At 31.4% G+C, this 71,930-nt stretch overlaps 6 protein-coding genes and 1 pseudogene across 8 annotated transcripts; 3 read left to right on the plus strand and 4 right to left on the minus strand.

Moving 5' to 3' along the window:
* Positions 1–3,794: 3,794 nt before the first annotated feature.
* Positions 3,795–5,311, minus strand: LOC118062881 (uncharacterized). Its single transcript, XM_035076748.2, has 2 exons — positions 5,161–5,311; positions 3,795–4,809 (listed from the first exon to the last, which is right to left on the minus strand). Exon 2 carries the CDS (start codon positions 4,707–4,709, stop codon positions 4,059–4,061), a length of 651 nt encoding a protein of 216 aa, XP_034932639.1. The 5' UTR covers positions 4,710–4,809; positions 5,161–5,311; the 3' UTR covers positions 3,795–4,058.
* A 5,469-nt stretch (positions 5,312–10,780) lies between these two features.
* On the plus strand, positions 10,781–14,480 carry LOC118062877 (organelle RRM domain-containing protein 1, chloroplastic). Its single transcript, XM_035076743.2, has 4 exons — positions 10,781–11,108; positions 13,846–13,914; positions 14,057–14,163; positions 14,245–14,480. The coding sequence occupies exons 1-4, from the start codon at positions 10,934–10,936 to the stop codon at positions 14,383–14,385; spliced, it is 492 nt and encodes a 163-aa protein (XP_034932634.1). The 5' UTR covers positions 10,781–10,933; the 3' UTR covers positions 14,386–14,480.
* Positions 14,481–16,427: 1,947 nt separating this feature from the next.
* Positions 16,428–22,280, plus strand: LOC118062834 (choline-phosphate cytidylyltransferase 1). Of its 3 annotated transcripts, XR_012169426.1 has the most exons (9): positions 16,434–16,993; positions 17,111–17,224; positions 17,731–17,826; positions 18,404–18,446; positions 19,220–19,375; positions 19,473–19,553; positions 20,927–21,037; positions 21,142–21,422; positions 21,792–22,280. XR_012169426.1 is itself a non-coding variant. In XM_035076690.2 (8 exons), exons 1-8 carry the CDS (start codon positions 16,845–16,847, stop codon positions 21,813–21,815), a joined length of 774 nt encoding a protein of 257 aa, XP_034932581.1. In that variant the 5' UTR covers positions 16,428–16,844; the 3' UTR covers positions 21,816–22,280. The 3 variants fall into 3 exon arrangements, 2 of the variants coding, with proteins under 2 accessions (XP_034932581.1, XP_034932580.1); XM_035076690.2 differs by lacking the exon at positions 21,142–21,422 and having other exon boundaries at positions 16,428–16,993; XM_035076689.2 differs by lacking the exon at positions 21,792–22,280 and having other exon boundaries at positions 21,142–21,465.
* Positions 22,281–28,383: 6,103 nt separating this feature from the next.
* Positions 28,384–30,237, minus strand: LOC118062847 (polygalacturonase QRT3). The gene is made up of 3 exons (XM_035076710.1): positions 30,142–30,237; positions 29,775–30,002; positions 28,384–29,412 (listed from the first exon to the last, which is right to left on the minus strand). Exons 1-3 carry the CDS (start codon positions 30,235–30,237, stop codon positions 28,384–28,386), a joined length of 1,353 nt encoding a protein of 450 aa, XP_034932601.1.
* A 1,325-nt stretch (positions 30,238–31,562) lies between these two features.
* On the minus strand, positions 31,563–38,516 carry LOC118062848 (polygalacturonase QRT3-like; annotated as a pseudogene).
* A 1,045-nt stretch (positions 38,517–39,561) lies between these two features.
* On the minus strand, positions 39,562–42,268 carry LOC118062970 (polygalacturonase QRT3). The gene is made up of 3 exons (XM_035076875.2): positions 42,002–42,268; positions 41,625–41,852; positions 39,562–40,739 (listed from the first exon to the last, which is right to left on the minus strand). Exons 1-3 carry the CDS (start codon positions 42,185–42,187, stop codon positions 39,654–39,656), a joined length of 1,500 nt encoding a protein of 499 aa, XP_034932766.1. The 5' UTR covers positions 42,188–42,268; the 3' UTR covers positions 39,562–39,653.
* An 11,388-nt stretch (positions 42,269–53,656) lies between these two features.
* Positions 53,657–57,256, plus strand: LOC118062953 (protein RGF1 INDUCIBLE TRANSCRIPTION FACTOR 1). The gene is made up of 4 exons (XM_035076848.2): positions 53,657–54,302; positions 55,826–55,900; positions 55,992–56,132; positions 56,608–57,256. Exons 1-4 carry the CDS (start codon positions 54,012–54,014, stop codon positions 56,908–56,910), a joined length of 810 nt encoding a protein of 269 aa, XP_034932739.1. The 5' UTR covers positions 53,657–54,011; the 3' UTR covers positions 56,911–57,256.
* Positions 57,257–71,930: the final 14,674 nt, after the last annotated feature.

Genomic DNA, 71,930 nt, shown 5'->3' on the forward strand with positions numbered 1-71,930 from the left:
TGGTTATGATGGTCTTACTGATCCAAGAGAGCATTTATAGAATATGCATGGTAGATTAGAATTGGATATCCATGACAATGACTCAATGTGCAAAATCCTTCCCACAACCTTCTAGGGGTTTGCACATGCATGGTACACTAATTTGGAGCCAAGCTCCATTGAAAGGTTCAGTGACCTCTACGCCTTGTTAGTGGCATGCTTCAGCACCCATATATACGCCAATAAAATCTTCATAAAACTATTTGGTGTTACTCAACCAAAGAACGAGTCTACATAAGCATATTTGAAGAAGTTCAATAAGGAGATACTCAAGATGAAAGAATTGCTTAATCTAATAGCCTTTGAGGCTTAGATAAGAGGGGTAGGAGAGCATGTCACTCGATGAAAACTTTATGTCTTACTAAATAAAAATTTGCTCAAAGTGAAGCAAGTCATGAAAAATCACATAGGCCTCCTTGTTATTACAATGACAACTAGTATGAAAGACCTTCCAAGCCAAATCATTCTCCTAGTCTAAATGAAATATCGAGTAAGAATTATGAGGGATCCACTCATGGGCATTTGATGTATCCTAAGAATTTATAACTCCCTTGAATCAAAATAAGATCATCTTTTCAAAGTTATCAAGGCAATGAAAACAAATACTTTGGTATCACCTTCAAGACATGTTCCTTCTAAGAAACTCTCACATATGCATCTCTTAAATCACCTTAGGTTTCACAATCCTCAATAGAAATATAAGTTTATTTTTTAAATAAAAATAATATATCTCCAACATACATTACATATCTATAAATCTCCAATAGAGGCTTTCAGGTACTTTTTAAGGAAGGGATTGACTTGGTCTCTTTAAGGCAATACCCCACAATCTCCAAATTATGGGTATAAGGTCTTTCTATTGCAATGGCACATTCTCTAGGTGATGCCTAAGGACATCTCACTAATTTGCTAGGAGTTGATCTCGAATCCTTTATTCTCCAGTGTAGTTTTGGACTAGTACATTCTCCAAATGATGCCTAAAGACCTCTCACCAATTTATTAGGGGTTAATCTTAAATCCCTCATTCTCCAATGCAGTCTTGAACTAGCTCATTTTACAAGTGATGCGTAAGGTTTTCTCACTAATTCGTTAAAGGTTGATCTCAGGTCCCTTATTCTTCAGTACAGTCTCAAACTAACACATTCTTCAAGTGATGTCAAAGCGTCTTTCATCAATTTATCAAGGCTTGATCTTGGATCTCCTGCCTCTCTAATGCAAAACAAGCAGCATCTGGACCTATTTTTCACCTCTAATAGGCTCAAGCACCTTACCTAAGCCTGATATTCCATTAGGAATTTTTTTAGGCTCGTACATAGGTCTCTTAATATTTTATACTAATCTAATACATATTATTTTGAGTTGAATACAACTGAAAATATCATAAAGGTGATATTACATTTTAGCCTCTCATATCCACAAAGTAACAAGATTCATGAATTATAAATACATCATAAATCATTTAAACTATAAATTTATAATCTTTTCATTCTTAACATTTTTAACATGCATATTTTCAGAACTTGTCTCTCTAAAATATCATTGCATTTTTTCTCTCTATAAAGTTGTTGATTTAATTATATGAAAATCTCCATATCCATCAAATGAAATCTTTTACAAGTATCAACTACCAGACATCTTAACTTACTAGGAATCATCAGTTACTAGCTACCAATCACCTAGGTTTTTCATATCAATCCACCCATACATCTTAGTTAAGAAGAATTGATTGAATTGCATAAACTAAGAAATTAACTTATTATCTTAGATATAAATATTATTCCTAAACCTTTTGGATTTTAAAAACCTCATTAGTTATATATTTATTCTTCTTTCTTTTCCCTACATGCTTATAGTTCGCCCAACAAAATGAATCAAAAGTTAGGGGAAACAATAAAACTATAAAATGCATTTTCTAACATGGCAAAGTTAAGTGAGCAAAAGAAAAGATACGAAGATGACAATTTTCTTTTAGATGCAGAGAAGATTGTGCAGGCATAAATGAGGTTTAATTAAAAAGAGATTTAGTTTATTAATGAAGAATATAAAAAAAAAATTGAATAGATAGGCTATAAAATAATGATTGAAATTATAATGATTGAACTTTGTGAATTGAGGAAAGTTAATTAATAAAAAGAAAAAATTACACGGAATCTCTTGTGAATTTAGTAATTTTTTTATTGTTTTTTTTTTTTTAAGTGCATTTTACTTCTTCATCTTCAGTCAATATAATGAATTTATCTTCGTATATAAATTCTCAAATTTTCTAAATCCTAACACTAATCTTAAACTCCTGAATTTTCATATCTAGTTCCTCACAAATATTTTAATCATTTAGACATTTATCTTTTTCTTTTTTTTTTTTTTTTTTTGTAGACATTTTTTCTTAGCCTTCAAATTCATACGTGAAACAAAAATGAGCATCCATATCATTCTAGACAACATTTGCAAGGTAAAATCGTTAACCACAAGCATCACCTTTCACCAAAGTAAATTAAAAAAAATCTACTGACTGCAAAACTAATTAAAACATCGAATATTTCATTCTAAGATATTGTTTTTAAAAGTAAATATTAGAGAGAGAGGAAGATGACTTTAAAATACTTTGATCAAACTAAAATATTATTTTGACTTTAAAATGAAACATAATGTAATGCATTTTAGCTGAATTGGGAGTATGCTAGCCCTCAAGTCATTGCTTTGCTACTTGTTGATATTAAAAATGAATATCAATTTATTTTTTTTATAATTTACTTTACAAGTTATTTATTTATTTATTTTATTTTTTGCGATTTACTTTCACGAGTTTATGCTTTATTTACATGTTTTCATTACATTATTTTGGTTTATTTATTGCTTTTACTTTGATTGCAATTTAATGTTTTCTCGAAATCTTTGATATCTCAATGTTATCATACTCTCAGACACGAAAGATTACACATGCCAAGTTTTTCTTTAGGATATTCTCCGAGGGTTGGTCTCAAATCAATTTAGTAACAACGATTTTAGATCTAAAATCTTCAATTACGCGCGTAAACACACTTCAGTATTGCGGGATAAGTGATGGAAATTATTTTAGTGATAAAATAAAAGATGAATCTGTCATGTTAGTATCATCAAAGCTGTTAGAGAAATCCCAAGTTCATAAGCCGCTTCATTCAAGAATTCCATCTTGCAGTGTGATATATTCAGTAGCATCGACTCCAATCACCTGGATGGTCCGCATCATGTACAGTTATCACCATGAACATATGAGAACCCCAAATCATTGTAAGATGCAACACTCCACTCATCCTCATGTGTCGCCTAAACAAATGGCAACTACTGTGGAAAGGAAATACTTTCATGGAATTCTCTGCAATCATGTTAGCAACTTTCTTAGTAACCCAACTCCTCCAAAGTTTGAATTTCAATCATGGCTGCTTCGTCGTCTGGGATTGGTTCCACAGGCAGTAAATCCCATCTACACCTCGAAATGAGCCACTCAAACGTCATACAAGGAAATTATTATCATAATAATCTTACACTGCTTACTATCACTAGAAGTACCTTGCTCTTTCTCATCGAAGTTAAGCCACTTTGGAGGAGGGTGGAGGATTTGCAGAGACAACACCAAACGGGAATAGATACTGGATATCCATATAAAAGAAGCATAGTGAAAAGCAGTATGCAACATTCTAGCCTGATTTATTTTCATTTATCGACAAGAAATAATTCTGGCCTAAATTAGGTTTCTTTTATTCAAATTTATGTACCAATTGAGGAAGAAAATGGAATTAAAGAACATTTGAAGCCACACAGTTAAGATTATCCTCCATAAAAGAGCAAAACTATTGAGTCACACACCTATCCAGCATTGTATATAAAAATGTCAAACTTCAAGCGCTCGTGGATGGACTCTGTAAGGGAGCGAGGGCCAACAAATCCTCAATTGAAATTCGGTAAACATGAGAAATGGAAGTTTCTGAAGTAAATAGTAACTGGATTTAGAAAATTCCTGAAGGTAAACACATGGCTTCCATTCATTCCAGCACGACTTTGGCCCCAATAGCTTTCATCTTCTCAATTATTTGCTCACCTTCTTCCTTTGATACTCCTTTTTTCAACACTGCTGGTGTCTTCTCCACCAAGTCCTTCGCTTCCTTAAGGCCCAAATCAGTAAAACTCCTAACCTCCTTAATTACCTTAATCTTTGAAGCTGCTTCAAAGGACTCCAATTTCAATTCAAAAACAGTCTTCTCAGCTTTCTTCTCTTCTTTAGCAGCAGCAGCAGCTGGTGCCTTCATTGCCATTCCAGCTAATCCAGCAGCACCACCCTTCAAAACCCCAATAGTTGGTGGTTCTGTCATTTTCATCCTTTTCATTATAATGGTTCCCAGTTCAGAGATTTCCATCAACGTAAGCCCTGCAATGTCCTCAACAAGCTTGAAAACACGCTCTGTTGGAGGACTCCGATGCTCTGTAGGATCAAAAGTAGCCGGATCATAATCAGTTGGGAGCCTCCTCTGATCAATTTCCACCTCTTCTTCCTCTTCCACCTCAACTTTCCTAGCAGCTTCAGCAAAACCCCGAGATAGCACAGCATTGAAATTCAATGGCATTAAAGGAGGGATCGTGGGTTTTGTAGAAAACCCATTGGGTAAACAATGCCTTAATCTTGAAATCAAGCTCATTTGGAAAGTTTTAAACTCCTACCTTCTCTATTTTAATTGGCAAACAAAAATCTACAAAGAACCCATCTTTTTTCAGCTTCTGCTTGACAAACTATATGGCCTGAAATCCCCACCAAAAATATAATTATAAACAGTAACAGATAAATAATCCCCAAAGCACAAAGAACAATAGCTGAAATTTAAGACTGGAGATGCAATTACTAAGGCTTTAACAGTCACACAGCAAGCAATAGCTTTTATTGCAGAAGAAAAAAAATGAAATTTATCAATTTATCAATTCCCCAATAACACCACGTAATTTGTACATGCAGAGATTTATGTAAATTTTCATGAACAGCAAGTTGTATGTTAGGAGAGACCACCTAATTAGACGAAGTATGATCATTGTTCAATCAGATTTTGCTGCAATTAAGTAATAACTTGTGTAGATCCAGAGAGGAAGAGAGAGTACCTGAGAGTGAGAGGTATTAAAACCCTAGTGATTAGTGAAGTGCAGAGAGAGAGAGTGGAGAGGGGGTTTTGCAAGCATATGCTGAGCGGCTGAGGGGAGTTCTCGAGTTCGAATCCTTTAAGCAGAAGTTCAAAATTTCGGTCAAGTGTTATTTGACCCTTCCAGTTTTTCTAGTGTTCTACACCGATTCTTGAAGATTTTAAAAACACATCCCTCACCCCAAGATTTGAATCTAAAAAATTAATGATGGAAGCATACATGAATGAAGTAAAATTATTGTAATAATATAACCGTACCATCTAATTTTATTTTATTTTAATTCATTTCATGGTAGCTTTCTTGTTCATCCTCTTATATAAAACTATTCATAAGCATGGTAAAATATGCAAATTTTATTTTGGCTCGGTTTTTATTTTTTCAATCTTGTCATCTTGCTACAATTTCTTTTAATTTGGTCCTCAAGATTTCTTCATTGTTGTCTTAGGTTTTTTCATTCTCTTTTCATATTTGTGTGTGTTGAGGTGTCGGAAATTGTTTTTGGATTGAATTGCATATTTGTGTGTCCTTGAAAGTTCTTTTATTGTTGTCCTAGGTTTTTTCATTCTCTTTAAATTGCATATTTCTCATTCTCTTTAAATCTGAGATATAAAAAATTGTTTTAGGATTGAATGGCATGATAATTTCACATAGAAAAGGTTTTATTGATTATAAAACACAAAATTTAAAGAACATAGACTAAAATTGGCATTGACAACAATTAAAAGTATTTTTTCCATGTTTACAATTGACAGCTTTTTTTCCATGTTTTTTCATTCTCTTTAGATTTCATATTTATTCGTGCTCGAGGTGTTAAAAATTGTTTAAAGATTGAATGGCATTTTACATGGAAAAGATTTTAATGATTGAAAATAATAAAATTAAAAGAATAATTATCAAAATTAATAATTTTTTTCCCATGTTTATTGTCCATATGACCCATGTTTAGTCTCTTGATCTTAACTTTATTTTAAAATTGATCCTTTTTATTTAATGTTTTTATATAGTAAACTTCAGTTGTTTTCCTATTCGGTCCTTGAAAATTAAAAAAAAAATTATCAAAAGAAAATTAAAAGAAAAAAACCTTTAGGTATCTAGATTCTAATTACAAATAAAATCAATTTTGGTGTCTATACATTTATTTTTTAGAGAGAAACTCGTAGTTTTCGTCTTTATTAATGTCAAAAAAAGTAAATCAAAGTTTAAAAACCTTTTTTATTTTTAGTTTTTAGGGTGATTAGAATATATTTTATTGTGTGAAAAAGGTTATAAAGATTTCATGATAATATGATATATTTTTTTTTGTAAAAATAATTGGACTTCATGTTATTAGGATGCAAAAACTTAAATCTAGATTTTCTAATAATTGGAGCCACCTTTAATGATCAAAAAAGGTGGCATATAAACATGTATCGTTTACCAAGGCGAGCGACATGTTTTCTAACAGTTAATTTTATATAAAAAAATATGGTGGAAGGATGTTTGTTCATCCTTCGGACATTTGACCCTTCATTTTTATTTTTATTTTGTCTTTTAGCATTTTATAATTGAATACTTTTTAAATAAATTTATTCAAATGATTATATGATTATGAAATTATTTTTCAATAATATCATCTCTGTCGTAGTAATATTAACAATTATTTTTCAAATAATTATATATGAACTTAATTACACAGTTTTTCAAGGTGGGTAAAATATTTATTTTTTAAATTTTTATATAGTTTTATTTGTTTTATCATTGTTATATATATTTTTTAATACATTTGCATCAAAATTATTAATTTTTTTTTTTTTATTATTAAAATTGCTTTTATGATTATGATAGATTTTTATTTAAAAACAACACTTGTGATTATTATATGGCAAAAGAGGTTTTGATTAAAGAGATATATTTTTTATACTTATATAAAATTATTAGGATTTTTCTGGATATTGCTTTTAATTGCATATAATCTATATCCAATAAATAACATAACTACAGAAAGATTTTTTTTTTTCCGAAAAAAAAAAAAAAAAAAAATATATATATATATATATATCAAAAAAAGTAATTTATACTTTCAATTACATTTTTTCTAAAGAATTTAAATCATTACATTTATGATAACAATCTATTTTTTCATATCTAATTAAATAAAAAAAAAATTGAAGAGCCCTCTACATCACAGCATCAAATATCTTCATGATCATGTAACTCTTAACTCTTTTTTTTTAATATTTGGCTAACATTAATAACTCTTTTTACAATTTTTATTTTATTTCATTAAATAAACGTGTTAATTTTTAATTTTTAATTAAAATTTTTTATGATACAATAAAACATGTTCACAATATCAATAAATTATTTTCTTGCATTAGAAATTAACTTGAAATCTCATTGGGTAATTCAATAGTTTATTGCTATAGAATTCGACAAGGATGAAGTCTTCCCCGCCTCTTAAGTTGAGCTATCATCTTATATAAAAAAAAAAGTCAATGACCACCCTTTGATAGTTTTTCTTTATTTTCTTTTGAGATTTTTCTCATAATTTTATTTATTTTCTAAGGTAATAACATGATCTTTTAAAATTTGATTTGATGGTATGATTGTCTCTCCATATGAGAATTTCATGTCTCTAAATTTGGGAGATTCCCAAAACCTATTACTATTAAATTTATGGTAATCAAAATATATATTTTAAGAATTCAAACAATTTAAATTATAGAGAAAAAAAATATATAGTTTAAATTTCACTTTTTTATAAATGTATTTTGTGTTGTTTTGATAAATAAAAAAAAAAACATGTGTTTTCTATAAATATCATGATCTTATAAATGTAAACCTGACACAATTAAAATAAAATATTCGCAAGAATTGAAATGATTTGGACGAAAAATTATATCTTTAGCTAAAACCTCCTTACTTGTTCATGTTTTTTTTCCCTAGCAAATAATGTTTTTTTTCCTATTAAAATAATGATTTTTTTAAAATTAGAACTTAGCATCATATGTAAAGCAAAGTTTAATTAAAAAAATAATTAATGTTGTGATGATCCTACACAACGGTATAAAAGAATAAGAAAATAATTAATTTGAGAAAATATATAAAGAAAATAATATAAAAATTAAAAATATATTATCTTTTATTGAATATTCATGAGAAATTGTTTTTTAAAATCTTCATATTATATTTATATAATTTATTTTATAAATTAATTGAGAATATTACCATAAAAAAATCAAATTTTATTTTAAAAATAAGACATAATTGGATGAGTTTTTTAAAATCTTAATTAAAAAGAATTTCATTATAAAATTAAAAAACAAATAAATAAAAGTTTAAGGTAAAGCCAAGAGCCTGACCTTTATACAAAAGCTCACGTGTTCTTTTTTCTTGGGAATGAAACATCATTAGAATGGGCAAACAACGTGTCATTATTTGGTGCAAGCTCTAGCCATCACATGTATAATAATTGTATTCTAATATAATTTTGAGGGATATAGCTCAACTGATTAGGTTTTGGATTTGCTCCTTAAGGATCACCAAGTTCGAGTCCTATAAACATCAGGATCATTGAAAACTTATATGGTTATTAACTTCAAGCCTCGTGGAAGTAGTAGAGATGCACGCAAGTTATCCCGAACATCCACGTTTTAAAAAAAATATATTCTAGCATATTTGGTACTAAAGTAGTGTTTAGTTGTCGTTTATGGACAAAATAAACAGAGATAACAAAGATAGAAGGGATATGTTCTTTTTGTATATTCTATTTTGAAAGTACACAAATTTACTCTAATACTTTCCTAGAAGATATATTTATTTTATACTATGTTTACATCTCTACAACCAAACATTGTCTACATTGTCTTTTTTTGTTCCCCGACAATAACCAAACGTTATCTAAAAACTTAATTTCCCATTTAATTTCACCTAAAACTACATAAAAAGAACATTATAGAAAACTTAATAACCCTATCAACAACCCCAAAATGCCCTCTAATATGCCTAAAATCTCAAAATTAAATCAAAAAAACTTTTCAAGCCTAATTCTTTTTTTTTTTCAAAGTCATTGAAAGTGAAAATCACATCCATTGAATTCTGTTTTCCAGGACAAATCTATAAACATCAAAATCAAAGTTATTGTTAGACATAATTTGATCACCTGAAAACTCTTCTTTCATAAAGTTTTCCAACAACTTTCTCCTCTCTCTTCTTCCCAGTACTAAAATGTGACAAAAATGAAATCTAGGACTAAAACATAATAACCTAAAAGAACATGGATAATAAAAGAAAAGTTTAAAATTGAGGGATTAAATATAACTTTTGCAATCCATTTATGGAAAAGGATCATATTTCTTCATTCAAGTCATTTTTAGTCATCAATCTCTAAATTTCTTTAAAAAAAACAACCAAAATTGTATTGCATAAAATCAATTGTCAATTTAATATCATAACATTTAACAACACACCAAAAAAGCGAGGGAAGAAAGAGTAAAAAAAGTCAAGTTAATAAATAAAATATGCATAACTTTAAAAAATACAATTAAAAAGAAATAAAATGATAGATAAAGTTGTGAGCAAGGTAATATGATAACTGATTTCTTAAAGCATTTGAGCCTAAGAAAAAGTTCCATTTATTTTTAAAAGGAATCTAAAATTATATTGTATAAAATCAATTTCAATTTAACATCTAAACATCTAACAACACACTAAGTAGGCGAGAGAAGAAAGTGTAAAACAAATTCAAGTTGATAAAACAATATAAGCATAACTTTAAAGGATGTAATTGAATAGAAATAAAGTGGTATAACCAAATTGAAATAAAAACTACAAATTTTAGGGACAAAAATGCAAAAAAAAAAAAAGGCAAATATAGTTTTTAATAAGAACATGAATAGTAAATAACATATTATTTGAGTTTATTTGATAATGCATTGCAAAAATCAATTGTTCATTTAACATCAAAACATCTAACAACACACTAAAAAAAACTTAGAGAAGAAAAAGTAAAACAAACTCAAGTTTATAAAATAACATTAACATAACTTTAAAGAATATAATTAAAAAAAATATGAGCTAATTGAAAGAAATGCAAACTTTAAGCATAAAAAAGGCAATTTTTTTTTTTATAATGGCAATAAAATAACACATTGTTTCAATTTATTTGATAATAATAATGATGATAATGGATAATGGTAATTATAATAGTATGTAATGGTAATAATGAACTAAACCGAGAAACCAATAGCATATGTTTTTTCAGGGTATTCTAGAAAAAAAAGCTAAAAGAAAAGGACAAAATATTTTGACTTTCATCCTTTATTTTTATAACTCCAATAAGAGAGTTATATTGAAGAGTGAAAATATCATTTATAAGTTGAAGAGCTATTCTTAAATATGAGTCAAAAGAATTAAAAATTTGTTTAATATATTTTTATGAAAAAAGATTTTAAATGAAATTATATTAATTAATTACTATTAATAAATTAACTAGTTATATTAATATTAAATATATTAAAATACAAATAGTTTTTCTAAAAATATATTTTTTAAAAGTACAGATATAAAAAAAATTATATTTATACTATTTAAAAAATTATCTTAGCATTTGGCTCTTCTACATAGTTTCTCAGAGATGCTCTTAGGTCGTTGAGTCGGGCAACCGGAAGTTCTAAGCAGCAGCAGCAGCATAGAGCAACTAATTGGGAAACGAAATACGACTGAGGCAAGTAAGGAATTGGAAACGAGAAAAGACATGGAGGTTATGATGATGATGTCTCAAACAAGACCGCTTTCAACTGTCTCTATCCCCATACCCTCTTTGGCAAACGCAGTATCTCAAAGAAATTTCAAGAACCCAAAAACTTTGAAACTCAGGGCATCAATTTCCAACCCCAATTTTCCTCTTGCAAGCAGAATTATGGTTACAAGTAAGTCACTTCTTTGACTGTTAATTCTTTGTGGGGGTCTTTGGATTACTTTTCTTTTGTAGTTTCTTGTTTATTGGCGTGAAAAATTATGTATGTTAAAATAGATAATTGAATAAACTTTTCTTGCAGAAGCCGAATAAAGAAATCAAATTCTTTGTTTTGCTTTTGAGCACCATCAATAAATTATCATCCAGTACTTTATTTTAGTTGCAATTAGGTGATCTTGAGAATAGTTACAGGGTCTGATTGGTCCAATGAAGGCACTTTGTTTGGCTATTTTGTGCAAGAAGTTAGATTTCTCAGGTTTGCTTTCAAACAGAATAGAAGGTTTCCCGAAGGGGACAGAGGTGCTAACTGCTCAGGCGATGAGATGAGGCCAAATACTATATTTTTGCATGATTAACGGTGGGAAGACGACTTCTGAACAGTATTGAAGTTATTTGAGGCTTGGACCATTTATTCTATACAATCCAAGTATACATGCTGAACAAGAAGTTGTTGGGTAGTTTGATCCCTATGTTGCTTAGGCTTCAATTGCGTGAGCTTTAGTTGTTTTGCTAGCTTTGAAGGGGAAGGTTTTGAATGCTGACATTGATCTTTACAGGAAATAATCCTAGGAATATCCACACCTTGGTAATGTTTGGTCTGTGGAGGTGAAAAAATAAAATATTCCAAGGTACTAGCTTTACTGCTAATGCAGGAAGTTGAATCATTTTGCAGGCCAATGTGCTTGTGTAGGTTTAAAAAGATGGAATTCGTTGCACTTGCTTTACTTATGATGGAAAGAAGTACCAGAATTTTTTGAAAATTTTCCCCGAGGAAAATGATAGGTAATGGAGTTTGTGAAAGATATAAGTTTGATGGGAAAAATGAGTATCATGGAGAATAGGGCTTGCATTGTCATAGAACCTGCCCATGCTATTCATGAAATGATAGCTAATGGAGTTTGTAAAAGATATAAGTTTGAGTCTGTTATGCTTGAAAGAATGAGTATCATGGAGAATAATAGGGCTTGCATTATCATAGAACCTGCCCATGCTATTCATGAAAAAAAAAAAGGTCGAAGTATCAGTGGAAACCACCATCTTATTTTGTCAGGACCAGGTCCTTTACTGGTTGCAGAAGAGGGTTTTGAGTAATTATAAAGAACCATGAGTCTTGGCAGTGACTTTGGAATGATTTTTCAGCATTGCTTCTGAAACAGATTGGTCTGCATCATGTGCTTCCATTCCCTGCATAAGACTGAAACATGTTCATATTTGGCATGCTTAAGGGCCGACTGAACTAAGGTAGTCCTATGGGCTATTGCTTGAAAGTTATTCATGTAATCTGTGCAATTAACTGAGGTTAAAGATATTATTGGCTCAAATAAGTGAGCTTAAATCGCACTGAGTTTCTGATCACAAAATCATGGACTCAATATGTCATAGTTCTGGAAGGATGAATGCGATCCATGAAAACCAGTCCTAGTCAGCACAGAATTGGTTATTACGATGGTACAAAGAGAATATTGATGCCAATGCACATCTTTATCAAAGGTTTTCTAGAATTTGCATTTCCTTTATTCCTGAAAATGTTGGAAAACTAATTTTCAAACATTGAGTCCGAAGATGCACCATCAACAATAGCTCCGTTTCTTTTCCTCATAACCATCATTGTGGCTTCTATAGGGAGAAGAGATGTTTCTGACAACCAGGTTTTACTTCTAGAAGTGGTGTTCATCTGCATAAAAATGTTTAACTTTGTTCAAAGAAGAAAAAAAAAATTCTAATGGAAATCATACATCTTCAGTGTTCAGTTTCAAATTTGTTTCATCTATTTTTTGCAAGTCTAATCAAGCAGGGGGAATGCTCACAACATGGGGTTTGAATTTTTATTGGTCATCCTTAGTTGACTCTGGCAATTCAAATTCAAAACAAGGAGAGGAATTAGAATGACAATCTAAATGTTGGTGACTTTGCCATCTGCTGAGGTAGTCACCTTGTTGCTGGGCTCACAATTCTCTCCTCTAGCATTTGTCTTCAGGGGCAGCATGTAGAATACTTTTTCAAATTTACAATAGCTTGTTTCATAAAACTACTATTAATTTCCCTTTTTAATGCCGTAATTATATCGTAACCAAGAACCCTTTAAGAAATTCATCCAAGTTCTGCCCTTGTTTATCTTTAACTTGTTGCAAAGGTTTGCAAATGCTCAGTTAAGCTGACACATGGGAGTCTCAAGGTGTCCAGCCTCTAAACTTCTATTCTTAGGCGAGAGTTAAGTGTAATCAACTGGGATGGCTTTTCTTCATGTCTCAATTCCTTGTTCAATATATACTGCATCAATCCATGCACCTTTTGAAGTAACATGGAGAAGAGAAACTATTTCGACAGTCCAAGCTCCTTCATTCTAGTGGAACTCTTGTGTGTATTCTTTAATTTTGGTATTTGAAAGAATATCAAAGGTCCACAAAGACAATTGATACACCAATAAGAGAACATTTTATACTGTAGAGTTGTGCATAGCATCATGAGTTTCATATTAAGGATAATGGACTATTTGGACAAGGATGTCTATGAGTCTAGCCAAGAAATAAGAATATCATTCCAAACAATTTTCTTGTGTGTGAGTGTGGTTGTTTTTTTGCACCTTCATTGAACTTCAATGAGATGGTCAAACTTCTCATAATCTTATAGGGATGTTTTAATTTTTTTTAATCTCCTTTGAAGTACTGGTTATGTGTTTTGACTTGCAGATATAGGACATTCTATTAGTGAATCTACTTTGCAAGAGGAATTTTCAAATTTTGGTGAAATAGCTGAAGGTAAACACGTCTTTCCTCATTGTTCAAAAAACAGGCTTAAATTGGAAGTTTTATAATTTTAAAAGATTCCCATTGCAATTCCAACACAGGCTTCAAGGCTTGTAACCTTTTACATAACCCTTTTATTTTCAATCTATGACAGTGAAGCTTGTGAAGGATGAAACCATTAAAAGGTCCAAACCATATGCATTCATTCAATACACTTCTCAGGATGATGCCATCCTTGCCCTGGAAAATATGGACCGTAAGGTTTGGGACCATCACATTGCTCTGTCTTTTCAGGAACTTTGAAGTTGGAAAACTAATGTTGTTTTGACCTTTTATCATCAGACTCTTGATGGCAGGTTAATTTTTGTTGATCTTGCCAAACCTGGGAAAGACCGGTTTAGAGGACACATGAAAACTTGTGGACCTCCGAAGAAGCAGCAGGTGCAGGACACGCAAGATGAGGTTGCAGATTGCTGGTACTGATTAAGTTCTCTTTGATACATTGCTTAAATCCATTCAAACCAGAGATTTTGTAAACAAAGGAGTGAGTAAAAATGGAGCACTTTATTCAAGTAGAATTATCTAGTACTATCTCTGCAACCGAAAAACATATCATATCGTGCACAAGCACCATAGCGGTGAAAATGGCGTGGATTTGATCACCTAGATTGGCTTCAAACCACATTACATCACTATATCATTGTAAATTATCGACACTGGTGTGCGAAATATTCCTTTATAGAACTGTGTGCTAATATTAAATGATAAATTTTAAAAAAATCAATTTCTAAATAATTTAATATTAAATAATAAAATTAAAAAAATTAATTTTAAAAAATTATCAAAGAAAAAGAAATAATAATTAAAAGAATGAGGATTGAGTTTGATAGGAAATAATAGGGGATGAAGTTGAAAAACAAATTTAATTTATAAATTATTTAAATAAAATAAATATTAATTAAAAAAACAAGGATTAAATATGAAAGAATAGTAAATTAAAGGGCTGTTTTAAAATTTTAAAGGACATGCGTAGATATTGAAAAGAAGAGAGAAAAAAAAATTGTTCAACATCAAAGTGACAAAAAATTGTTCAACATCAAAGTGACCTGTTTTTTGGTAACACTTGCCATCTTACCAAGGAGAAAACACTTGTTGTGGAAGGTAGTGTTTGGTCATCAAATTAACCTCACATGTATTAATAATTTTTTTAATAATATTTATATTTTTAAATTATAAAATTACTACTGATAACAAAAAAAATCGGAGTGAAAATATTAAAATATCTTTGAACATAAGCTAAAGAAAATTCCACTTCTAATGACATTTAAATCATTTAACTATTCTTAAAAAATTAAAAATACAAAATGTCCCTAGGCATCAATTTTTAAAAAATATTTTAAGGAAAATGTAGTTATTTTACCGTGCATAAAAAATAAAAATAAAAAATTGAATTATCCTCCATTAACATGATAATGACTAGTGAAACCTTGTGAAAAGATAATAATACCCCCAATAGCTAGTTATGTAGATTGTTATGTAAAGGGTGAAATTGTTTTTTTTATTGTGGATTGCTCTACTATTTTTCCAATATTTTTAGATTCTCTTACTAATTATTTGACTTACACTCCTCAGATAAGATATTTGCTTTTCCAACAAAAAAAAATTGAATATCTATGCTTTTTTGACATATTTTTTTTTACATAAAAATAAAAATAAAAATAAAAAAACATTATGCATGCGTATAATTAAATAAATTAAGAATGTTCCATGTCAATTAATGAAAAAATAAAGTCATTAACGTTAACTAAAAACAAAATTGAAAAACATTAAGAGATAAATATAGATCAAGGTCATAAACTCAATCGACTTCAATTTTTTTTATTTAACTCTATGATAAGAAAAATAAATATTTGTAAAATTAAAAACAAACTAAATATCAAAGCGCCTGTTTGAGATTGTGAAAAGCATGCAAATACCAAACGAAAAAAAATTATAATACTCAATTCTCAATTAACTTAATGTCAAATAATAAAATTAAAAGTAAAAGGTATTAAATTTAAATAAGAAAAAAACCCAAAATTAAAGGAAAAATAGGAGTGACTCACGACACTAAAATAAAAGACAGGTATAATATTACTAAAGTTTGATATATATATATATATATATATATATAAAAAGCCTTCTTTTTGTTAAGTAAATTTTGTTTTTTGAAAAATAAATTTAAATACCAAATAAAGGAAGCAATAATATTTTTATTATAAGCTTAAGAGGGTTGAAAATACCATCCTTATAAAACTTGGCCGAATTAATTGACTGATCTAGTTGACCCAAAACCCAGGCTAGTTGGATTTTAAAAAATAAAAAATAATAATAAATTAACCCGGTAAAAAAACCATCGCTATAATTTGCTTGACCAGTTGCACATATGATAGGATGAAATAGAAAAAACAATAAGCATACACGAGAAGAAGAAGATTTTCGAATTGAAAATTAAAAAAAAAAAAAAAAAAAACACTATATTATCAGCAAATTACATCTGAAAAAAAAGGGCAGTACGAGAATTGATGGTAAAATTAACAGATAATTTCCATCAATCAATCAAGTGTTTGAGAATAAAATCTGCTTGCCTTTTTTTCTTTTCTGGGTTCTAGACTTCGGGTCCCGGTTTTTGTTTTTCAAGAAAAAATATAATCGGAGAAGAAATATTCTCTTTTGTGCCCTATCGTCTGAAAATTCGTTAACCAATCAAATACAAAAATAATAAAAAAGAAGAAGCATGGTTTGTGATGTCAAAGGAGACAGAGAGAGAGAGATTCTGTGTGCGCAGCGCAGTCTATGGTTTCAGCGCTGTTCCAAGCAACGCTAAATAAAGTCTTTCATTCTTTCTTTACTTGAAGAGAGAATCACTCTGTAAGACAAAACAAAAATAAATAAATAGATTAATGGAGGAAGATAAGGCGAAGAAGAGCTCGAGGCTAGTAGAGGCGGCAAAGGAGGGGGAGGAGGAGAGGCCAGTACGAGTATATGCAGACGGCATCTACGATCTCTTCCACTTTGGCCATGCCCGTTCTCTCGAGCAAGCCAAGAAACTGTATCTTAATTATTTAATTATTATCACTCTCACAATCTCTCTCCTGTTTTAATTCAATTATTGTTTTTTTTTTTTTCAAAATTCGGTTACAAATAATAGTATTAATTAATTTGATAGATTCCCAAACACGTATTTGGTGGTTGGATGCTGCAATGATGAAGTAACTCACAAATACAAGGGTAAAACTGTGATGACTGATCAAGAACGCTACGAGTCTCTTCGCCATTGCAGGTAGGTTTTGCTTTCAATTTTTGAATCTCCATTTCTCTGGTTTGAAAAAAAATAAAAAATTAAAAAGGAAACAAAATGTTCCCAAATGATTAACTGCTATGCATGTTCTTTTCATGGCGTCCTAGATATCACTTTTCATGGATATAGATTGCCGTCGTACTTCAGATGTGCTTAATCTCTCATTACTGGCATCAATGATTTTTCGACAAACTGAATTGTATAGACTGCACACAAGATAGTATTCCTTGCGAAAAAAAATTCCCATTGTCTCTGTTTGGTATTCCTGATTCATAGTGATCTAATGAAAAACAGGGCTAATTGATCAGGTTAATTTTTCACAAGTTTTATTTTCACAGTTTTAATTACATGACTTGTTTCGTACCAGGAACTTGTCTGCTGGCAAAACCTAGTTGTCTACTTTTATCTTAGATATCAAATTTGGACAAGTGAAATTTCTATGTTGGGAATAGAGTGCATGTGGCGTTGACTGACTGTAAATTTTGCAGGTGGGTTGATGAAGTTATCCCTGATGCACCATGGGTTATCACACAAGAGTTTCTCGACAAACATAGGATCGACTACGTGGCTCATGACTCTCTTCCGTAAGGTTAATCAGTCCAAATGGACTTGTCTGCTTGTCTTCCAACAATTAAAAAAAAAAAAATCATGGAAACTGCATGCTTTCATTGTTTTGGTCTTTCAATTTGAAGAAGAAAATCATTGCTGAATTAGATGACATGTTAACTTTTAGTTGAACCATTTGTTAAACTGCATGGAAACTAAATTTATCCCCATGTGTATACGTTTTTTGTATGTGCAGGTGCTGTGTTTAATGCTTCTATTTCTTGTTATGCAACACATGTTCAAGACCTACTTCAAATTAATTTACTGACCCTATTTGTAGTGGTTGCTTCTTTGATTCCTTCCATTTTATCTAAGTTACAACAAGTGCATTGTTGATTCTGTTACATAAAATTGTTCATTTAACTTCGCTATGTTCTTTGCTATTTTAATTTTTCTTGTTTGCCCTCATTTGACATGTTATTTTGGTAGTGCTTTCATTTTGCATTTTGTACCATAATATATGCATTCATGTGCTCTTGAGTGTTTTTTGTTCTTGTTTAAGTTCCTTTTGCTTTTTAATATGTTAATTGTTTTTTGTTTGCCCTAAAATTGTAGTTATACTGATGCAAGTGGGGCTGGAAAGGATGTCTATGAATTTGTAAGTTTAGTGATAGCAGAGCTTTGCTAATCACAAGAATTGTCTCACCATGGTTTGAGCATCATTCCTATCTGGCTCGCTTCATTACTTCATAGCTTTCATCTCCTCTTCCATCACCATGGCTGATCTTTTATGTGCTAGAACTAATACGTAGAAGCTTTTGCTATCATATCGTCAGTGCTACCTGTATTTTCTCACAGCTACGGGGACCATCTTCGTGGTTGTTTCCTCATGCATAAGAGGGAAATATGTTGCTGAGCTGTATATGACTATCTGTTTTACAAATGTTGGCATTACTTGCCTTGGTAAAGACTGGTTCATTGTTTTTATTTTTTAGTTTCTCTTGATTTAACCATCTCGCACATTTGAAACCGTTCCTCTAATGGAAATGGGAAAAATATATTTTTCCATTCTTCTCCTTCAAAATCTATCCGTACTCATAAAAACGCTGCTGTTGGGATACCTTTTACTCACTCAAACTGTTGCTTCTTGACCTTTATCTTGTCTATCAATTTCCTTAGTTGCCATTATAAGGCTTTTCTTAAATGTTCATGACCAAATAATTTTTCCAATTTTCTGTTCATTTCTACTATAGTTTCCCGTGGTTTTGATGACTTTTCATGTGCAGTGAAATCCATATAAACAACAGGATACTCTAATGTTTGACATAATTTCTTGACCTGGCAAATCATGATTACTTAATAGCCTCATCACCATTACAACAAAGTATGACTAGTTTCAACAGAATGCATTTCTACAAAATGTTCGTACAGGTCAAGTCTGTTGGGAGATTTAAGGAAACAAAGCGGACTGATGGGATCTCCACATCAGATGTTATAATGAGGATAGTTAAAGATTATAATGAGTATGTGATGCGTAATTTGGCACGTGGATATACAAGAAAAGATTTGGGTGTCAGCTATGTGAAGGTTTGCTTTACTTTATTTGCTTTCTTTTTTCTAAGTTCTGACCATTGTGTTCTTGCTGGAGAATTGATCTTTTTCATTCCCAATCCTCTTTTACTAGGAAAAGCGGCTGAGAGTTAACATGGGGTTTAAAAAGTTGCGTGAGAAAGTGAAGAAACAGCAAGAGATAGTCGGGGAAAAGGTATGCAAATTGTCTTGCAAAATTGCTAATACTTAATAGTGACCTTGCATGGCATGTGTTTTGACAATTTGTTGCGTGTGAGACTTTGTGCTTCTTTGTTTGAGGGATAGGTACAAAATTGATAAATAATATTATTCTTCTTGTCATGAATTCACCATGCCATTTTGTTTTCCCTTTCCTTGTTTTAGATTAGATGTAATTGTGCGAAGAATAAGGATTAAACCCTAAATATTGTTTCACACATGTGCTGAAGAGTGGAGGCAGTATAGGACAAACTAATTTTAGAAAGACACCAAAATATGGTCTGGCATGCAAACACTATTATGAAATCTAGCAATCATCACTCTAGCGTAGAACTTGACACCAGCCAAGAAATTCATCATTTTTTTTACACTGTATCATCTCTTAATTTAGATTTGCAATAATTATCTGTTGTAAGGATTGTCTTAAGTGCTTTTGTGCAGACAAAATGATTTTGTGAAGCTGGAACTTCAGAAATTTCCTTATGTGCATCCTATATTGAAACACATAAATTTCTCCATTCATCTGGACAAGTTGCATGATTGAATGCTGTTGCAAATATAGGATAGCATGTTGCGAATTAGGATGTGTAGCCTTGAAGCCTTAGGGTTTGTTGCTTGATCATTCATTTTCTTCCCACATTCTTGCTTCTGCAGCCAAGTAATACCATATGAATTTTAGTCAAATAGATTAAGGAGAGGGGGGCTAGAAATTAACTGATTGCTCTCAACAAAACAAGATTTCTTGCTTCACCCGTGTGCAATGGTTGCTCATGTTATGTTGTAGTATAGCATCATTTAGAACTAATGTTTTAGGTTTGAAGTGTCTGACTTTAATCTTTGCCCACTTTCCATCCTGGTGCGATCTGATGTTCAAATTAATTGTTGAAGCAGTTTGGTTATTTGGGTTAAGATTAGACCATATAGCAGCCACCTACTTTATTAAGCACGTGCATATTGCTGTTAGGATCAGTATTGAAAGTGTTTTGTAAGCATAATCTGTTATACTGAACCATCCATTTATTATGCTGGGATCCCTTTTGGATACACATGATGCAAGTTATTAGTGTAATGGTGCTCTAATTGGTCCTTTGGCCTTAGGAGCCTCACTCACCCCATATCTGCCCCCTATCCCTCTTTAAGTTTGCTTCTCATTGCAAACAAACCCTAGTGGTGGTTTTACTTAAAGATGAGTAGGCCTAGCTAATCAATATTCTTGTGAGATGCTACCATTAATGTTGCGCACCACTTCCCATTCAATAGAAGAGAACCAGAAATCAATTATATGCATCACTACCACGTGGCAGATGGCTTTTTATAATTGGATTGATAAATTCTGCCCTCATGCCGCAGATACAAGTAGTCGCTAAAACAGCCTGTGTGCATCGGAATGAGTGGGTGGAGAATGCTGATAGATTGGTCGCTGGATTTCTTGAAATGTTTGAAGAACGCTGTCATAAAATGGTCAGTCGTTGTTTCCTGGCCCGAATTAAGTAGGTGGTAGTGTATGCGCATGGATGATTTCTTTTTGCATGCTTATGGCACCTTTTGGTTTGCATATCTATCAGGGAACAAATATCAGAGAGCGAATTCAAGAGAAACTGACGAAGCAGAAGTTAATAGGGCTTATATATGATAGATACCATGGTGATGGTGATAATGATCAGTACTACTACGATGATGACACAGAAGAAGAATACAGTGACTAGGACATTTGAATAGCTTCTTTGGTTATTTGTTATTTGATAGGAACCGATACTACGGTTTTGATGTTTGTGTAGAAATATGTGACGGTTCTCGTTTGGGAGAGGAATATTGTTTGCAAAATTCGTGCAGTCTAAAATTTGAGGTTGGTCCTCTATGTGAATAAATAAGGGTGTGAATTTAATATCTTTGCAGTTTGTAATTCCCTTTTTCTTGTTACAGGATTTTACATCCGAGAAAAACATGGGTTTGAGACCAAAATGATCCGTTTTTGTTTGTTATAAACGCCCAACTGTTGACACCGATGACTACAGGGCTGCTGTCAGCACTTGCTGCCACAGCCACTGTTGCTGCACCTCATTCACCACATTTATTATCATCACCAGATCTGCAGTCATCATCGCCCCCACCATTTTTCTAACATGTTTCGTTAAAATGATAAGCCAGGGTCTAAATCTCATCTGATAAATATGAGTCTTCTTCTTCTAATCTTAGCCATGATTTTTTCTTACAGAGGACTCAAGCTCTACGTTCTTGAAATGTCTATGAGTTCAGAACATCAACATGAATTGCACTGTTAGTCAACTGAAGCCAAGAAAGGTGGTACCAGCAGCAAGATGGAACTGCAAGAACACGTACGGTAACCTCAATGTCTCAAATGATTTGAATTTTCACCACATGCACATATCCTTCCATTCAAATCAGCAAGTGGAATTGAATGGGAGCAAAGTAGGTGGTGGATATTGATTCCTTAGACGTGCAACGACAAAACACCCCACCAGACATAAAGAAGAAGAGCAATCTGGTCATTATTGTCCTATGCCATTATTGCTTGCTTTATATTGTCCTACAGGCTTCCGAATCATCATGTCGAAAATCCGTGCAATTGCAAGTCCTTCACACATACAAGGTGGAGGTAACTTTCATGATATCTTTCTCAGCAACAAATGTCCAATCCATCTTCGAGATTGCATTTTCCTTAAGGTTTAAGAGTTTAAAATTTGACACACTTGGGCAATGATGCAATGAAAAGACAAGGGGTGAGAGAATTAATAGCAACCCATCCTTTTTTATAGATTGCTTAGAAGAAAAAAGAGGAGAGAGAATAAAGAAGTAGATGGCATGATAAAATATAAAAAGAAATCCCTTCAATTGAATCTCTTCTTCTAATTCCGTTCAATTAAAAAAAAAATTGTGAAATTGAGTAGTGGATATATTCTTACGTTATTGATGTCCAACCATATTATTCTAGTTTTAAATTATTTTTTTAGATATTTTTGAATTATTTTGATGTAATTATTTTAAAAATAAATTTTAAAGGATAAAATAAAAATATTTTGATGCATTCCTTGTAATTTTAATTTTGATGCATTCCTTTTAATTTAATTTTTTAAAAGCTAATTTAATTTTAATTTAATATTAATATTAACTTCAAATTTAAGCGTCTGTTTGGGAGTTCTTTTCAAAAGCACTTCCGAAAAAATTTGATTTTTTTTTTTTAAAATTAATATGTTTTTGATGTTTTCAAATCATTTTGATGTGCTGATCTCAAAAATAATTTTTAAAAAATAAAAAAAACATTATTGGCATGCTTTTTCAAGTGAAAAACACTTTAAAAAACAACAACAACCACACTTTGACATCCACTAATGAAAGAATCACACGGTAGTACCATTTTACCTGCACAAATTTATTTCAAAAGAAGATGAAGCAACATAAATTTCTTATCTTAAAATTAGAACCAATGAGAATAAGCTATGAAGCTATTGAAAGTTTATGCTTATTTGATGCAAAAACTAGCTTGCTCATACTTGAAACTGGTGAATAATCCTCTGAAGCTATTGAGATGTTGTGGAATAAGAGGAAAGAATAAATGCAATTTAAATTGACAGAGAAACAAAAAAGACTAAACCAAAATAAAACAAAAAATAATCCACCCTCAAACTAAGAGAGTTTCTTGACGTAAGGAAGCAGAAGCAGAAGATGCAGAGCAAAGAAAATAGGAAACCTAAATAAATGATATGCGGCATATGCCCTATGTGTACTTGCAGCCCAACAGGGAAAATCAATGTCAGCTGCTGCTATAACAAAAGAAACATGACAAATTTTAAAATGGTGGCCATTCAGCCACGTCTTCCAAACACAAATAAAGAGTGAAAAAAAATGGAGAGGAGAAACAATTCTTGCAATTGGAGTTTCCTTGCAATTCTGTTTAACACACTACAAGAAATAATGATGCAAGAATCCAGGCCAGGGCTAGCCAATTAAGAAGAGGAGAAACACACACACACACACACACACACACATATATATATAAACACTCAAACTAATTTTTGACTTCGTTAGACAGTGACTATCTGCTCCAGAGAAGGCACTGGTTCATCAATGGACTTGAGCCTTTGCCGACAAGTAGGACATGAAGAGTGAGAGAGTAGCCACTTGTCGATGCAATCAACATGGAACTCATGGTTGCATTTAGGCAAGACCCTTATTTTATCACCGTCGGTGAAGTCTGCTAGGCAAATAGCGCAACCTGAAGTTGATGATGGTGAACCTTGACGGGCATAAGTTGAAGTTGGCAAACCTACCATTTCTCTCTTCCTTAAACCGGAGTTCTGTCTGCTAGAAGATATCCATCCTGCTGTTTCCGTTACCGTACGTTGTGTGCATTGAAATACACATTGTAACATGGAATTGAGGCCCAAGGCACAAACGAAGGCGCATAACATTGCAGCAACTATGACCATTACATTGAAATCCATGGTCGGTTCCTGGGATTGATCATGGCATGAAGGGGCGCTCATTGTGGGACTGAGTGTGGGAGACGGTGAAGCTTCAGCCATGAAGAAGGGAAAGAGAATTTGAGAGAAAATGAAAGGCAAGTATGGGTGGTAGAGAGGGAAAAGGTGGAGAGGAGAAACACACGTAGCAGATGTTACATAAAACACCAAGGGAACATGAATTCAAGGACAAGGAACCTCAGTGGATGGTGGTTTCAAGATGATTGGTGAAGTGTTGGCCTGGGATATGCTTACTTGATAATCCACTGTCTCTCTTGCTTTTTGTTTATGCGCTTTCCCAGAAAGAAAAAAGCATCTCTCCCTCTTGAACATTTTCCCCGATTCCTAATGGTTGCTGTCATCAAGTTGCATCACACAACAAGTTTTTGGAAAAAGTAGACGACTAATTCTCAGCAGGATCTTCACTGGAGTTGAGCAGAAGCCCGCAAGCTTCTGCCAGATATTTCAGTGGCTGCTGTGTTCTTTCTTTAGAGAAGTGCATCGCAAGTTCTTGAAATTTATCTTGGCTGAGAAATTTTTTCAACAACGACGTGAATTAGAAAGGATCTTAGACTTACATTTATACTGTCGCAAGATATATTGAACCTAATCAATTAATAAACAAATTAACATCCGGTGGTGAGGCTTGTTTGGACCTTCCTTGAATTTTTGAACTTGAATTTTGGATGCAACATCAAAGAAAATCCTTCATTCTAAAAGCTGAATTTGATTAATCTTATGTCATTTAAAAAAAAAAAAAAGATTTAAATTTTTTTTATTTTGTTTGTTTTAAATTAATATTTTTCAGTGTTTTTAGATCATTTTGATCAGTTAATATTAAAAATAATTTTTTAAAATAAAAAAAAATATTATTTTGATATAATTTCGAGTGAAAAATACTTTGAAAAACAATCACAAAAACACTCTCAAACACACTTTTAATATATATATATATTCTTAAAAACAACAAGAAATTAAAATTGTTTAAAGAAAAAACTTAGTTTTAATTAATGTGTGATTTTATTTAAGTATTTCTAGTTTTATTTTAATTTATTATTTGCATGTCTGAACTCTCAGATTTTTTTTTAACAAGTGCTTTGGTAAGATTTTGTCAAAAATATATGTCAATGTGCCTATTAAATTGATATACGGCATGTGTGCGCACATGCCATCTGTGCAAGAACTTTTCATCTAATTTATTATTATGTGTTTGTACTTTCTTTTTTCTATTTAAATATTTATTTTTGTTTTTTCTATTCATTACCATAAAATCAGAAAACTATAATTAAACACCCATAGAAAATATTATGTCACTGTTTTTCGGACGGAAATTGAAATGAAAAATTTTCATTAGTAATTTCAACAAAATAAAAAAATCTCAACAGCATTTGTCGATGGAATTTTCATCAGGATATTTAAATTGAATTAAAACTCGACAATTCTTCTCCTCTCCCCAGTTCTTCTTCCTCTAACAAAGCAAAATAATAGCCAAACACGACAAAGCTTCCCCCTCAAAAATCTAACAGCCACCCTCCTCCACTCACAAATCCAACGCAGGGACTGCCTCTCCTCTACCAATATCAAGTTTGAGGGTGATTTTGTTAGGGTTTTAATGACTAAATTTACTTTAAATTTCTTGGGTGTCTAGTTTGCTTTTGTGTTTTAACAAGTTAAAACTGTGTAGTTAGCAGTTTTAATTAATTTTTTTATAAAAAATCTTGACAGTTGAGTAGTATTAGTTTTGATTATTTCTCGCAGTTTAATTTATCATGTGAAGTTTTTTTTTTTTTTTTTGCTGAAAGAAATTTTGAATGACCTAGGCTGGGAATGATCTCTAAGCTTTACAATGACTGATCTTTGTGGATCTCACCTTCCTTTGGGTTTGCACGACATGTAATTAGTAAGTAAGGCTAAATTCTTCTGATTATTTTGGGATCAGTAAATAATTAATGTATTTTGTGCGGTGCAAAGGGAAGGGATCCAGGGATCGAGGTGGTACTTAATTTTATTTTATTTTTATTAAAATATAAATAAGTATTATAAATAAAAAATAACAAAATTAAAAAATCAGCAAGCCAAATATACAAGCATGTATAAAATAGTGAAATCGACCAAAAAAAAAACAGTTTTCCTTCAACAAGCAGTAAATACATCATATATATATATAAATATATAACATAGACGTTAATATTTGATAGGTCAATAGTACCTATACCATAAAGAAATTGCTAGGGATAAAGATAAGAGTTTATTAAAGAAGATAGAGATAAAATATTTAGCTAAATTAATTTTATATAATAAATGAATATTACAAAAAAAAAGAAAAAAAAAAAAAAGAGAGAAGGTCTTAACGTTTTAGTGTGGGAGCACATGTCTATCTTTTTCTTTTTTATACAAGTGATTGTCCAGTCTTCTAAATTAACACGTAACCATCCACATTTGTCATTTAATCTAAGTAGCTAAAAAGATAAACAAAACAATCACTTTCCCATATAATTTTTAATTTTCTTGAATTATTCAAATTCTAAAGTTTTTATACAGGTTTTAAAATATCAAAAATGGCTTAACAAAGTTGATTTAAACCCCTAAATCTTTCCTTTTTTTATTCAATGGCCTTATGTAAATAATCATCCTAGAAACAGAATGTTAGAGATTTGTCTAGTATATTAAAATAATATTTTGGTAAATCATAAATAAATAAAAAAGATTAAGGAAAATAAAAGGAGATAAAAATACATAAATTTACGTGGATGGTAAATTACTTACTCCATGGATAAAAACAAATCAAAATTTAAAGAGATACAACAAATAGAGCATCATACTCAAAATCTCAAAAAATTCAATTATATATTAATGATCCAGGATTTATCAATATTTTTTAAACAATTTTTCATTAATTCAAAGCTCATTTTAATGACAGCCCAAGCCCTAGAAGGTCTCTAGGCCCAAGTGCTTGGTGCGCAGCCTATCACCCTGATGCCTAGATAATGCATCTGAGCCTCGGCACTAGGCATTCTACATGGGCATAAGCACAAGGCATTCATACAGATTATAGAGCTCGAGGGCTCAAGAACCACACTTGATCCTAAACGCTAAGCACCAGGTTGAAGCTAATACTACCATAAAGTATTTCTCCAAGTATTTTTCATCTAAAAGAAGCTTTTTTTTTTTTTTTTTGTTATGGCAAGCACCTTTGCACATGAATACTTCAGCGATGTGCTTTAAGATATATGTTCCTCTTTTTATATAGAGAAAAATTAAGAATCTCATCAAAGAAATTAGATACATCTTTAATTCTTTGTGTATTTTTTTTACAAAGACTTAGGGACTACTAATAAACTAAAATTTATTAGTATTTTATAAATAACTTTTTATTGGCCTAAGGTTTGTTTTAACAATAACCTAGGCTTTAGAGGGTTTCTGCCAAAAAGTTCATATCTGGTTTTATGTCATGGGTTTGACACCCTTAAACCCAAACAATACGCCTATCTTGGGCTCTGAAGAGCTCAGGTAATATTAGGTGCATGCCTAACTCTTGTTGGCTCGAGCACCACACTTGAGCCCAAGCACTAGATATGCGCGTAGCTCCTACGAGTCTAGGCAACGTATCTAAAGTGTCTAGCATGTGTCTGGCATCTATTGAGTCCAAGCCACACGTCTAGGCTGAGTAAGTGTTCTAGTGCCTCTTGGACCTTGTGAATTAGACTCAATACCTAGTCTTTATGAATTATTTTTTTTTAATATGATTTAAGCTTTTTAGTCTGGATCCTATTCAATCTTCACCATTAGGTGTATAATAGTCTCTTATAGCCTACCACATTTCTATCTCATTAAAACATGTGTTAGAGATATTTATCCCTCATTAATATTTTTATAAGAGGTATTTATCTCTCATTAATGTTTATGTTAGAAATAATTATTTTTTATTAATACAGGTGTAAGATATATTATCTCTTATTTATGTTATCAGGGTGTAATGACTCTCCATCCTCTTAATTCAAGCAAAAAAAAAAAAATAACAGTTTATGATGTATAATTTGTCAAGTTATGCTTTTTCTTCTCTTTTTTTTTGTGCTAGGCAGAAATTTGATACAACTAGATAAGTTGATGTGCAGAAACATAGTTGTTTTTTTATGCAAATAGTATTTGATAATTTAATCGAAGGTAGAAATGGGGAAAAAAAGCTCAACAAAATAAAAATAAAACATGGTGTTATAAAGTATAAAGAAAACAATATATACGAACGTAAAGTTATGGCTTTATCCGTCATTAATTGCAGAAATGTGATATATATATTCAATGTTGAGTAAAAGCAAAATTGAATAATTACAAGTAGTTGATCTCTTCAACCATGCTACTCTGATCAACCACCACAGAAACAACTGCACTGACGACCTTGTTGCTCTCCACGACCACCATGTTATCCGATACATTGGTCACTGCATGCACTACATTCCCAGTCGGTACACCTTCAACATAGAACGAATACTGGAAATTACTAATTTTGTTAGGGAATATCAACACCGACGAAAAATCCGCCACCCACCTCGTTCCATTTCCGGCCACAGTTAGTTTCCCCACTGTTGATTTCAAGCTCATGCTCCTCACATTGTTACGTTCAATCACCACTTGATCAATTATAGTGAAATTTCCATCTAATTCCACTATTGGGTTCAAGTTTCTGCCTTCCCCTTTAAACATGTTGTCCACAATGTTTAATCCAGAGATTTTGCCATTGATTGACTGTAAAACTATATAGGCATCTCCGATGAACAGCCCATTTGTGACTTGAACCTGAACTGGGTCTTCCATGACAATATTGGTGAAATCTAAGTAACAATTGTTTATCCTAGTTAAAAATGCAGTTGGTTTTACTATAATTCCTACGCCACCAAAAACATTAGCCTTGTTGTAACAATGCACCCCTGTCAGAATATTTGCCTCTCCTCTTAATAGAACACCGATGGCTGCTGAGAAAACTACAACATCAGTGATTGAATTATCATTACTTTCAAGATCAATGGCAGTGCCTGAAAATTTATTCTCGTTTTTATCCCCGCCAATTGTTGGATGCTGTCCAAGGAAGGAGCTTGATATGAAGGTCTCATGGCCTTCTTTGACCAAAATCCCTTGTGTTGTGAAGTGTATAAAGAAGCAATTATTAATGCGAGTTCTGACTGAGTTCATCGTGAAAATGCCTCCGCCTCTGTAGTTCGAATCAAAGAGAATATCCCTGAAGGTGATGTCTTCATAATAAACCTTTTTGTTATGCATCGTAGACTTTGGTGACCATAGTTCAATAAGATGCCTATCGCCGGGAAAGGTTTCCGATGCTCGCAATGTCCCTTTTTTCACCTAATTGTAGAGCATTTTTCATTATCAGTATCTTTGGTTAGAGATTCGTAATTTATATATACGCTAATATGAATTATCCAAAATTTAATTATAATTTATGCGAAGGGAAACAAATACTTCTGAAGGACATGCCAAGTGTCGGAAGAGTTTAGACTTCATAAAAAAAAAAAAAAAACTTGCACAAATCTTATTCAATCTCTTAATTAGCACGCGAAGAGTTTTCATGCTCCAAGGTTAAATAACTCTGTTCCACTTTCCTCCCGTTTCAAATTTAAACCATCTTTTTTTCTTCAGAGAAAAACATTGTTCCGATGAGATAATTGAAGAGAAATTAATCTAGTCATGCGTAGAAGAGTGCTAACCACAATGTTGCCTCCACCAGAAGGAAACCTTATGGGTTTGCTGATCTTGTAGTTTCCACCTTGCAAGTCAATTACAACACCACCCAAGTCATGCACATCAGGCAGCAATTCTAGCCCATTTTGCACTTGAAAAGCGTCGGATAAAGCATCCATTATGGCGTCACAACTCTCCTGTGCGCCGGTTGGATCTGCTCCATACCCAATTGGATAAAATACTCTCCCTACATTCTAACAATTCAATGACATCCAACGAACGTTATTTGATCAAATAAAATCCCAGTAAAAAAGCAATATGCACACACACATTCACATATGTTTGTTACCTGTATATGAAGTCGATCAATGTAATACAGAAAGAAAGTCTCACCTTTTTGGTGTTTGGTGCCTTAGGAAATGACAAGGTGGCATTGACAGGACGATAGCCTTCCATTTCTTGTAGCTTTTTCTGGAGTTTTATCGTCATGATCTGTCGTGTGATAGAACAAGTCGCACCTTGTACAAGAATTAATACAATAAAACAGCATGCTGAGAAAGGTTCCATTGTCTTAAATTTACGCCACTCCGAGGGAGGTCATGGGTTAACGTGCAATTCTTTGGCCATGTTAAGCAGAAAACATGAAAAGATGTAAAAGGAAGGAGAGAAAGAAATCTACATGGGAGAGAGAAGGAGAGAATTAAACAAGCAAGTTGGAGGACGAAGCTCTAAGTTTTCTATTTGCATTAGATATAATTTCTTGTCTGTTACAAACCTTGTTTTTTTACCGCGAGAACAACAGTAAAGCACTGTGAGTTATTAGCGTAAGACATTAAATGATCATAATTACAATGGTAGTTTATAAATTGGCATTAATCTCAGTTTAATGCCATTTTTTTTTTTTTTTTGAGATTTGGTTCTATAAAAAATAGTAACTGAAATTAATTACTTGTGGCTGTTGGGAACTGAATATGTTTATTTTTATTGTTTTTCCTTTTGCATTTTGGAGCAGTTGAGTTATAAATTTGGTTTAGTAAAACCCAGACCTTTTGCTCACCCGGTAGAATTTCAAGTCACTTTCTAATGTAAAAGAAGAAAATACTTGCATTATATATACGTTTTCAAGTATCATATTTCTTTTTAATTGAAAAATAAAAGGATGTTATTTATAATTTTTAAAACAAATTAAGAAATATATAAACTAATATGCAAAAAAAATAAACAGAAATCATCAGATTATTTAAAGAATTACAATTAAAAAAAAAACTATAAGTGTTCAATGTGTGCATTATGATCTGTGAGGCAATGTACGGTGGATTACAAAAGTGAAGGGTGATTTTGCCCCTCACTCCAAAAATATAAGTGTTCAGTAGCATTTTGTAATGATATTTGAATTGTCTTAATAAGTCTTTTTTAGTGGTTAAGCTATATCCATGGCGGAGCAACAGTAGGTATCTAACATAATTTTTTTTTTCTTTTTCTTCAGAGTATGACATTGAGTTATTATTTTTTATGGTTAATTACTAACTTTTTTTTCATTATTTATTATGTTTTTTAAAATTATATTACTAAATTAATCAAGCTTATTCAATATAATTAAGTCTATAATTTAAATTTTATATTTTTTAAAAAACACTAGCGTTGTCTTAACATTTTCTTTTCAAGTTAGTAAAAAAATTATTTGCAATAGAACTGTAACAAAAAACAAATTGCAGGAGTATCAAATACAAATCTTAAATAAGCTGTATGTGCATTTAGTGGATTCACAAAAATAACCATTTGAATATTATAAATATTTAGAACAATTTCAATCTCTACTCTCCCTTCCTATTATACTGATCAACAGCAACAGAAACAACTCCATTAACACTTCTGTCACTCTCGACAACCACCACATTGTTTGATAAACTGGTCACTCCATGTGCTGGGAATGCCACAGGAACCCCTTCAAAATTGAAAGAGTACTGGAAATGATTAATCCGATCTGGGAATACTAATATGGATGAAAAGTCTGCCACCCATTTTGTCCCATTTCCAGGCACTGTTAACTTCCCGGCCGTTGATTTCACGGCCATACCGACGGCATTGTTGTTATCGATCACCACTTGATCAATGCTAGCAAAATTCCCATCTAATTGAACAATAGGACGCATAGAATTTGCATCCGATTTGAACATATTATCCACAATGGTTACCCCGGACATTATACCCTTGGCTGCTTTTAACACTACGTTAGCATCTCCCAAGAAGAAACCATTAGTCACATGAATTTGAACAGGATCTTCCATGACTATAGCTGTCCAATCTAAGTAACAATTATCCATCCTAGTCAATATCCTTGTGTTTCACTAAAAATCCCTACGCCCAATCCCGAACCCAGTTGCCTTGTGTAGCAGTGTACCCCGGTAAGAATGTTTAGCCTGCCCCTTAATAATACTCCAATAGCAGCTGATGAAAATGGCAACGTCTGTATTGCATTATCATTACTTTGCAAGATCAAATGGCAGTTCCGGTATAGTTTTTTTCTTTTGGATCACACCAATTGTTACATGTTGTCCTAGGAAACAACTTGATATGAAGGTCTCGTGGCCCTTTTGGACTAGAATTCCTTCGGTTGTGAAGTGGATAAAGAAGCAATTATGTATGCGATTCTTGCTGAATCAATAGAACATTCCCCCTCCGCGATAGCTTGAATCGAACAGGATGTCCTGAAGGTGACTCCTCTCAGTATATGTAGGGACTACGACACCACTTATCTCCACATGGTATGATATTGTCCACTTGGCCTAAGCCTCATGGATTTGCTCTTGGCTTTATACCAAAAGGCCTCATACCAATGAGATATTTGTCCACTTTATATACCCTTGATCTCCCCATTTCTAGCCAATGTGGGACTTTGGTTCATACCCAACAAATCCTCCCTCAAACAAACGGACCACCGAGCCTCCTCAAACAATCATTATCGTCCACTCTCTACTCAACCATGATTCTTCATTCTCCACTTCAACCGTTGGGGTAGGACACGTCCATGAAGCATCCGGAGGCACTTGACCTACTTGAGAGTTTGCTCTTTCTAGGTCCAACTCCTCTTCACCGTTGGAGCCAGGACACGTCCGTGAAGCACCAGTGAGCACACCGCCTATCCAATAGAGCTGATCCACGATTACATCGGATTTCTTGGGGGCCCACTCCTTTTGTTCGGCATTTTCGAGGATTCATCCATTCATGGCTAACTCCAGGCAAGGCTCTGATACCACTTGAAGGTTATTCTTTCTTACGGCCAGTCACACAATTTGGGAAACTCACACAAAATTCAGAGACAAAACAATCAAAGAACAGAGGCCTTTTTTGTGATGCTTAACTTACTGCATATTTCTGATTTTCTTATTATATATAGAAGCAAATACGGTAAAGGTTACGTACTCTAAGTAACCTTGAAATTAACTGCTAATGAAAAGTTACGTCCACTAAATAACCTCTAAATCATAACTTCTATATGAACGTTACGTCTACTCTTAAACTCTGCTGAATTAAAACAAAACAAACTGAAATAAAAAACAAGATAATTCTATCATTCTCCTCCTTAAGCTTGTTTTCTTATTGATGTCCCAGTACACCAATCTTTCCTCTCATCTCCTGAAACTTTATCCTTCCCAGTGACTTCGTAAGATATCAGCAAGCTGGTCCTCGGTACGAACATGCTGAACTTCAACCAATCCTGATTTCACACAATTCTTATGTAATGAAACCGAGTTCAATAGTTTACTCCTCTCATGATGAACTGAGTTCTTGTTAGAGCAATTGCAGATTGATTATCCATTTTTAGCACCACTTTCTTAGTTCAGCCTTGCAAATTCTCCTAACAATCGACTCAAGCCACACACCTTGAACGCGCGCACAAACAGCAATATATCTGCTTCGCATAAGACAGCGCCACCACTTTCTGCTTTTGTGAACACTCAGCTGATCATTTGCCCCAAGAAAAGAATATAATCCTGAAGTGCTTTTTCTGATCATTATGTCACCAGCCAGATCACTATCCCGAAAACTGCCGATCAGCTCCAAATCTCCTTCTTTCTTCTCATACACAAAACATAGTTCAATGTTCCCTTCACGTACCTCAGTATGTTGCTTTACTGCTTGCCATGTGTTCCAGGTGCTCCTATCAAATCACTTACCATTCAACAGCAAACGCCAAGTTGGACGTGGTGCAGCAAGTATCTCAAAACTGCCAACGATACTTCGATACAAATTACATCTACAAGGTTCAAGCTGTTCATGTCAATTTCAGCGAGGCTCCATATTTAGGAATCTGTGTTGATTACATCCTTCATCCCACCATTTCTCCAGCACTTCTTTGCAAAAACCCGATGTCTTTAAGTGATTCTTGTTGGAGTCTGACACACTTTCAAATTCCCAATAATAGCAAGCAACCTCAAGATCACTCCATTCTAAATAGCCCTTCATCTGAGATTTGAATTTGTCAATGTCTCGAATGCATCCTCCAGTGATAATTAAATCGTCTACGTATACTCCAACATTAAATTTCCTTCCTTTCTCGTGTACACCGCATGTTCTAGAAGACACCTCTCAAAAACCGAGTGCCTTCAACGACTTATCCAACTTGGAATTCCATGCTCTAGGCTTGTCGCAAACCGTACAAGGCTTTATACAGTTTCAGCACCTTATACTCTTCTCCTTTTTATCTCAAAACCGGTGGCTGCAGAACATACACATCTCCTCCAATTCACCGTTAAGGAAAGCGGATTTTACAATCCATGTGATGCACTGCCACCCCTTTTTTGCAGCGATTGATATCAACAACCGTACAGTTTCCAATCGAGCAACAGGAGCAAAAACTTCGCAAATCTATCCCGTGCTTTTTGAAACATACCCCTTTGCTACTAACTCGCCTTGTTTTGATATTCTCCCTTGAGTATCTTTCTTCAATTTAAATACCCACTTCAAACCAATTGGCTTTTGATTTTCTGGTAAAGCAACAACCTCCATGTTGCATTCTCCTGTATGCTTGGAAATTTCTTCTTCATAGCCTTTCTCCATGCTGAATCGCGTTCTTGCTTCTCATAAACTCATAGGCTCATCCCTCTCCTAGCAAACAATAGCCCCGAATAATCCAATTCAGTAGGAATGGTTTTGTCATACAAAACTATTTAGGTCTCGTTCCTCTTGGTCCCACTTCTGATGCCTCTGGATGGATGAATTCGGATGCCATCTGCTCAACAGGAAACAACACTGGAGTTTGAGCATTTCCAAGCCGAATTCATCTGCTCTGTTGCTACCAGCAGATGTATTCTCAGGCTCGCCAAATTGATAGAACCCTGGCTTGGAGACGCCATATTAGGATGCAACATCTCTTCCTCAATTCGTTGATGGGCAGCATCACTTGAAACTGCAACAGGAAATAAAGAACAGTAAGATATCCTTTGCTGGTTTAGATTCTGTAGCGATGAATCAGTCCAGTCCACTTCTTTTCTTCATCAACACGCATCACGAGTCACTACCACCTGTTTTGTCTTTGGATCAAACATCGATTAACCCTTGGTATTCAAATCATATCCAATAAAACACCATAGGTTTACTTCGATCTGCTAGTTTCGGAAGGTGAGGTGTGACATTCTTCACGTGAGCAATGCATCCAAAAATTCGCAAGTGTTCAACTCTTGGCTTTCGATTGTAGTAGGCTTCATAGGGTGTCTTGTCAACAGACTCTTAGTTGGTGCTCTGTTCAGCAAGTAAATTGCCGTTGACACCGCTTCTCCCCAAAATTCGCCGGGAACACTTTTACTTTTCAGCAAACTTCTTGCCATGCCAACCACTGTCTGATTCTCCGTTCCACACACCATTTTGCTGCGGAGATAAGTGCAGTAAGTAGTTTTAATGCCATTTAATTCGCAAAAACCCTTGAACTCATTTGATGTGAATTCACCACCACGATCACTTCGAAAAGCTTCAACTTACACCCCTTCTCCCATTTCGGCTGCAGCTTTGATCCTTTTAAAACTTTCAAACGCCTCGGCTTTGCTTGAGATCAGAACCTGCCACATAAACCTTTGTGCAATCATCGACAATTAGCATAAAATAACGCTTTCCCCCCATTCGTAGTCGGTGTGATTGGCCCGCACAAATCTATATGCCACAACTCAAGAGGGTACTCGGCTCTGAAATTGATTCAGCAGGGAATGGTTTTCGTTGTTGTTTTTCCAATCAACACATCCATCACAAATGCGATCTTCATGCTCGATTATGGGCAAGCGATTGGCACCATTTGTTTCTGACTTAGAGACTTCAAAGCATGAAAATTCACATGCCCGTATCTTGCATGCCATCGCCATGCTCTTCTTTGCTCGCTTACCAGAAAGCATTCGGGTAGAGCTGGTGCTATGTTAAGCACATATAAACCGTTGCTTGACCTTTTCACTTTTGCTAACAGCCTTTGTAATCTGTCCAAAATAGTCATAACACCTCCTTCAATCACAACCTTGCATTCCGTTTTCATCAACTGGCCAAGGCTTATTATTTGCTCTTCAACATTGGATGCTAGTAGACATTAGTAAGTATTCGATGTTCACCTGTGAATCTTCAAGCAAAACCGAACCTCTTCCTTGGATATTTACAGTCGAGCCATCCCAAATTTGACTGACCCTGTAATAGTCGTGTCAATTTCAGCAAATTTTTCAATACATCCGGTCATGTGGTTATTGCGCCGGTATCTAAAATACCACCCTTCTCTCGGGTGCCTTTAATCTTTGGCACCACTTGTCTTCGGTGCAGTAACACATGCTCGTTCTGTATTGAGTGGCTGATAACACAAGTTTCGGCCATCAAGTAGTGCCGGTTCATCATCGGTTTGTGTTTGTAACAAAATTAGCCCTCTCTCTTCGGTTTGGCTTGGAACAATCTTTTGCAAAGTGTCCAAATTCATTACAATTGAAACACTTAACCTTGGATTTGTCGAAGTTTCGTGGCTTTCGGTCTTCGTTAGTGCGTTCACCATTTCCTCGACCTCCACCATATCCACGCCCACTACCATGTCCTCTCCAGTGACGTCCTCCTCTTTTGTTGTTGCTGAAACTTTCATATTTCTTTGCCTTTGGGGTTCTTGCATCCCTTTCGGTTTGGGTGAATAGCAGCTGCTCTCCTGTACTCTCTGTATGAGAATCGCCCTTCAATCCCTCTTCAAATGTTCTCAACGCCCAATAGCTTCGAAACCCCGACATCGTGTCTACATCTCCAAACTGCTCAATTGTCCCAATGATTTGAAGAAATCGATCTGGAACCGAACTGAACAGCTTTTCAACAACTTCGCTTTCTTCAAGTTTCGCGCCAAGCGATCGGATCTCACCAACCAAGGCAGTCAACTTCATCGAATACTCATTTATGGTTTCTGAATCTTGCATATGCACCTTGTACAATTGTCGTTTCAGTACTTGTACACGTGCCTTCTTGACACGATCTTCGCCAATGCAAGGTTAAGTGTTTCAATTGTAACTTACTGTTTAAAATGAAGGTTATTCTTTCTTACGGCCAGTCACACAATTTGGGAAACTCACACAAAATTCAGAGACAAAACAATCAAAGAACAGAGGCCTTTTTTGTGATGCTTAACTTACTGCATCATTTTCTGATTTTCTTATTATATATAGAAGCAAATACGAAAGGTTACGTACTCTAAGTAACCTTGAAATCATAACTGCTATATGAAAAGTTACGTCCACTAAATCTGAAAGTTTCTGACGATTTTCCAAGTGATCGTTACCTCGTTGAACTGTGGTCACCAAGTTCTACGGTTGTTCCCAAACCTTCCAACATCCATCCCGACGGGGGAGAGAAAAAAAATGTTGGGATATACTACGAGGACGTCACCTTTCGGGACATCCTGTTCGATTCAAGCTATCGCGGAGGGGGAATGTTCATCACCACCAATTGTTACATGTTGTCCTAGGAAACAACTTGATATGAAGGTCTCGTGGCCCTTTTGGACTAGAATTCCTTCGGTTGTGAAGTGGATAAAGAAGCAATTATGTATGCGAGTTCTTGCTGAATCAATGATGAACATTCCCCCTCCGCGATAGCTTGAATCGAACAGGATGTCCCGAAAGGTGACGTCCTCGTAGTATATCCCAACATTTTTTTTCTCTCCCCCGTCGGGATGGATGTTGGAAGGTTTGGGAACAACCGTAGAACTTGGTGACCACAGTTCAACGAGGTAACGATCACTTGGAAAATCGTCAGATGCCCGCAAAGTTCCCGCGTGTACCTTATGGATTAGTCAACATGCTCGATTGTTAGCCTTTCTTTTACTAGAAATTTCAAGGTAAACATTATGAAAAGATGTTTTATTTTCAAAATATAGAAAAGTATTTAGTCTAAAGAGAAAAATGATCTGGAAGTGTTTTTTAAATCAGTTCAGAAGCTAGTGCTACTTATTATGTACATTGTAAAAAAGATGATCGATATGTAAAATATCGCTGTATATGGATAAGAATGAACTGGACGGGGATACTCACCAGGACATTGCCTCCACCAGCTGGAAACCTAATGGGTTTGCTGATTTTGTAGTTTCCACCTTGCAAATCAATCACAACGCCAGCCAGGTCATTGATACCAGGCAACAGCTCAAACTCATTTTGCACTTGAAATGCGTAGTTTAAAGCTTTCAATATGGCATCACTGCTGTCTCGCTCCCCCGTTGGGTCCGCCCCATACTTCATTGGATAAAATACTCTCTCCTTCAAAATAACACACATCAAGAGAGAGAAGAAAAATAAATAAATAATATATATATCATTCAATTTAGTGAAAATTAAAAGGAGAAGTTGGAATATTCTTCGGGGATTAATCATTGACATTTTTAATTTTTTTGAAATATTATATCAATAGCCTCTCACTACCTTATTGCGTGAAGTTTTGTGCTTTTGACATGAATGACAAGAGGTGGTAAACTTTTGCAGCTTTTCTTGAAATTCTAGTCGCTTTTCTTGCTGGATGGAGCAACTCGATTGTTGTACGAGCAAAAGGATTAACAAGCAGAATACCAAGAAACCTCTCATTATTTTCAGCTACAACAATTTTCGGTGATAAATCACAAAATATGTGCAGCTGTTGTATATACGTAGCTGGTTTTTGAAGAAATCACAGCACCAAGGCACACATTTATATGTACATGGGTGGGCAAGAGGGTAAGGAAAAATGTTCGGTTGAGCTGATTTTCTTGGCCTTTTTTGTGGAACCAATGGATTTGTATTGGACTTGCTTCTCTGTATAGATAATCCTTACACGAGTTCATCTATCTGTCGTTTCAAATATGAGCATATTGTTACTGGATGATGATTTGCTTGCGCTGTTGCTATGGTCATTATTGCTGTTATTACGGACGGGATGGAAAATATTGGATTAGGTTAGTAAATATATATCCTTTAGTTTAATTAGGTTTCTTTCTTACAACGAAAAGAGCAATGCTGCACCACTAGGACCACACATGAACAGAGATCCTTTGTAAATTACCGAGGTGTAAGTTGAAAGCATGCGCTGACTGCGCAACGTGTTTCTGCTTCTTTATCAGAAGCTTCTTGGTTATCTTTAATTGTTCTTTCATCAACTTCTATAAGTTAAAGTTCGAAACAAATAGCAGTGGTTATTATTTTATATTTTTACACAGTAAGCATTGTTTGACCGGGGTAGAGAAGATGCAAACAGTAAAAGTCTAAAAGTTTGCATCATTCTATATATAAATATAGATATAGATATATATATATATATATATAGAGAGAGAGAGAGAGAGAGAGAGTGAAGTAGCAGACAACCCATGATTCTAGGCTTTAATTTATACCCACTGAGTCTCCTTAATGATTTTGATGATTTTAAGAGAATTACAACGACTAAATTTACATAACATTACTCTCACCAGCCATGTTACATTGATCAACAATCACAGAAACCACAGCATTGACCAATTTGTCACTCTCCACGACAACTACATTATTTGACACATTTGTTATTGCATGATTTGGGAACCCATTAGGCATTCCGTGAATGTAAAATGAGTACTGAAAATGATTAATCTGGTTAGGAAACAACAAAACTGAAGAAAAATCTGCGACCCATTTCGTTGCATTTCCGGCCACTGTCAGCTTCCCCACTGTTGATTTGTATTTCATGCCACTCACTACATCATTCTGATCAATGAGCACTTGATCAACACTAGTAAATGTCCCATCTAATCCTACAATAGGAGTCGTACCTTTTGGGTCTGCGTTGAACATGTTATTCACAATATTTACTCCAGAAATTTTGCCATTGATCGCTTTTAAAACTATATTGCCCTCTCCCAAGAATAGCCCGTTAGTAACATGAACTTGAACAGGGTCTTCCATGACTATAGAATTATAATCCAAGTAACAATTATCTATTCTAGTCAGTGATGCGTATAACTTCACCATAATTCCTACACCACCGAAGCCCGTTGCCTTGTTATAGCAGTGTATCCCTGTGAGAATGTTAGCCTGACCCCTTAATAACACACCAATGGCTGCTGAAAACAGAGCAACATCTGTGATTGCATTATCATTGCTCCCAAGTTCAATTGCGGTGCCTGAAAAATTTCTCTCGCCTGGATCCCCTCCAACAGTGGAATGCTGTCCTAGGAAGCAGCTAGATATGAAGGTCTCATGGCCTCCTTGGACTAAAATTCCTTCTGTTGTGAAGTGTAAAAAGAAGCAATTGTTAATTCGAATTCTGGCTGAATTGACAACGAAAATCCCTCCTCCTCTATATCCCGAATCGAAAAGGATATCCCGGAAGGTGATGTCCTCATAGAGGATGGCGCCATTTTGTAATTTTCCAGCAGGGAAACCGTTAGGATCATGTACCTTGTTTCTTTTATCAAGTACTTGAGAATTCTGTGACCATACTTCGATGAGATGCCGATCGCCAGGAAACATGTCCGATGCTCGCAAAGTTCCTCCTTTTACCTAATAATTTGAGCACACCAACATATCTCAGAATGCACGTGAATGAGAAAGTGGAAATCATAAATGAATATTAAAACATTTCTTTAAGTTCTTAGTGCTATGATAATCAGGCGCCCGCAGAGTGACCATAACCTCAATGAGGAGCTCCGATAAGTATTGCAACCTTGGAAGGTTTAATGTTGATGATGAGTGACTATGGTTCCTGCAGTATCTTTTGGGATTTAAATCCAATTCATATTTGTATGATTCTTTTAAAATTCAACCTGAAAGAATTTATTCTCCATGTGAGAAAACTATTCGCTAATTGCTAAACAAAAACGAAACTAAAATCCCCCCCCCCTCCCCTAAAAAAACATCAATTAAAACTATGACCAGGATTTCGGTGATTCAAGAGAAAAGGTAGTAACCAATTTTGTAAGCTCATTTATTTCTACATTGAAAATTTCTAACCAACCCAACCACTGCTCTGCATATAGCGGTATTGAAGTGTTCACTCGGATTACAGGTGGGAATGTGATGAATTTATAGAAGATGAGATATTGGAAGCATTAATAAAATAAAAAATTATGCAGCACAAGAGCTGTCTTATTTAATGCTTCTCATGCAGAAAACTGCAAAATCGTAATGTGGCACAGACCCAAATGCAAGGATGCAAAAGTTGCCTCAATATCTTCAAGTTTCTTTCCAAGGTCTACCGTTCCGACCACTGTAAGAGTCCAAGAACATATAATTACGGTTGCACATGAAAAAGTGAAAAGAGAAAGGAAATATATGCCCTGAAGGATTTAAATACGTTGTAATGAAACAAATAAACACAAACACATTGTATCGTTGATAGCATTGACATGTGTATATTCAAAGAAAGGAAAAGCAAATTAGTCTAACCACAACGTTGCCTCCACCAGAAGCAGGAAATCTGAGGGGCATGCTGATCTTGTAGTTTCCACCTTGCAAATCAATTACAACACCACCCAAGTCATTCACACCAGAGAGCAACTGAAGCCCATTTTGCACTTGAAAGGCATCATTCAAAGCATTCAATATGGCATCTCTGCTGTCTTGAACACCAGTTGGATCCGCTCCATAGCCAATTGGATAAAACACTCTCCCACTCTTAAAAATGAACATCCATATATATATCAATAAAAATGCATCGACGTGTGTGTGTGTGTGTGTCGAAAACACACGAATATCTAAATATACAAATATAGTGCTGTACTGTCCAGTTATACATATAATTGGAGGGGGAAATGACTTCCTACCTGTTTGGTTTGTGAGACGGCTGGGGAAGGTGGTGGAATGGGGCTGCTTGAGGCCACCATTTCTTGAAGCTTTTCTTGGAATTCTATCAGCTTATGTTTCTTGATGAAACAAGTTGTTTCTTGCACCGACCACAGCAAAAGGAAGCACAGCGTTGAGATGTTTTTTAAGGCTATCTTAAACCCCATATTTGGAGACAGGCGGGGAGAGAGAGGGAGAGAGAGTGAGAGTGAGAGAAAGAGAGGACCAAGGTCGTCTGAAATGTTCTCTCTTTCTTAAAAAATGCCAACCAACTATAGTTCCTCTGGCAACCATACTTATTACACGGTAGCGTGTTTGAAAGTGTATTCTTGGATATTTTTTATAGTATTATTTATTTTAAAATATATTAAAATAATATTTTTTATTTTTTTAAAAATTATTTTTGATATTAACATAGTTTTATTTGAAAATATCAAAATTATATTAATTTAAAGCAAAACAAATTTAAATTTTTTCAAAAACACTTTTGAAATGCAATGTCAAACAAAACTAAAAAAGGAGTCCGGTTTTTTGGTTATACAAGGTGACCCAAATTAACTTAGATTAACTCAAATTAATTCTAAAAAATTTTAAAAAGAAATAAATTTCAATATTTCATATGAAAAAATTAAAAAAAAAAATCTATGTGAATATAGATTATACATGTTATTGAAGTTTAAAAATTATTTTAAATTTTTTTTATCTCGAATTGAAAACATATTATGTTAGTATATTATCCTTTCAAGTTGAAGTATTTAAATCAAAAAAAAATTTTTTTATCCCACATTAAAAAAATATAACTTTTTTCATGTGAATATATATATATATATATATATATATATATATATATATATATATATATTAAAAGGCTTCAAATCCCACATTGAAAAAATAATGTTTTTTTCTTGTGAACATAGAACACACGCACACACACACTAAGAGATTTCAAATCCCATTTTGAAAAAATAAAACATTCTTCTAGTATTTATATAATAAATTTTAAAAAATGATTAATAACCAACTAAAAAATATATAAAAAAGAAAGAGGTCTATGGCTAGAAAAAAAAAACACATTTGAAAACAAAAAAGACAGGTCTCACCGGGTTTTGCCGAGTCACCCGGTCACAGGTCAACCGGGTTTTTGCTCATCTCAGTCTTTTGTCTTACATGGATCAATCCAGCTATCGGGTCAACTAGGTCTTGGGTCAACCCGTCAAGTTGTTTCAAGTTTAATAACTATGCTAGGAACCCCTCATAAATTTAATTTAATTTATAGGGTTAAATGAATTTTTATTTTGATTATTTTTTAGGTATTAATTTGAATTTTAAATAAAATTTAATTTATTAAAAAAAAAGGTAAATCATATGGGAGAACTTTTGATTTTTTTTATAATAATATTTCTTGAAATTAACATTGAAAATAATATTTTAAAAGTTCAAACATAATAATTCAAATTCTATTTTTACTTTGTCTCTCTCTTTTATCTTTGTTTTCTCTTAAATATCCATTGCAGCATAGCATCTTTTCTTTCTTTTTGGCCTCAAACCTCATCAAGATATTTTTATTTTTTTATAAAATGTGTTATTAATCTTTTCTTTTCTTTTCTTTTCTTTTTTTTTTTGGTTTTTGCCTAAATATTTCCTTTTTTATTTTTATTTTTTTGGTTTTGCTAGCAGTATGATTTGTACGGTGATATCTTTTGAGTTATTAAAATTAAGAATTATTATATCTTTTTTACTTATTAACATTGTCAAGATTATGTTAGTCATTAACTTATTTATTTGGTAATGTAATTTAGTGTTATTTTGATATTTATTTTATTTAAGTATGATTTGAATAAAATATTAAAATTTGTATTGAAATATTTCTAGAACTTTTTTTTCTCAACATTCCTATATTTTATGTCATTTTAAATAAATATAAGAATTCTTATAACAAAAGGAAATGATTTTTATAACAAAAATGATCTCTAAATTAAAGGCTAAATAGTCAAGATTGATAATTCAATTCCAATGTTATTCTAAAAATTATAACTAAATTTAATTTTATAATTTAATATTTTATTCTAAACATAAGAGTTATCAATTGAATTCAAATTTGCTTATAATCTGAATTCAATTATGATTTGATTCTAAACAAGTTGTTTATTATATAGTCTGATATTGCAATTCTTATATATAATTAAACTGCATTCCTCACTGCAATCCTCTAGATAAATCTCTTTATAAAGGAAAAACTAAAAACTTAAGACTTAAAGAATGGTCTGCAAACAACAAATGATACAAAATTTGAATATGAATTGATGTAGCCTTGATGATAGATATGGAATTGCCATATAAAAGATATGATATTATAACACATTATTTGCTCTCTCTTTATGTAAGATTTTGTCTTCGGTATGTTTTGTTTGAGATGTTTTTATAGTTTTACTTGAAAATGAAATGGTGTGCAAAAAAGGGTAAGCAAACATCGGAATATATATGATAGGGTTGGCTATACTATTATTAATTAATTGGATAATTTTTTAAAAAATACTCATATTTTGACACAAACTCTATTTTTGCTGTATCTTTCTTGTACGCCTCTTTATTTCTTTTCAAAAACCCTTATAATGATTAAAAAAAAAAACATACCGTAAATGATCGCGCCAAAAATAAAAAAGCCGTAAAGGATTAAAAAACAAGAGTTGGTGGACAAACTCCTTATAATGATTTCTTTCTTGAAGGGTTTGAACTTTGAAGAAACCCTGAAAATCGCCCATGTATTTGGGCAATTCAGCAAATAAATCCATGTGAAAAAGATTCATTCAGAATTTGCTCTGTGTTAAAAAAATCTAGTCAATGATTGACTAAATCGTATTAAATTATGAGATGATGAATTAAATTTTGGAAATCTTTAAGAAATAAAATATTTTTAAATGTCTTTTTTATAATAATAAAAAAATATTTTGAAGAAGTAAATCATTCCAACAACACTCAATCAATAAAACTTCAACCTTTAAAAAAAGGTTTAAAAATAAAAATAATTTCTAAAATAAACTAAAACCTTTAAATTGTTAAAGAACCATCTCAACTCAAAAACTATTAGATAATGTTCTAAAATATGATTTATATTATTCTCTAACACAACCCCTCAAGTGAAAGTCTTTTGGACTTGAAACTTGCACAAACTCATATTACCTTGTGCTTAATTTTTATCAAATAAATAGAGAATGGTGAGATTTGAACTTGTGATCTCTTGGTCATCAAAGCTCTGATACTATTTCAGAGAACTAATTCAAACCCACATTAATATTTTCAACACTCAATATAAACCAAAAAAAAAAATATTTAATTATTTTTCAAAACATGTGAGTTTGACAACAATATATATTAAGGGTAAAATAATTTTTTTTTATATTTTATTTTGTCTTATCTATCATAGCTAAACAGGATACAAAGATAGTTATCTTGTCTTGTATATTACTACCAAACACAAATTTTTATTTATTTTTTTATGTTTTATCTTATTTATTTTTATTGTTTTTATTTTTTTATTTTAAGATAACTTAGATGATCATAAATGTTGAAATAAATTATCATGAGATTTGTTTGAGGGACCATTGAAAACCAATTCACGTATTTTATACAACATGGTACCATGACCACAATCGAACCGGAACACCCCAATACAAGAAAGCCATTTTATGACCTTTTTTATTATTTTTTGACAATTCTTAAGGAAAAACACGACTTTCAAATAGTATTTAATAGCCAAAAATAGATAAATCTAGCATAATGGTTGGTTAACACCTTTCACTGTTTAGTGGTAGAAATTGAAAAAAATAAATAATTCAACAGGTCTTTCATTTTCAGCTTGTTTGACGGGCTTGAATATTTTGAGATTTAGGACCTTCGGCTTTAAATGGGCTTTTAATAGGGATGAAATAATACACTAGCATCCATTAAGTTTTAATTTTGAACATGGTTATATGATCCAACCCAACTTCTAATCCAGCCTAAGATTTCAATCATAGTTAGGCTTCTCAATTTGCATGTTAAGTTTATTCAAGTTTTAATTTTTTTTAAAAAAAAATTGAAATTAGATTGTTCTGATAAAAAATATATATATTCAACATAAAACCCAGTATAAGATAAGCTTCAAGTTGGTTGATTATCAGATTGACCCACAAGTTAATATGACTATGGTTTTGAAGTTGCATGCAATTTTTGTTTTTCTTTTTTGAAATCGGAGAGAATACCTTATAACATTCTTGTAAAACCTAGTCTGACCTGGTTTGACTTCCAATAACTTAGAATTTTAGCTGAATTTTACATATTAAAAAAACTAAAGTTGTAATTAATCTGATTAAAACCAAATAATTTAGTGTAATCTAAATAAACTAGGTAAATCCCAACATATTTTTTTAATCACTTGTAATTCTCCTTTATTTCACACTTCGAGGAGTTAAATTGATTGCTCATCTTTTCTAAAATCATACTAATGATTTTGTACCAATTTTGCTTTCAAAATATATATTTTTTAATATATAGATTTAGATATTTGATTAGTGAAATTGGAGATTTTGTTAGACAGCAGGTATAAAAAAGAGAAAATACAAGTAATTCTTCCATTTGCTATTTATTCATCTGTTTTCTTCTCCTTTAATTTTGAACTCTGCTTAAAAATTGAAATTGCCAAGTTGTCGTTCATTAACTCTCTCTTAGCTTTATGGCGTGGTGTGATCAGTGGAACTGAAAACTCTGTAAACCGTTCAACTTCCATGACATTAAATTGGTACGTTTCGAATTTCTGAAGAGTATACAGATGCAATCGATACGGTGGCGTTGCGAAGGGAGATTACAGAGTTTGCCAATAAAGAGAAGGGAAAAGATGGTGGTAGTGATATAGATCACAGAGAAGGAAGACGAGTTTGAGAAAGTCTTTGATTTTTGTGTTTGATTCGGTGACGAAGATGAATTTAAAATTGGGCTCTAGTTTTTATAATCCTTTTCTAAGAAAAACAAAAATAAATGGAAAACCCTAGAGGGGCCACGGCCCATAAGAAGAAAATTGGCGTCCATATTCTTTTATTCCTGTCTGCTGCGACCCAATGTTTGGCGTTCTATTTGGTCTTCTTCCTCTGTTTTCCTCGGTTCAAATTAATGAAAATTTTACAGCAATATTTTCCAAATCGTACTTTAAGAATTCAATTATTTTTCTTTTTCCAAATCACTTATTGTTATCCAACAATAAAGAATATTTACGAATTAATGGTCTTAATTACACATCATCCATAAAATTCATTCAAATTAAACCTCTTCTTCACAAGGTCAGACACTCCTCCACACTTGAAAAAAAAAAAAAAAAAAAAAAAAAAAAAAAAAAAATCTTGTTTAATCTTCCTAAAATAATTTAACTGATCAAATTTAAATTTATTTTTTAATAATTAAGAGTTTGAGTTTCTTCAAGATTTACTAATTTTAGAATCAAATCTTGAGTTTATTTCTCCATGTTATAAAAAAAACACTCGATTTTAAAATCGTTTTAAAAAATTATTAATTTTTTATTTTTTCTACTTAAAATTTATTTTTTTAATTGATTTTCCCGAAATCATTTTGATATGCTAATATAAAAAATAATATTATCGTTTTATATAAAAAATATTTTATAAAATTAACTCTTTTGTCCGCCAAGTGGGCTAAAACCCTAATTCACTGGTGAAGTTTGATAACTCCAGTTAATATCAGATTTGGTGGGGATTAAAATGGGACACGCGTTCCAAAACTAATAGACAGAAAGACTGCAATTGGGTGTTTTGAGTAATTCAATACGCTCAATTTATTAAATTGAGTAGTTCGATGAATTAAACGAATAAAAAAACTGCGGCCCACGTTAATATACTGTTCCTCAGGCAGAAAAACAAAACAAAAATATCCCGGCGAAATTAAGGATAGAAAAAAAAGGGAGGGCCGACCGTATGATACATGTGCACGACACCATGTCATATGACAAGCTTACAAACCGAGGAGAGTTGCTGAGTACAAGGACGATAGGGACAAAATGACCGCTCCTATCTAAACCCTAAAATGCTGAAAGGACATCCTATTTTACAGAAAATAATCGCTCGTCTTGTTATTTGGGATTTCCTATGTTTAAAAGAATCGGTAAAACACAACCAATTGGGATAGGAAAGGGCAAAGACAAGCCCCGGAATCATGATTTTCATCGACTTTTTTACTTCATATCACAAAACTGTTCAACATGTTCTCTCCCTGTTACAATAGTGTTTAGAAACATGGTTATATTTATATTTTTTAAAAAAATAATTTTTTTATATATTTTTTACATCGTTTTAATATTAAAAATATTTTTTAAAAAATAAAAAAATATATTATTTTAATATATTTAACATCAAAAATAATTATAATTATATTTTCAAACAAGTATCGTGTCATTTGAAAAGGAGAAAATATCAATTTGTTTGACTTCAAAAGACCTGGTCACCATCTGATTTTGTCGTGTTTGAATTGTCACAATAAATATGACCAACGAGCATACGCTGATAAAATGGTGATTCCTGATAACCTAGAATTCCCGGTTCAATTTTCTTAATGAAGAAATTCTCTTGCAATAACTTGTTAAAGGACGTAGTCACAATAAGTGCATGAGATTTATATAGTGTATTCAATTAAAATGCTGAGACTAAATTCTCTTGCAAGTTTGTTGTGATTAATTTTTAAAATATTTTTTATTTAAATATATATTAAAATAATATTTTTTTTTATTTTTTAAAAATTATTTTTAATATCAGCACATCAAAATGAATTTGAAAATATCAAAAAATATTAGTTTCAAGTAAAAATATAAAATAAAAATTTAATTTTTAAAAAAATTATTTTTAAAATGTAAAAATAAATAGAATATATTCAGAATATTTTTAATGGGTGATGTATTCTACATTATTTTGTATTTTTATATATCTTTTATATAGGATAACGTTTATTGGCACTCTCTATCAGTTGCCACTTATTTTTTTCTAATGTTATCAGGTAGTTTGGGTTCTAGAATTTTTGGAGGCCATGGGTCAAAATGATTGTCGATATTTTGATTTCATGGTTGAATCTGAATTAAATCTAAAAATACTTAAACCTCGTGATTGAGTGATTTATTTTCACATTTATTTATTGAAAAGTTCTTTGCAGATTACAACGGTTAACACTACAACATTTTAAAGATCTACTGTCTTTCTCGGCCAAAAAAAAAAAAAAAAAACCAAGAAGAAGAAGAAGAGGAGGATAGATTTAAAGTATGTCTACTATTTAAAAAATCTGGTTTTTTTCAGCAATGACTTATCAATGCACCATTATTTTCAAATGCAGCTTACTTGTTTTTGAAAAAAATTTAAATTATTTTTTAAAAAATAATTTTTTGGTATGTTTTGGAATTTTTTTGATGCGTTGATTTCAAAAATAATTTTTTTAAAAAATAAAAAAATATATTATTTTAATGCATTTCAACAACAAAAACATTTTCAAAAATAACCGCAACTACACTTTCCAAACAGATTATAAAATCAAAACTAGACGTTCATCAATGTTTCTGTTCATCAAAAAAAATTTAACATAAATTATGATTGGATTGTTACTGTATCGTGATTAACAATTCTACCATTCTCAATTAAAAATTTATTACAAGTCTGTTTTAATTTTAAATTCAAATATTTAATACAAGATCTAATTATAAGTAGTAAATTTTTTTTAAATCACAAATTATAAATATAACATATTATTGAACAATATAAAAATTATAAGGTCTTACTTCCAATAGATCTAATATTGAAGTAAAAAATGGAGAGGAAAAAAAAAACTATAAAACTAATATATAACCTAACAAGAAAAGAAAAAAATGCATAGATTCTCAAAAATAGTTTAATATTGAAGCATGAAGTTAAGAAAATATTAAATAAAAATTGAGTTGCTAAAATTTAAATTGAATAAAAAATAAACAAAAAAGCAAAAAACATAAATTATAAAAAACAATTATAATAAATAGTGTTTTATGGGTGTAGCTTATATTTATCTGGCCATATCATTAGTGTTGTGCTGTGCTTAATCATAAGGGACTAGGGAATTGTAAAATATAAAAATTTATTTTAAAATTATGTTAAAAACAAATTTATTTTATATATTTATTTTTGTCTCTTTAATAAAATATATTTTTATGTCTTTTATATCTATTATTTATGTCACGAAACACTAATCAACTACAATCTTAAAACTTTTTGCATTTTAAATAATAGATAGACACAATTAATTTCCTTGGGAAGATCTAGCTACCCAGCTTTGAAAAATATAAATATAATACTTTTGACAAAAATATAAAATAATGATGCATAAACACAAACAAAAATAGTTTTGTTATATTTTAAACTTTGAATGTGGATGGGTTAATGCTGCTTAAAATGGCAAATTCAGTAAGAAATTAATTAGCGACCACTATAATAAATACACTTTTAACAATTGCACTATTAATATTTTTCTATATATAACTAATCAGTTGAGTGTTTTGCTGTTGATAGGATAATACAAATTAACACAGAAAAATGCATATGTAAGTGTTGCCAAAGTGGTTTTTCACATTAAAAAAAAATATTAATTGCGTAATTGAAAAGTTGATGTATATATTTAATAAAATAAATCAAGAATTATATATATATATATAAAAGATCTCAGATTAATTATGAAAGCAGTGGAAGAATGTGCCAATATTGCAGATGTGTTTTAATATATCGTGATTTTTTTTTTTATTGAGGGTAGTAAAGATGTTATTTAGAAAAAGTTGTTAATATTAACTAAATACTAAAATGAAAAGAGAATCTTTTCCATAAAAGTAGAAGACAAATAAATATACAAGTATTTAACGTTGATATTTCCTTTTGATTTATATTTGTTTTTTAATCCTAGAGGTTATTCTTTCTTACCCAGAACAAATGATTTTTGTTTCTTGTTTATTTATATCAATTATAAAAGAAAAAAACTAAAGATAAATTATAATAATCACTTTGAAACATTATAAAAATAAATAAACAAATAATTGAAATTTCTAAAAGGTGAAGTAAATAATTTTAAAAACAGAGAGAGGGTATTATTTTAATATAAAAAAATTAACACAAAGTAAAAAATATATAAAAAATAAGGGTATTAATTAAAAAAATAATCAAAATTAAAAAAAAAGGCTGATATTTGTTGGTGCCAGGATATATTTGTTTTTGTTTTTTGATGGAGCGAGGACCTTTCATTGTAAACCATGTTCCTTAGTCACCTTCAATAAGCTTAAAATCAAAGTTTGAGTTTTAAAACCATGAAAACTTATCTTTAACCTATCATCTCTCAAAAACATCTAAACAAAACTTTAAAACATAAATAAATCAATTTCTAAATCCAAAACATCTATAAAATTGGTCCCAAAACACAAATTAAAAAATATATATTTATCAACCCTGATTTTTTTTTTTTTTTTTCAAGATGAAGGGTAAAAAAACACATCAATAGAACTTTTCTCATTCAGATAAATTCATTACCACCAAAAACATGTTTTTTTTTTTTCAGAAAGTGAAAAACCAATGACTTTCTCTTTTCTATTTTGTTTTTCTATGATTTTCTTTCTCCTCTCCCAAATAAGGGACTTAGATGTGAACAAATTGAAGTTTTGGATAAAAAAAAATACGCTTTTTCAAACTAAAAGGACCAAAATAGAATCTGAAAAAAAAACCTCAAGACATTTGTTTTCCAAAAGACGATCAACAAACAATACTAGGTCAAAAAAGGTCATATTTTCCCCTTATTTTCAATTTTGATCCCTTAGTTTGTAATTTTTCACAAACAAAATCTTTTTGTGCAAAATCAAGCATTTTTTTTTTAATTTAAGATAACCTGGTTAAAAGTAAATTGAAATAGATTTTCAAACACAATCCTCAATTAATACAATACAATATAAAATATAAATATAAAATACAAAAGTTAAATGATAAATGTAGAAAGAATTAAAAGGAAAAAAATATTACAAATCACAGTGTTTTCACTTTACAACCCTCCAAACATCATACCTTTTAGGTCTTTGTTTTTAAAACTTATCATGTTATGATAATAATTTACTTTTTACAGAAATTAAAAGATATTTGTTTTTATTACGGGAATTAAAGTTTGATGCAATTTAATTATTCATAAAACTCAAGCACAAAAATTTAGTTTTTCTAGCTTTTTTGTTGGATTCTACACACCCAAACCCCAATCACAGAAACAGAAAACATTCTAAATATGAGTATGAGTATGCCAATTTGTGTGCTAGCTTTTATCTTTATTACACTGCATTTTTTAAAAAATTAATTGAATAAAAAAAATGAATTTAATTTTCAACTAGTAATAATGGAATAAATGAAAATAATAATAATGTTTACTTTTTGGTAAGAAACATGTGTTTTGGAATATACACTATTGCGAGACAAAGTATAGAGTAACAATTTTAAAGCAATACTTATTAACTAGCGTGGCATTTGTTATTTGAGAAGAGTTTTTTAATATCAAGATTATATAACTCTCTTTAAAATTACACAAAAACCAAAATATGAATTTTTAAAACAAATAAACCATAAAGAAGACAGATTTGCTTCACTCCTTATTAAGAAAAGAAGTTACCTCGCTTGTTTTTTAATTTCAAAAGTGATTTTTTAAAAAATATATTTTTTAATATTTTTATATTATTTTAAAATGCTAATACTATTAAAAAAATTAAAAAAAAATAGTTTTAGTATAATTTCAAAATAAAAAATACTTTCAAAATAAGCAACAGCACAATATTACTTATTTAGAATTCTGTTTGTTTTGCGTTTTTAATTTTTTTTAAAAGAAAATTAATTTTTTTAATTTTTAATTTTTAATTAAATTTTTTATATATATTTAAATTATTTTAATGTGCTATTTTTAAAATTAATTTTTTAAAAATATAAAAAATTATTTTAATATATTTATAAATAAAAATCACTTTAAAAAACTTCCAAACAGGCTGTCAACTCTGAAAGAAGGGCGGGCGCGCCCACAGGGTCATTTGGGTAAAAGTGGTGTGGTTTGGCTGGGTGCTCATATATCATAGGTAGGAGCGCTCAAATCCAAAGCTGTGTTGTAGGCATTAGGCAGAAGAAAAGAAGACAAGGTACGGATTGGTGGGCTGTCTTCCCGCAATTTACACCACTCCCCATCACACACGCCTCGCCATCCTCCCATTTTCATAATTTCTTTCTTTCTTTTCAGTAATTACTTTGCCAAAAAACCTCAATATCTTCCCACTGTAACTGGCCTTTTGGTCTCTCCTCCTACTCTCTCTAATTTTCATTTACGGTTATTTATTTATTTATTTTCTTATTATCTATAACCAATTTTATCCTAAATAGTGACTCAGCCTAAGGAGGACGCATCCTCCCCCTCACTCTCAATCAATGAGTTTTTAAAAAGTACGATTTTTTTTAAAAAAATTAAATTATTTTAATATGATAATATTAAAAATAAATTTAAAAAAAATTAAAAAAATTATTATCCTAATATATTTTTAAATAAAAATACACTTTAAAAAACGTCAGCCATTGTTATCCCAAACACCCACCCTGGAGCACAGAAGCACCCATACACACACTCTCTCACCTGTGTACAGTACAACACACCCTCTCAAAAAGTTTTTAACTTTAGTGATTCCTTCAATTTTATCTCTCTTCAAGCTAGAAACGACAATAATTCTGGAAGCTACTGAGTTTAAATAGAGGAGAAGATATACACACTCCTAGGCCATTTGCATTTCACAGAGTATTAGAATTATGTGTAGGGTTCGTCCAAGATTTTGAAGGGAGCTCTTATAATTTTAATTAAAATTCCTGTACTCTTTTTTTGTTTGTTTTTTGTTTTTATCAAGATCATCTGTGTCCATATTGAATTACAAGTTCCAAAAAAGTAGAGCGAGAGATGGTGAGAGAGAGAAGGTACAATTATAATAATCGTAATCATAATAATACATCATCAAGGAGCAGAAATGGAGTTGGAGGTGGTGATGATGATGATGAAATGATGATGATGATGAGCAGTAAGAGTATGAAGCCTGCATGGCTAGAAGGATTGATGGCAGAGACATTCTTTGGAGGTTGTGGGGTCCACGAGAGTCGCAGAAAGAATGAGAAGAACGTCTTTTGCTTGCTCTGTTGCCTTAGTATCTGCCCTCACTGCCTTCCTTCTCATCGCTCTCATCCCCTCCTCCAGGTACACCGTTCATTTCTACATAGCTGGCTATCAGAATTCCTTGTTCATATGCATGCACCTTTACACCCATAAATAGCTGTACCGTTTTCTCAAAATCTGATCTTTTTAAAGGCTTTGATTTCTTTTTCAGATAGAAAAATCCTTGATTCCTTGGTGGGTAATGGGATTCCTTGGGGGGTAATGGGTATTCATTATTTTTCTCTCTTTTTTCTTTTTGTCCTGAAGTTCTTCATGTGCAAGGGGAATTTTCTTTGAGTTCATAATTTCCTTTCACAGTCAATTACACCCCGTGTGATTCACATTCAATTTTCAATTTTAAACTCTTTTTTCGAACTTTATTTCTTTGCTCCTTTTACAGAGGTTTTCTTGACTTGTCACCTTGAATTACTTGATGAGTTCTTAATAATTCTTTGAAATTAATTAAGAAATCTTAAAATTCTGTTTAGGTGCCAAATTTCTTCTGTCGCTTCCATGAACTCTGGTTTTGCAGTTTTTTAGTCTGCACTTTCTTTGCCTGCTAAAATATTTGGAGGAAGTTTTCTATAATTCTCTGGATTTTTTGATGCAGAAGTCTTTTTCAAAGAACGTCATGGATTTTTTTTTTAGCTTCTGAATATTATATATCGGCGTGTGTCTTTCTGTTTCCCAATTCTCATCATTCAATAGTTTCTTATCCCCATGTATGTGGTTCATCTCTAATTACTCTCTCTCCCTATATAAATACATATAAAAATCTGTGAAATCGAGCACTCTAAAAGTCTGAGAATAAAAACAAGCTAACAATTCAAGGTCAATTTCCTTTCTGTACATTGAGCAAATCGAACATATGTTCTGGTTTTTCTTTTTTCTTTTATATAATTCCTTCAATGCCCATCTATGAGAATCCAAGATTCACTTATACATATTTTCTTTCTACCAAGATTTTCTTAAGATTGATTCTATCATGGAATTTTAACTTTTTAATTGTAGTGTATATGGTGTCCATATATGGGTTATCTTTGTCTCCCTTGATTCCCACCTTTTGGTTCGGTTTGTTTCCCTTATGTGGGAGATTTCTTTTCTATCCATTTCCTCTGCCAAGGTTCCTTACCTGTTGCTTTCAAGAAAGCGAAAGTTTGACCGTGTTTTTTACTGTTCATTTTCTTGTACAATATATACAAGTATAAAAGCTTCAGGTTCATAATTTATTCTCTGCTCAACTCATTTGCCATTCGTTTTTTTCCTTGTGATGAGAGAGGCTGGTTGCCTAACCTTTTCACCTAGAATTTAAGTTGGTGGGGTAAAAGTCTACATCACTTTCAGGAAATAATTACAGTTCTGTACCCCAAGATGCTGTAAGTTCACATGACCGTTGCCTTCACGACATTGGTTTGTACTTCATTGATTATAATTCATACACTCTCTTGTTAATGATTTTTGACTCCATAGGGAGAATTCCATATGATGTGCTCAATTGGATGGCCATTTTAGTACATAATTTCTTTTTACTGAGAAGCTTTACTGAGATACCATGCATGTAACAGGTGAGAAGATATGTTTACCATGATGTTGTTCGATTGGGGGATCTTGAGAAGCTCATTGACTGTTCTTATATTCAGGTAATTATTTTCGAAACAATCGAGTGATCTTTATGTGAAAATAAAAAAGAAGATGAGATAATGATATCAGCTGCTGTTATTCGTTCGACAGCCCTACACAATAAACAGTGCCAAAGTGATATTCTTGAATCAGAGACCACAGTCAAGATCCTGTAAGGGCTCATCCAACAATTGCTTCACTTGCGACAGGATACTCCAAGATCCATTCCATTTCTGCTCTCTCTCGTGCAAGGTCTATTTGATTAGTCATTTTAATTTATTAATACGGGTTTTCAGAAGTTTTTAAATATGCACACACACACACATTGTAGTAAACTATAAAAGTCTACAGATACTTATTTTGGATAGGACTTTGTGTGTGTGTGTGTGTGTGTGTGTGTGTGTGTGTGTGTGTAAGAGGTGAGTAATTACCTTATTGATTCGGTTGCAGTACGAATGCCAAAAAGGGAATCGTTGTGTGTGACGTTAACCAAACTCTCTCCCGAGTGGATGTGTTTTTAGCTTACCTGTTAGGTTTGTGGGTTTCAGTTGTCTCCAGTAGAAGTAAAATTTGCTTGAAATTCTAGAGATTTTTTTGCCTTCAGATTACAAATTGTTTTCTTATGAAGTCTCCATTTCTGTCACGTTCCATTTTTGGGGCCCTTTTTTTTTTCCTTTCCTCTTTTGGCCTTCATGCTCATTGACTTAGAAATGTACACTTAATGCAGGTTAATCACTTGGTGGATCAAGGGGATGATCTCTCGGCTATTCTTTACAGGATTGATGAATCTGATTTTGCGTTTTCCCAATTTGAGGGATTGAGGATGGACGGCTCTGAAATTATTGATGATGATGGTCAAATTACCCCGAGCTCCATTTTTGAGAACCCATCACAACACAGAGGCTCGTCATGCTCCAATGAACCGGAGGTCCTAGGAAAGGAGGAGAAAAAAAGTGGCTTTCTTCCGGGGAATTTCTTCTCTTTGAGCAGCAGGAGAAAGGGATCTCCTCATAGGGCTCCTCTCTCGTAACTGTCTACAAGATTCAAAAAGAAAGAAAGAGGGCGGTTTATATATATATATATATGATCGCTAATCTGTTGTCTTGAGGTTGGCCATGTTCTAAATCAATCAGTATAGTTAGCTAGCATGACTCAGAAATTGCATGGAATGTTTATTTAAGAATTTACTTCCGTTTTTTTTTTTCTTTGGTAAGCCTTATTAGGATAGGAATTAGCCCGGGCATTTCCATTGCTGACTTTAGGTGGTGATAGAGAGGTTATACGTCTATCTGAAAGCTGGCTAGGCTCTTCACTCCAATTTTGCGTACATGTAATGGAATTTGCACGTATATACATATATATGTTGTTTGCATAAATTGTATCCAATTCTAACTGTTCTTACCTTTTCTCGTTGTCTTTTTCAGGACCAAGTGTAAAATTTTCCTTTATCTTAAGGTCACAAACCTCTCCCTCAATCGATCATGTCAGATTACTGAACACAAAAGAACTTTTGACCATTAGCCAAAAATTTTCGCCTTGATTATTTACTTCTAAAAGAGTACAAAAATTGTGAATAGACATAAATAAATTGTGATTATGCCCACTTGAGCTTGTCTTGGAGTTATACTAAATAGAGCTGTATGCAGTAATCTTCCTATTTGGAGCTTGAAGATTAGTGATTTTCTCTTGCAAGAGTCAATTGGCACTGGCTCGAACCTTTGGTGAAGATTGAAAAGATTGGTGATGGACCAGGGATTGTTGAACAATTCATTTATTGATAAGTTGGTGGAATAGAGATATTTTGTTCTGACCATCGTTGATGTGGTCGAAAAGCTTGGTTACTTGGTCATATAATTGGCCAATAATCTTGATTAGAATTGTCGGCATGCCTCCTAGGGCTTGAAGGGTATGGAGACATAGCCAAGGATCGTATAATTGAAAAAGAAATTCATAGATGAGACCAAATATAGTCTAGATGAGAAGTGATTTATAGACTAATCCATAAGCATAACTTCAGCTGTGTTTTTTAAAGTGTATCAATAATGATTTTTTAAAGTGTTTTTTGTTTTGAAATATATTAAATAATATATTTTTATTTTTAAAATTTATTGTTAATATTAGCCAATTAAAATAATTTAAAAAAATATATAAAAAAATCTTTTAAAAAAATTAAATTTTAACAACCTCTGTTTATATCATACTCCTAGGAGTTTAACCTACTTATCTTCAGCCATTAATACATCACCGATTAATTTTTTAAGGGACTTAACTTGTGAGGACACGGCAACTATCTCCAACCAAGTTTTAAAGTAAGGTGTTTTAGGAAAGGCAGGATAATCTATGTTTTCAATATATTTAATTTGTTTTTGTAATGTTTTTATATTTTGATTGTTTTGATGTGCTGATTTTAAAAATAATTTTTAAAAAATATAAAAAAATCATTTTAATATATTTCAACATGAAAAATACTTTGAAAAATAATTATAATCAATTCTAAAATAATCAAATTAGATGGTAGGTTCCAAGCGAATCAAAAGAATTAAAACAATAGAAAAAATATAAATAAATTACAAGAAAATACAGAACAAGGGATAAATAAATTAATTGTAAGAAATATAAAGTATAAAGGTAGAAAACTTCAATGATAAATTACAGGGAGACAAAAGGTGTGTATCGAAGTCAAGCCAAAGGCCAAGATAGATTAGACTCCTTAGGTAAAGAATGTTTTAATTGAATTGATGCCCAAATAAAGTCTCTCCCTTTCTCGTTCTGTGCTGACGTTAACAAGCCACTCTAAACAGCTGTTGCAATTCGTACTTATAAGAAATTTGCCTTGTCCTTATGTAACTTGATCCCTCATGTTGCTAGAGTGTTTGAATTTAGTTTCTAAATATTAAAAGTCTTGCATGGCCCAATTACTCTTGGTCTAAAAAATGTTTATTTTTAGTGTCAACCCTTATAACACCCCTACAAATCCTATTAATTATGTCTCTCATTTTTCATTGATAGAGATTTGCTTAAGCCAATAAAGATTATTTATGGACTTCCACAAATTCTTAAACAAACTATTATATATTAATGTCCTGTTTGTTTTTGTATTTTAAAAATATTTTAAAAAAATTATATATTTTTTTGCTTTAAAATAATATATTTTTTAATGTTTTCATATTATTTTGATGCGCTGATATCAAAAATAATATTATTTTGAAGCATTTTCAAGTAAAAAGCATTTTGGAAAGCAACCACAACTATATTTCTAAAACACACCTTTAACCATTTAGAATGTGTTTGTCTACACAACAACAGCTGTGTTTTGAAGAAATCACAAATTAATTATGTTTGGTTAAAGTTTAAACCGGTATTTTTCAAACATGAGACCTATAAAAAACAGCAATGAAACACAGTTTTAAGAAAAGCAAGATTTAGGTGTTTTGCTGGCACTGTTTACTTTTGTTAAATGAATAGTGCTGAGTGAATTAATTCACTCTGCACACAAGTGAACACGTGAATAGTGCAGTGAAATTTTACATTGTTCATGTAGAAAGAGCAACATGTTGATATAAAGCACAATTAATCTTTATTCACGTGCACTGTTCAGGTGAACAGTGCAATGAATTTATTCATTTGCACTGTTAACGTGAGCAATAAAAAATATATATTCTTTTTAATTGTGTTTTATTTGAAAAACTAGTGTTAACATTATTTAATGACACTATATAAATTAGAAGGAGATCACATGATGGCTTAATATTTGCAGATTTGATCGTAATCCCAAATTTGTTCCTGATGATAGTTTACCTGATGTTGTTACGCACTTAAAAAACCAATGAAACTATAGTTCTTGTTAGATATATTTCATACGTGATGGAATTGTAGATAGTTTAATGGAACAATAAAAAATATTTTATATAAAGTATTATTTATTTCATGATGTAATAGCAGTAACTAAATCTACAATATTTAAATTAAAAACCACACATATATATATATATATATATATATATATATATCTTTTTTAATTATTTTATAACCTCAATTTGAGATGTATTCTTAACCGAACATATTAAACTATTTTTTGTTCAACCTCAATTTCAACCAAACATATATAAATATCAAACCAACCTCAATCAAAAATACTTTTTATAAAAACAACTTTTTTCAAACACAAGCACAAAAGCCACCACAATACCGTCTCTGGAACCCAATATAAAAACCACAACGCCTCTAAATTTATACTAGAAATCAATATGTATGTGACCTATTAAGATAAAAAATATGAAATTGATAAGTTCATAAGAAATTAACCCCAAGTCATGCTCACAATACTATATATTATCAATCAAGTCAAGCTTTTATCCATGAAGAGCTCATTTGGCTACAAGGTAGAGGTTGCGTTTCTTCAAAAACGCACTGGCTCAGTGTTTGGTTAAGAAAAAAAAGTTGTTTACTATGCACGGGTCCCCTAATTTATTGCGTTTGAGACGTCGGGAAATGGAAAGCAACAAATTGCTGCTTTTTGCGCGGCCAAACTGAGGCTACTGTTTAGTGAACAGTGGAGCATGTCTCCAGTGTTCACTAAACAATTTTTTTTTTTAACCAGTGTAGTTAATTGATTTCACTCGCATTGTTCACGTGAACGTGAACAACAATTTTTTTTTTGTTTTTTTTTAAATTAGTTTAAGGTGAATTAAATTTACTCGTACTGTAATCTTAATTTTATTCTTGATAATATTTTAGCTAATTTTGTAGTTCTTGTTGGATGAATTTTGTATGAAATGGAATTGTAGATAGTTTTTTGGTTAAAGTATTTTTTTTAAGTGTGATTTATTTCATGATGTAATAGCAATAGTTAAATCCATAAAAATTAAATTAAAAACCATCAATATTAATATATATTTTTTAAAATTATTTTATAATCTCAATTTCAAAAGCATTCTTAACCAAACACATTAAAACTATTTTTTAAAAAAAATTATTTTATAATCTCAATTTCAAAAGCATTCTTAACCAAACACATTAAAACTATTTTTCTTCAACCTCAATTTCAACTACAGTTTTAATCAAACATCTATTTTTTTAAACCAACCTGAACTAGAAGTACTTTTTGTAAAATAATTTTTTTCAAACCACAACCACAACAGCTACCGCAATACTAAATACACTCGAAATGAAACTAAAATTGAAATCTCTTAAAAAAAATAGCTTGGTAGCACCCTTTCACCACCCATTAAAATCCAATAAACTCAAACATATTCAAGAATAAAATAAGCAAGAACGATAAATACATATAAGAACTAGCCTGAATTTTTTAGAGTTGAACATATCCTGTTGGTAAATAATTATTAATAGAAGCTAAATCACCCATTCATAACAATCACTCATAATTAAGGAGAAAACATTGATAATAAGATGAAGAAACAATAACAATTAAAGGGATGTATGGAGGAGAAAAGTAGAATTGAAGGACAAAAGTAGGAGAGGCAATATAACATTAAAAATTAAGAGAAAAGGCAACATAATGAAGAGGGAGAAGCAGAGAGAGAGAGAGGATACGAGTGAGAGATGGCTTGAGAGTGAAGATGAAAAAAGACTAATTCCTTCAAACTTTAATGACATTCAAGTGAAATTTTTATCCCTACTCCCAAGACTTGAGTCCTAAAGATCACCCCTTATCTCTAGGGTCCCCCAACATGAAAATTACACTAACAGTTCCATAGTTTTTTTTTTTTTTTTTTTTTCACTTTGAATTCGTTATTTTAAAAATTATAGTTTATACCATTTAGTTTATGGATTAATAATAATTTATATCCCTACTAATGCGTGCAAAAAAATTAAAATAAAAATCAAATTATTTATAGAATTAACACTATATTTAAATTAATGATTAAAAAGCTGTAATTTGTTAAATATTATAACTTCATTATCGAATGAAAAAACAAAACTAGCTAACAACAAAAATACAACCCACAGAACAGTAGCCACCCACTGGTGACCACTCAAACAACCATAACCACGCCACCCGTCACTACCGGCTAGTCTAGACAACCACAACCTCCTATCAGCCATCAACTACCACAATAGCATCGGTTTTGATAGCCACCAGGTTTCGCCTCCACCAACAAATGGCCAGCCACCACTCAAGGTTAGATGCGGCGAAATCACCCAACATTTATAATTCAAAAACACCTCAATAATTGTCTCCATCGACTTTGATTTTTTTATATATAAAAATTAAATAAATTATATTAGTTCAAGTTTTATAAATTTTAGGATTATCATAGATTTATATGATTATAAATTTTAAAATTTATAAAATTAGTTAAAATACGTCCAAACTAGCCCGAACACCTACGTTAATTAAAATAAAAAAAAAAAAAACAATACCCAGTCCTACATCTCGTGATACTTTCATCTTTTTGTAATCTTTAACAACATCGTTTCCTCCTTATTTCTCTCTTGAATTCAGATAATCATAAGCTAATCCAACCTTCCTTCATTACAATTCTCCCAATAATAGATAAAATCAGCTACAAATTCCTTCATGGACTCGCAACTTCGTCGGTTTCTTGTTTTAGTTTCTCTTTCTCTGAATCATCATCAATCCAGTTCATTTGAAAGGTTTTTGTCATTTCTCTTCATTGATCATCAACTTTCACTCCTTCTTAACCTTTTTTGCTCATAAATCAAAAGAATCAACAATTGTTGAGTTATTTTTTAGGGTTTGTAGAACAAAATTGTTCCCTTTTCTTTGTAATCAAGCTCTCTTATCGAATTTAGCAACTCGTTGGGACTTCACCTTTTCATAATTACTCTTGAAACTCGATAGGCATTGCTGTTAAAAAAAATTATTCTCTTTTCCCTGGTAACATCTCGTTGTTCACCAAAAATGACTCGCTTTTCATAGATCTATCTTTTTTTTGTTAGTGGAGAGGGAGAGAGAGGAAGTCATGGAGAGAGAAGAAAATGGAAAATTTTGTCATTTAGGTTGTTTATGTTATGTTATATATATGAGGATAATTTTTTTTATGTAAATTTAAATATTACATTAACTTAAAATATAAATTGTAATTTTTAAAATGTTAAAGTCAATTTAAAATAATAACTAAATGCCAGTTTAATTTCTTTTTTTTATGAAATAATTAATTATTTATGGAGAAGGAGAATATTTTTCCAAGTTATGAGAATTCTAATATTATCAATGAACTATTTATTATCGGTCCTACGGAAATCCAAGTGTTCAATATTTATTGAAATTTATGTTTTTTAAAACTCTTTACTTTATTCATTTACATTAAGTTATATGTACTAATTGATATAATCCCTAATTATATAAGTTTTAACGTCATGATAGATTGATTAATACAAGTAGTGTAATTTAAGTGGATGAATTGTGGAATAATGAATACTCATGAAACAGTAGAGTTCTTCCTCTATATTTAACTACTGTATATTATCGCAAGTCATAAATTTTTCCTAGAAAAACTCTAGGTATATAGGCTATTTTTTTAAAAAAATCAAAGTATAGATTAAAAAGCTCATATGAACATCTAATTAAATAAATCAATAATCATTTATATAAATAAATATAAAGAAATTCATTAACTATAGCAAAAAAAAAAACTGAAAAAAATGGATGTAGGCCAAGATATTTAACATCACAATATGAGTCTTTTACCCCGTTGTGTTTAATTAATTTATTTATGAAAATTAATCTTTAACAAGAATTGACACACATAAAATTTATTGAAAAAAATCAAAGGAAAAAAATTATATGCAAGGCTATACATATTAAAAATATTGTTAAAAAATAAATGCCTTTTATTTTAAAAAAAAATAGGTTCAATTTGTATAAAATATATAAAAAATTATAAATGAATTACACTAAACGTCTTAAAAAAAAATTGTAACACAAAAATTGTAATTAAAAGAGTGAGACTGGGAATCAAGCCATAAAAAAAAAAAACATTAGATCCATAAATTGAAAAGAAAAAACTTTAACAAAAAAAAATCAAAATAATAAGGATTTAATTAAAAAAAAAATAAAGTAACATAAACTTTTATTGGAGAATAAAACTAAAAACAACAAAACTTTAACAAAAAAACCAAGATAAGAAATTAGAAATCCAAAATAATAAAAACCAAATTGCAAACAATAACACATAACAAATTAATTAAATGATAAAATTAAAAATATTAAAATTTTTTCAAAAGAGCCAAGAACTAAAATAAGCAATAAAAAGCCTAAGGATGTAAACCAAGAAACAAACGGAAAAGAGGATTGACCCACACTTTTATTGGGAGAGAAAGAAAAGTAGGAAGAAAAACAAAAATACGATCATTGACAACAAATCATCCATCAAGAACCATCACACCTGGCATCATGAGGAAGAGGGATGAAGCAATATATTTGGCCATGGGAATACGTCACACACGCCACCCAAATAATAAAAATATATCCCACGCGCCTTCTATTTTTTAATGAGAAAATCATTTAATCAGAGTGACATATCCAAAATACTCCTTGTTATCCCAACATTTAACTACAAAACCCACGTGAAAAGATGAAATCACCCCTGGGTTCTTTCTTTCTCTTTTTCCATTGTAAGGGCAAAAAGATCATTTAATAATATTTGAAAAAAAATACAGAGACATAAACACTATTTGCTAGCTGTTTATTGTTTTTGAGCTTAAGGGCAAGTTACTTATATTATTTTTTAATAAATAAAAATATGATAATAACCTTTGACAATCCTTTAATAACCCATTAATATCTTGAAAATAACTCAATTACCCTTATAGCCAGGGCATCCAAAATCCTCTTTAAAGGATAAAATCGACATTAAACTATCACAATTCACAATGTAATGTTTTTATATTTACAGTGAAAGCTACTGGAAAAAAAAACACATTTTATATTTTTGTTAATTTAAACTATATATTTATTATTGCCTAAATAGTGCATATTAAAAAATATATATATCGATCACTATTCTACCAGATAAATAGGTTGCTGAAGGATATGTTTAGCAGAGCGAAGGTAAGTGTGTAACCGTGATTCAGAAGCTTGCTTTTACATTTTAAAAATATTTTATAAAAATATTGAATTTTATTTTAAATATTTTTTTATATTCTCATATTATTAATGATATTAAAATAAAATATTTAATTATTTTAATAAATTTTTAAATAAAAAATATTTTCAAAAATAACTACTATTACATCATCAAACACGAACACGACAGCAATATTTGAGCTACGAATAAAAAAACAAAAAAATTGGACACTAGTAAAAGAGTACAACTGTCCAGGTTCTTGTGAATGGTAAGGTGGTATGCACAGGGCGCATGTTAGAGACAGGGTAAAGCTGGTAATCTCATGCATGCTGCGTACGAGAGAGAGGGAGAGAGCATGGGGGTGGCAGCCACTGGCTGATTACTGTGAATTTCAAGTTTCTAACGGAACAAAAAGAGGGCGTGAGGACAAAAATAAAAAAACACCTTAACACTAACACCCATGACCCACCACAACCCTTAAAATGATCAACCAGTTTTTTATTTTTATTTTCCTTGTCCTCTCTGCCTTTTGTTTTATTTCTTATAACAGCTGCCCACCCAATTCATTCAATAACATTCTATATATTATAAATAAATAACAAGGTAAAATCTTGACTAGACACGTATATTTTTTATTCTGGATTTTAAATTATTTATTTTAATAACTGTTAAATCAAATGAAAATTATATATATATATAAAATGAAAAATGAGATTAATTTTTTTTTCCCCGCTTTTAGAGCTTGACCTTTCCTGTCTCTATCCCTTTAACAGCTGACCACAAATAGAGGCTTTATTCTGGTCTCTCTTATTTTGGTATCCAGTACTGTTTTGTTCAATTTTGTCAGAAGATTCAGCCATGAAATTGGTGGCAAGGGTGCCAGCTGATTAATACAGACAGCTAGATTAGTTACTTTGGGCTTCGGCGACAGAGCGCGCCATGTCACCATAAGCACATTGCATATATATACATCTTACATTTTGTTGTCGCTAGTAAGTGACTCCCGTTCCGCTGCATGTCATACCAAAATATTCCCTGATGACACAAAAAATAATAATATTACATGGATGTTTTATATAACATAAACACTTTTATAAGTGTTTATATTATAATTTAAAAATTTATGGAATATTTATATATGATATCTGAGATATATTTTTTAAATATTTATTTCAAGAAAATCTATATAAATAAAGTTTTATCTCTCTAGAAGAAAGGCTTATCAAAGCTTATTTCTCTATACTCTATCACTCTAGATAATATATGTTTTAAAAATAACAAATCTGATACAAGATTTAAATAATATTTAAAAAATATTTAAGTATAGAGAATATTTGTTCTCCCCCATCATTTCAATAAACACTATAATAACTTAAGTTTTAGAATGTTTTTCTTGTAGGAATCATTAGGCCTACTAAGTTATTCAGATTTAGTTTTATCAATTTATAGAAAGCGCCTACTGAAATCATAAATTTTTAAATATAAAAATAAAATAAAATCTATATGTTTTCTAGCAACAAAACTTCTTTAGATGAAATTAGAAGAAAAAATAATAATATGATATATAGATCCAAGGTAATTTTGTCTACGCATCTTGATTACAACTGAACAAAAGTGGAAAGGGAGCACGGCCCATGGGCCAATACTATGGCAATGCATAATTGGCAGGGATTGTCATGGGCTGCCATGAGCATCCCAAGGTGTTAAAATCATATTATAACCTTTTATTTTGTCGAGTATTTTGGAGAGACGAATCACGAGTGAAGTCAACGGTGAGAGAACGAGCGAGAGTGTGTATTTGTCAATGCCTTTCAAATTTCAAGGTGAATTGTACTATAATTACATTACTTATGATATTTTATAAAATATAAACCTGATTTATTTAGTTTTTTTTAAACCTTAGTTATATCATATTAAATTTTAGTGGACTCTATAAATATTCATGTGTTTGGTATATTAATTTTTCTTTTATTTTTAACGATCCTAAAAACAATGTTGGGCTGCAAACAATGTTGGGTTGCAACTCTTAGAACTAGATGATATATTTAAAATACCTATATTAGGAATAATATAAAAACTATCATAATTTCCATATAAAAATAAAATAAAAATCACAATCAAATATTTTTATCAAATAATTAGAGTGTAATATAATACAAAAATAGATTAGTAAGAAGAGACAATAAAATGCTTTTGAGTTTGTCATTTGACTAGAAAAATAAAAATTTAATCTACATTCTTGAAATTTTCATTTGTTTTCTCACCACGGTCTCTTAATTACCAAATTAAAAAATATTAAAATTAAAAAATGCATTGTCACTTCATAGATCAAGCTTTAAAATGAATAACTATAATTTCTATAAAAGTGACGAATAAAAAGAAGGGAAAGAGATCAAAAGAATGAGAGGCAGCTATGAGTGTAAAGATAAGAAAGAAAAAATATTATTTATATTAAAAGCTCGAGTTACTTATATTAAATTATAATAATTGAGTTGGATTAAATGGGATTTAAAAATCTCAACCCGCAGCTCACCTCTTAATTTTTTTAGGTCTACCCTTAAAATTAATCTATGATATCCTCTTGTAAGGATAAATTTGTGAAGTGTAATCTGCAACTTAAAAGCAACAAAAAGCTACGGAGATTTGATAAGATTATTGACCTGATTTGCTCGGTGTCTAAGATCAGGATGTGCACTACAAAAGCCACCATTTTGTTGTCGACTATTGTTCATACGTGAAACAACTTTTTCCTCACAAAAACAAATGAATCTTTTTTTTTAGAAAACCCTAGCGATGAAAAGTCATTGTCTACGCCGCCTCCGGTTCCCGACATTAATTTTTATTTTGTCCCCAAAACAACTGTTAATCATAGTTTAAATTTATATTCCAAGTACATGCCATTTTATATCAAATAATAAATGTTACTTTAAGTAATTATAAAGATTTAAAACTAAAAAAATCCTATATGAATATTCAATTTTCTTTCCGGGTTTTAATTTCCTTGGAAGAAATACTATATTTATCTGCGATGACTTCTACAGGCTACAGAAAATAGCCATCGAGGCTCGTGAATCATGACAGGGGAGAGGTTACCTTACACAAGTAATACAGGAATTTACTTTAAGACCTCTGCGTCACAAGATGAAAACAAATCAAGGAGTTTTTGTTAACTGTGCAGGTTTCAACTTTCTTTTTAAAAGTATTTTTTTAAAATAAATTTTATTTATTTATTTTAAATTAATATATTTTTAGTATTTTTCAAATCATTTTGATACGCTCATATAAATAAAAAATTTAAATAAAAAAAATTTATTTTAATATATTTCAGTGTAAAAAATTCTTTAAAAAGCTATCATAACTATATTTTCAAACAGATTAAATTAAATCTTGAATTTATTTTTTAAAATTATTAATTTGAGTGTTATAAATTTTAAAAATATTAAAAATTTATTTTATTATTAAATTTAAAATTTTATAAAATTAATTAAGATGGTAAAAGTTGATGAGACATTCACACGGTTTTTTTTTTTTTTTTTTTTTTTTTTTTTTTTTTTATAGAAAAACGATTGCCATCATTAATGGTTACAGTACTGCTTCACCCACTGGTTCTTCCTGCCTCTTGTTCAATTATTTACTGCCTTTCTATTTCTTCTCTTCCGAAATTGAAATTAATTGTTGCCTTAATGATTTACAAACAATAAAAAAAAAATGAGCTAAGATGTTTACAAATCTTTTTATTCAGACATAAAAAAAATCTTAATATTTAATATAAAAATGATAAAACAACTTAGTTTATGTAGTGTCTCCCTGAATGTAAAAAGTAAATGAGATATTCACCACCCATGAATTCACGACGCATGCAAATCATGAAGGCCACCGTTGATATTCTTCTTTTATATATGTGAAATCGTCGCATCATGTTTTTTCTAATAATTATAAGGGTGTTATCATTAATGCTTTGTTGTGCTTACATGTTATTGTTTATTTATTTATTCATTTTATTATTAATATGGATGTCTACATCAGTTTATGTACACCTCAACTAATTTTACGGGTTATAAAATTAATGATTATATAAGCTTCTAGTAGTCATCATATTAGCAACCATATGGTTCGAATATGAGATCATAAAAAAAATAAAGCTCTTAATCCTAAATTCTTATTACTGAACCACCTAGTAGATAATTTTTTTTTTTAATTTTTTATTGATGATTATGCTAGCCTATTTTGATAATTTACTTAAAATATTGTAGTTTCTAAATGGATTTTTTAAAATAAAGTACTTGGAAATTGTAGTATTTTCCTGTCTTATTTTTTTTAAATATTTTTTTATATTCTATTTTATCAAAAAAATAATAATAATAATCGACAAAACTGTCTAACACCTTGGTTGTTAGAAAGGAAAAACAGCAGGCCTGAGGAATCAAACAAAAGAAAGTTTCCAAAAGAAGATGAGAGCATTTTGACCAGCAACTCAATTAATACAAGGAAGGAACCCCACTTAACATGACTATCGATTGACTTGACATTGCTCTTCAAAACGCAGCATCTATCATTGAGCTTGTCACAACCACTAACAGAATCGCTTGAAAACCCAATATGTGCTGCCAGGCAGGGCAGTGTATTTACATTAATAATAATAATAACAAAAAAAACTAGAGGAGAATGTAATCCTACTTATAAAATATTATTTATTTTTAGATTTTTTATTTTATTTATATTTTTTTCAATCTTAATTACATCATATTTTTATAATTTAGATCACAAATTCAAAGGATCAACTCTAGTTTTTTTCTTTTATTTTTTTATTTTTTTTATCACATTTATTCATTAACATTGATTTAATTAAGAATTCGGCTTCATGATTTTTTTATATTAAGTTATCTCCATTTCATGATTTAGATTACGAGTTCAAGAGGTTAACCTGAGTTATTTTTTTAATTTCATCACTTTTTTAAAAAAATTAAGCTTTATAACTTATTTTTATTTACTTTATATGGATTATTATGAACTCTTAACCTATCATGTACATTGACAAATTAATCCAAATTGATCCAAATCAATTCAATATATTTTCATCTCAATATTAAAAAAAAAACCTCATCTGAAATATTTATTTTTAATTAAATTAGATTTTTATTGGTTATTTAAATTGTTTTTGAAAAACTCCTTAAAGTAAATAAATCCCACACTGTTACAATTTTTTCTTCTAATAGAAAAAAATATTAGCAATGTTTGACATATATTTTCATACTTTAAAAAAATTTGATCCATGTTGGACAATAGTATACATCTCTACATAAAGAGGGAATATTGTCAGTTGCATTCTGCATGTGACGTCAAGTTAACACTGAACAGTTAAAAACTTAAAATGGTTACCTTCTGGTCGACTGTGTGAGTTATGGTCCACGAACAGCTGCTTTGCAGGAAAAGGCATTTGCAGGGGTGTTTCAAAGTGAGATTTAATCTTTTTTTTTTTTTAATTTAAATGTTTTTTGTTTTAAATTAATTTTTTAATATTTTTAAATCTAAAAACTACAATAATATAAAAAGGTTATTTTTTTTAAAAAATCAATTATTAATCAGCGAAAATTTATAGTTAAAGATTAATTAGTCGCGTGGATCTAGGATAACACTGAGATGGGCTCTTGTTTTCTATCTAGTTCGATGTCTGTTATTTCTGTCGTGGAGAATTTCTTTATCAAAATATCATGAAAGCTTTGTCGTTTTGTGAATATCGTGCTGACTATGTGGCCAAGAGATTATTAACTGGTAAAAACAATTAACAGCCTCGCAGAACTAATTAATGAAAGCTTTGTCGTTTTGATTAAATGAAACAATAGAACTTCTAGCTTCATCTTTACTGTAAATCAAAAGTTCTAACCCTAGCAGTCTCCACTGTAAATCAAATGAAACAACAGAGCTTCTAGCTTCACCTTTACGAAGAAGTTCTTGCTCATGCAATCTCCATTGGAATCAAAAGAAACAGCAGAACTCTTAACTTACTAAAATTAACGAGTATATCGATCTTTCTACTCGATCTTCTCCTCTCGAATCATCAAGATTAGAAACGAGATCAGTTTCAAGCAAATCCCACCAAATGTAGCGACTGGGAGCTTGGGATTTAAAGGAAGAAATGATTTCTGGTTTGAAATCGAGAAGAATGGAAGCATCAGTGGCATGTGTTCTTGACAAGGAACCATTCTGTGAAAAAACTAAAAATATAAGGATCCCAAGCACATTAACCATTCAGGCTCCCAATGATTGAAAAGGAAAAGAAAAAAAGAGATGGGACAACGCAATTTGGGAGGTTTCCTCCTCTGTGAGGCGGTGCAGTTTGTTGTAGCGTTGCTGGCAAGCACAACAGCACACCTCTCGTTCTCTCGGCGGCGTATTCTGTGACTTTATTTGTGACGACTGAACACTTGAAAGTTACGCCTCTTTCCACACCTCTACCATGTCACCTCCTTGCGCGTGTTTCATACTACTGTGAATTTTCTTTCTTTCCACTTGAGTGTTTAATGGACAACTATTTTACTTGTATGCAAAATGAACGAAAGAGTTGGATAGAAAATATTGGATAAGATTATGATAAAATAAATGAAGGGTGACTTTGATAAATGAAGAAGATAACCTAAAACATAAAAAGTTAAGGTTATCATTGAAGAACTCTTGTGCATTATACATAAAAATCTCATAAACTCTTATTTTTCTTACTGTAAAACTTGTAAGGTCTTTATTATTATTATTATTATTATTATTACACAGTCAAAAAGCTCCTGCTAAAAGCTACCTAAATAATGATTGTGTTAGCATTTCGTGCGTGACATTTTGAGATGATATAATTGTTGGGATAGGACATCAACCTTCTTTACAGTTATGTTCTTACAAATCTTATGCATATCTTTGATAGGATTGTAAAGGGATACAATATTAAAAAAAAAAAATAAGTAAGATTGTTTGGTGAAAAAAAAGAAAGATGAGGAGAGGAATTGTC

The sequence above is a fragment of the Populus alba genome, chromosome 3 (genome assembly GCF_005239225.2).
Source record: "Populus alba chromosome 3, ASM523922v2, whole genome shotgun sequence".
NCBI lineage: Eukaryota > Viridiplantae > Streptophyta > Magnoliopsida > Malpighiales > Salicaceae > Populus > Populus alba.

Excerpts from the sequence above, each read along its gene's own strand:
- LOC118062881 (XM_035076748.2), bottom strand. The coding sequence starts at position 4,709 with ATGAGCTTGATTTCAAGATTAAGGCATTGTTTACCCAATGGGTTTTCT.
- LOC118062877 (XM_035076743.2), top strand. The coding sequence starts at position 10,934 with ATGGAGGTTATGATGATGATGTCTCAAACAAGACCGCTTTCAACTGTC. Across the intron at positions 13,915-14,056 it reads TTTTGGTGAAATAGCTGAAG|TGAAGCTTGTGAAGGATGAA; the intron begins GTAAACACGTCT and ends AATCTATGACAG. Across the intron at positions 14,164-14,244 it reads TGGAAAATATGGACCGTAAG|ACTCTTGATGGCAGGTTAAT; the intron begins GTTTGGGACCAT and ends TTTTATCATCAG.
- LOC118062834 (XM_035076689.2), top strand. The coding sequence starts at position 16,845 with ATGGAGGAAGATAAGGCGAAGAAGAGCTCGAGGCTAGTAGAGGCGGCA. Across the intron at positions 16,994-17,110 it reads CTCGAGCAAGCCAAGAAACT|ATTCCCAAACACGTATTTGG; the intron begins GTATCTTAATTA and ends TTAATTTGATAG. Across the intron at positions 18,447-19,219 it reads GAAAGGATGTCTATGAATTT|GTCAAGTCTGTTGGGAGATT; the intron begins GTAAGTTTAGTG and ends ATGTTCGTACAG.
- LOC118062847 (XM_035076710.1), bottom strand. The coding sequence starts at position 30,237 with ATGACGATAAAACTCCAGAAAAAGCTACAAGAAATGGAAGGCTATCGT. Across the intron at positions 30,003-30,141 it reads AGGCACCAAACACCAAAAAG|AATGTAGGGAGAGTATTTTA; the intron begins GTGAGACTTTCT and ends TTGAATTGTTAG. Across the intron at positions 29,413-29,774 it reads CTGGTGGAGGCAACATTGTG|GTGAAAAAAGGGACATTGCG; the intron begins GTTAGCACTCTT and ends CTCTACAATTAG.
- LOC118062970 (XM_035076875.2), bottom strand. The coding sequence starts at position 42,187 with ATGGGGTTTAAGATAGCCTTAAAAAACATCTCAACGCTGTGCTTCCTT. Across the intron at positions 41,853-42,001 it reads CCGTCTCACAAACCAAACAG|AGTGGGAGAGTGTTTTATCC; the intron begins GTAGGAAGTCAT and ends TTCATTTTTAAG. Across the intron at positions 40,740-41,624 it reads CTGGTGGAGGCAACGTTGTG|GTAAAAGGAGGAACTTTGCG; the intron begins GTTAGACTAATT and ends TCAAATTATTAG.
- LOC118062953 (XM_035076848.2), top strand. The coding sequence starts at position 54,012 with ATGGTGAGAGAGAGAAGGTACAATTATAATAATCGTAATCATAATAAT. Across the intron at positions 54,303-55,825 it reads GCTCTCATCCCCTCCTCCAG|GTGAGAAGATATGTTTACCA; the intron begins GTACACCGTTCA and ends TGCATGTAACAG. Across the intron at positions 56,133-56,607 it reads TCTGCTCTCTCTCGTGCAAG|GTTAATCACTTGGTGGATCA; the intron begins GTCTATTTGATT and ends CACTTAATGCAG.